Raw genomic sequence first — 66,839 nt, forward strand, 5'->3', positions numbered from 1 at the left:
GGAGTGGCTTCAAGAATGTAATCAATAAAACAAGGTTCTATAAATTCAGTATTGCCACTCTGAGAAGGTGGAGACAGAGGAATTGGGGGTTCAAGACCAGCCAGAGCTATCTGGAAAGGCCTGATCTCAAAGCAAACCAAGAAAAATAGAATGACAAAACAAAAAGTACAAAAGAAAATTAATCACATATGCTTTCTAGTGGAAAAAGAAATATGTTGTATTTTTTTTTGTTTTTATTTTTCAGGTGATATTTGGAACTGAACTCAGGCCTCGTGCTTGCTAGGCAGATGTTGTACTACTTGCGCCATGCCTCCAGCTTGTAGTTTTATTTTTAATAAAGAAGAGATCTTATGTTTTATATATATAGTATATAACCATTTTCAAGTGTATGGTTCGGTGTTATTGCCTGCAGTTATGTTGTTATATAATCAAAAATATTATCCATCTTCAGAATGGTTTACTTTGTAAAACCAAAACTCAGTACCCATTAAAATGCCAGCTCTCTTTTTCTCTCTGCCCATCTCCTCCCTGGGGACCATCATTTTTCTTTCCCTGTCTATGATTTTGAGGACTCTAGGCACATCATGCAAGTGAAAACAGATAGTATTTCTAACTCAGTTTCACCTAGCATTAATTTCTTCCAGGTTCATTGATGTTGTAGAATGTGTCAAAATTGCCTTCCTTTTGAAGGCAGAGTAATATTCCATTGCACGTAGAGGCCATATTCTGTCTCTCCACTTTATCTACTGTTGGACACTTGGTTTGTGAATAAGGGTGTGATGGACATGGGTGGGTAACTATCTCGTCTCTATCTAAATGTGTTTGTTGGGTTTTATACTTGAAAAAAAAATATCTTCCTAGATGGGCCCTTCTTTTTTTTACATCCCAATGTCTGCTTATATTAGACTCTGGACTACACTCACCCATGACTTTGTGCAGAAGCACTAAGTACTGATGACATAGTCCAGGTGGGCAGTTGGACCACGCTGGGGAGATAGACACTGGGCCTGCCCCTCAGGAAATAATGCCTCTCTTTTGCTGTTCTGTTTTTCCATTGCAGGACAGATGCCTTAGCCTCCACTTCCCTGCACTGAGCTGCTGCACCGCCCAGCTTCTGACTTTGACCTCACTGACCTCCTTCTGGCTCCCTGCTCCAAGAAGACTGCCCCCCTCCTCACCCCCACTCACACCCCCAAATCACCCTAGCCATTGCTCTTCATCCTCACTAACAATTTGGTAATGAAATATTGATTTCCACTTCTCTGCTTATGGACGATATGAGCTTTTCATTGATGAACTGCAAGGGGGGGGGTCTCCTCTCCACGGCCCCTGCTCCCCATCACCAGGAAACAAAGTGCCCCTGAGGAGAGATCACGCCTGGGACTCGGCGTGCTTGGTGTGTCGGTGTGCCCGGAGGGGGTCTGGCTAGCTTACTGTCCAAGTGGCCGGGAGCCGGGCCGCTGGAAGCCGGCTCTCCACGGTCATCTCCGCGGCCTCTTTAGAACCCCGCTGGGAACGTTTGTCTAAAGGAAATGTTTCTGATCGCAGTCGCAATTACAGCTGCACCTGCGTCGCCCGGCCCGGCCCGGCCCGGCGCTGGGGAGCCGTTCATCAGAAGCCTTGGGAAGCAGCCAAGGCTCATCTTCTGCGAGAAGTTATTGGAGGACTTAACCGTGTGACTGCCAAAGACTCCCCGGCCCGCCCCATACAGAGGTCGGGGGCCCCGGCTGCGGCGCAGCGGCCCAGGCCCAGGGCCCGACTGCGGCCCAGGCCCCGGCTGCGGCCCAGCGGCCCAGCGTCGCCCACCCCGGTCCCCAGGAAGCCAGAGCAGAACCCCACGGCCCGGACGCAAGGCCGCAGCCTCCGCCCCGCCAGCTTCCCTCTCCAGCTGGCGAGCTTTGAACCCGCGACGGAGCTTCCAGACCCACCGAAGCCGCGCGCGAGGGTGTCCATGTGAAATGTGCTCCCGCAACTTTTTTCATTAAAAACTTTAAGGACCCAGTTTTAATTTGTGGAATATTCCCGTTAATAATGAGATCTAATTAAGACATCCATTAAAAGCCCGTTAAAGTTAATTTAACGTAAAAATTCCAATAGAACTGTATTAGATTTTCACCATTAAATTAACGTTATGGATTTTTAACGGATGTCTTAATTATACGTTATTATTAACGGGAATACTGTATTACACAGATTAAAATCAAGCCCTGAGTCAACTTGGAAAAGCTAAGAGCATGTTTTTAATATTAAAGCCCTGAATACCTAGTACAGAGTCTGGAACCTGAAGGGGTAGATATGTTTATTATTATTATTATTATTATTATTATTATTATTATTTTGAGCATTTAGTATACAGTACAAAGCAATGATAATAGATAAAATCCATCATTGCATTTAAACAATGAATTCCCTTATTCTCAAAAGACAAGATATGTCTGGATTTGTGCTATACACTGCTACTCAGCAATAGGTAAAATATGTGAACTATTCTAAGCACAACTCTGGGAGCCAGATGATTCTGAACAAATGAACATTTTGTGATGTTGCTTTAATTACTGAGGTTATGAACACACACACACACACACCACTGACAAAATGAACTCAAATATTTCTCTCAGAGACTGCCTGTTGGCATTGTCTTGGAAATTTTCACATGATCCCTAAATTCAACACTGGGATGTAGAAGGGGGAAAAAAAGAAGAACTTATTTACCTCCTAGGAAAAGTGTTGCCCTTATGCCACATATAATAGCAAATTGCTTTTTTTATGGCATGCATAACCTAGATGGGAAAAAATATGGCGCTTCGGGGAAGGAGGGAAAAAGTAAATGAAGTTCCAGGAATGTCATTCTGAAGTAATGAGGCATGGACAGAAAATACACCCCTCACATCATCGGATTGAGATGGCAGTCGAAATAGCTTCATTGAAGTGTCAGCACTCATCCATCAATCAATCACCCACAAGGAAAAATAGCAACAGTACAACGGGCGGCTTTTATGGGATTTACTCATGGGCATAGGGAATAGCAGCTCAAATGTAGTTCTGACATGAAAAGCAAGGTGCTGATATTATTTTTTATGATGGGAGGATCATAAAGTGAATTGAGAACAGCGAGGTCTGTCTTTGCTTAACCTATTCAACCAGAAATGAACGGAACTCAACTGGAAAGGAACAGTCTTCGGGTGGGTTAAGATTGAAGGGTGGACTGACTGAGCACTGTCCTTCGACCACGAAATTCTATTAAAGGAAAATCAATGCATTAGCATGGGGGTTCTTGAAGCCATTCAAAATCCCCTGCTCCCAACCCAGGGTTATTAGATAACGTTGCATAATTCAGATCCTACCACAACCAATCAAAAGAAAACTAGAGCTCCTGCTCCAGCAAGGGTGAAACTATATTCCTAAGCTGCTCAGAAATCATTTCCTTTCTCAGAAAAAAAATAATAATAAATCGTCTGCTTCTACATATAATCTATATGGTTTTGTTAGTGTGATTTCTCCAGTGGGGTAGGCTGGGAGAAGAGAGACAAAAATATTGATAAGTTTGGTATGACTCATGACACCCCCCCCCACTTGGCAAGTGTGAACACCACTGCGAGGAACAGCTGCTAATGTTCCCCTTAGAAAACAGGATCTGGGCTGGCACCAGGAGAGATGACAGCTCCCTGGGTATTTCTACAGACCAGGCCTGTCTTTATTTGGCAAGACTGTGGGGCTTCTAAAAACTTCTTCCTGGAAAGAGAACAACTCTAACATGAACTCAGAAGAATGTTCTTAGCCCCTTTCAGACCCCTTCTTTCCCTGTTTTTTTTGTTTGTTTGTTTGTTTGTTTTTGTTTTTTGGGTCCGGTTGTGGGGCCTGAACTCTGGGCCTGGGCGCTGTCCCTCAGCTCTTCAGCTCAAGGCTAGCACTCTACCACTTAAGCCACAGCACCACTTTCGGCTTTTTTCTTTTTGCTTATGTGGGGCTGAGGAATCGAACCCAGGGCCTCATGCATGCAAGGCAAGTGCTCTACCACTGAGCCACCTTCCCAGCCCCTCTTTCCCTGCTTTGAAGAACTGTAGTGCAAATGAATTGGAACTTTAGAAGTAAGAGGGGAGTTATATGCAAATGTCATGCAAATGTCATGTCAATTACCTTTAAGTACCTCCACTCCATCACTGGTCCTGGCGGCAAGGACTAAGATATGGTGTTTCCTTCCATCTCCCTCCTTCTAGCTAAGGCCATCAATCGGTTGGAAATTGAAAGGGTCTTCAGTAAAACTATATATGCATGTTCACATTTTACGTTTTTTTGGGGGGGGGGCTCCTTGTGTAGTTCAGCAAATGAGCCAACTATGGAGCAGGTTAAAAAACCACTGGGAGCATGAGGCACTATAGGAGCAAATTCACCCAAGGTATTTTGTGGTGCTGTTGTGTGGGCCACCTGCACACCAGAAGACATCACAGTGCACTCTGCAGCCGGCATCCCTGCCCTCCTGGGGTTAACACCGCTCTCAAGGCAGCTGGTACCCCGACATCCAGGGGCAGGATTCTCAGAGGGTCAAAATCATAGAATTTCACAATAAGGAATTCTCCTTCTGAAAAACATACAGAGAGGAAATAGCACAAAAAAATAGGTCAAGGCCTGAAAGCAGAATATAATCATGGAATAAATTGAATGACCCAGACAGTACCCACAGAAATCTTTTCAAGCCACAAATAGATTTCTGAAAGCTCACCTCCCCCTTGCGCCCCCATAAAAAGAGCTGGTTTGGTTGTTTGGCTCTTGCATAATGAACATCATGAGCAAAAATCCCCTGAACTTAGTTGAAATGCAGAGACTAGCTTGGGAAGCATTTCTGAATCATGGAGATGTGCGTGAGGACAGCAGGCATGTGTGTGTGTGTGTGTGTGTGTGTGTTCACACATTTGTATGCACCTGGGGCTTCATGAACGTTTTCAGGATCTGTGAGAGGGCATGGGCAGCAGGAAGAGTCTGTGACTTTACAAAACTTTTCCCAGGACACAGGAAAGTTCCAGGCCCAGCAGGGTACATATGACTCTGTCATCTCCCTCCGGCAATGTCCTAGGTTATTTTATGATATTCAAACCTTCTTTCCTTTTTTTTTTCATTTTTTTAAGGTTGTTAAAAGTTTTTGTTTACAGAAAAAAAAACACATAAAACATTGTTCTTTCATAACCCTCTCCCCAAATTAAATAGCAGTGCAGAGATAGAAGCTAAAACAATCAGGAAATCAGTGGAAAGGCTTTTGGACACACGCATGCGTGCATGGAGTTTGAAAGAGCAGTCAAACTAGTCACTATTTTGAATAGTTATTAAGCCAAAATAATAATTGAAACTGAACTTTGGGTTTCTTCTGCAAACTGGGGAGATGTTACGCTGCTGATGTCATTTTCTCCCTTCCTCTATGTGGCCCTTTCTCAACACATCTATGAAATATTTTAGACAAAGAATGAGCTGAAGAAAAAGATCCGACTTTCCTCCTCCATGCCCTCCCCTAGGCAGAGAGACGTGTTTCCACAGCAGAAAGGCATTAAACATTTTGAAACTTGTGAATCATCTTCAGAATTTCTCCAGTAAAATGTTACCTCTTCATTCAAAGTAAAAGCTACTTATTTCCTTTGGTGTCTTGTGACAGATTCAGGGGACACAGACCGATGCACCATTTCCAGCTCTGGTTAATCTTCTTCCAATAGTTTTGAACAATGGGCTAACAGGCGTGGGTGTTTCTCAAAAAAAAAAAATTATTCATGCGCAAAGCAGCCCAAAGCTTCAGGGAAAACTATAAATGTTTTATGGATTAGGAAAGGGCTGTTTTAAAATGCTAGCACCAGGTGCAATGCTGTTTCTACAACCAGATTCAGCCCGTGTTCTTTGGAACAATATATTCCAAGAAAAATGACTCTTCCAAGGTCTGATCCCTGACTGAACACCCTTCCGCATACAAATGATCACCAATAGCCAGAGGATGGTCACGAAGGCCCTTTAAAAGAAGAAGAAGACAGTGCAAATACAGCCAGCCCTTTGTATCATGTTTATTTGCTTAAAGAAGTTCTTAGAACTACAAGGAATAACTCTTTGATGAAAACACCCCCAAAAGAAGTTACAGATTTTGAAGAAATGTGTTGCTTTAAAAAAAAAAAAAAAACTTAGCACTCCCTACAAGGCTTTCAGAATGTAAGTTCTAATGTGTTCATTGAATTATTTTGAACGAAACCTACATGTGGCTTACCAGTCCCCGAGCAATGGCTAATGTTTACAGAAAGAGCATGCAGCAATTAGGTCTCAAGCGTGAGTTCAGAAATATTTTCACTTTCTGAATGCCTCATATAACATTCAGGAATTATATAATAAATGTGTGTATGTGTGTGTTGCAGTTCATAAAGTTTGGCCAGACTGGAAAGAAAAATATGCCCCCCCCCGTTCTTTTTTTAATTAAAAAAGAAAAAAAAAAAACTACAGAAACATTCTAGTCCTGCCCAACAGGGTTTCGGGCTTCCTAACACAATTCAAGTAAATAAACACATCCAGGGCAAGTCAGAAACACTGACATACAAAATACTTCTCATTTGGTTCAAAGTTCTTTTTAAAAAATCATAATATAATGGGTTACAAGGTCCTGGAGGGGCTCTAAGTGTATCCTATTGGTATGAATCATCAACTTCTACCCCCCCCCATACACACTGTAAAAGATCAAGATAATGCAATCTCATCATTCATGGTCAGCTGGTTCTTGCTCTGCAGACTCTTGCCATGTTGTAGGGAATTTTCTTCAGTACACTTACACATTTCCTATTTGCCTCCCCTTGCAAAAATTCTGCATTTTGAGTGTTTTGTTTAGCAAGGGCAGTGGGGGGTGAGTGAGTCAGAGTGAGTTTCAAGAATCCCACGCACCCTTGCTCTGAAGGGAAAAGGCAAAAACGGTTTTATAGTCAGAAAGCAGCCCAGGCATTTTCAAAGAGCAATGCCTGCCACCGAACCTATGGAATGTCTGGGAAAGCGTGCTCATTTCCTGTGGCCTGCATGCTGTATATAATACATTTGCCTGCACACTAGGAAGAAAATCCAGGCTGTTTCTCTATGTATCGTGCAGCTTGGAGGGCTGGTAACATAAGCCTCCTGTACATTTTTATACTGTATATATTTGTATAAAATAACTCTATTGCCATCATGTATGAACACAGATTTGTTATATTTGCTTGTTTCTGTTTCCTACCAAACTGGCCCCCACAATGGGGAAGGGTGTGGGGTGAGAGGGAATCTTTTGTAAAGAAAAAAAATGCTTGTAATTTTTTTTTTGTTGATCATTCTCTTTTGATAGCTTATAAAAGAATTAGATCTGGGTTTACAAAACAAATTCTAAAAACCATGTTTGTTTGTATGCATGAGTCCTGTACTATGGCTGGATTGAGAGAGGAACCAATGTCCGAATTCAGTTTTCCTTTCAAGGCATGCTGTACCCCGTGGGAAAACTGAAAAGTCACCCACGTAGATTTACCCTCTTCGTACTTTATCTAATAGTGCCTGAAAAAGAATTTTAATGTCTTCTTAGAGGAAGAATTCATAATTGTCAAAATTTGAAACATTAGCTTAATTTTGTTTTTATGACCTCGAGATTCTTCTCCTTATTTATTCGGTTGCTGTTGTAATAGAGCTCTAGGCCATTCCTGGCTTGGATATGTTCTTCTCCTGCATTAAGGATGTTTTTAAAATTACAGAGATTATTGAGCCAACAGGCTGTTTTAATCAAAACCATGTTTCACTTGTTTTTGATGATTATAAATTGTCCTTGCGATGAAAAAAAAAAGGAGGTGGGGGGAAATAAATAAAATAAAAATAAAACCGTTTCCGCTAGGAAGATTATACCACCCTGTGGCCAAACAGATTCATCACAGATCAGCAGCATCTATGCCCACTCCACCAGGATCTAGAAAATTCTTCCCTGGGATGGCCACAATTTCTTCTCCTCCCATCATGCTGATGTTTGTTCTCAAGGCAGTCAGTATTTCCAAAGGCCTTTAAGATGACCAGTCCAGCTTTGAGTATTCAGGGTGGGGAAGGGGTTTCAGGAAAGAAGAAGAAGAAAGAAGAAGAAGAAGAAGAAGAAGAAGAAGAAGAAGAAGGAGAAGGAGAAGGAGAAGGAGAAGGAGAAGGAGAAGGAGAAGGAGAAGGAGAAGGAGAAGGAGAAGGAGAAGGAGAAGAGGAGGAGGAGGAGGAGGAGGAGGAGGAGGAGGAGGAGGAGGAGGAGGAGGAGGAGGAGGAGGAGGAGGAGGAGGAGGAGGAAGAAGAAAATAAACAGATAAACAGGAAAGAGATACCCCTTCTTTGGACCCTGGGTACCACTAGCCTGTTATCCTTCCAATTATAAGCAATCTGGTCAGGATATCTCAGATAAGTTAAATCAAGTCAAAATGCAGCCTCTTGCCGCATAAATTAGACTTTGTCTGGATGCACTGCAGATGTCTGTGCAGGCATGGAGATTACCTGTGGAAGGAGATATGTTTTAATACAATTTTATCACTAGAAATAAATTCTGATGGTGGAGAGGAAGAAAACCCTTAAATTATATCACAAAAGCCATTATTTTTTACATCTAAAGAGTGGGTTTTTTTTAAGGAAAATCATTCTACTTAGAACTATAATTAAAGCCCTAAATAAAAGATGATACTGCTTCTTTTAGCTACTGTAATAAATAAATAAATAAATAAACTGAAAACACATTCACCAAGGTTGGATGGAGCCCCTCATTTCCATCAGAAAGGTTTCTATAGGTATATTATTTACATTTTTAAACATGATAACTTCTTTGTGGCACACACACACACACACACACACACACACACACGTTGTGTCTTTTCTATTTTCACTCAGCAGCTATTGGAAATAAGGCTGTCCCTACCTGAAATGCTATCATCATTCACATCAGGAAACTCAGCTGCTGTCATTAAAGACCTGGGTGTGTTCAATTATGATTTTCCTGGAGGCTGTCCCTCATTTTAATGCTGCAGGAACTGAAGTGTATTCTGAAGCCTAGCTGATACAGTACAGCAGACACACGCCTCTCAACACCATTAGCTTTGCAAATGGCTTCATTGCAGTCCTTCCGCTTTGGCCAACTGAAAAAAAAAGGAAAGAAGGAACAAAAGGAGAGAAGAAGAAGAAAAAGAAGGAAGAGGAGGAGGAGGAAGAGGAGGAGGAAGAGGAGGAGGAGGAGGTAACACAGATGCACTTAAAACATGAAAAGAATTATTTATATGAAAAAAATATATTTAGATTTTCAAAGCACAAGACTGAACAGAAGTGCTCTTTCTATGGTCTCTGGAAATGTTACTTGTTAAATGTCTTTCTACATCAGGCTTAATAAATCTGTAATGACATTTGATGGATTGATTTCTGCCTCAGTGTGTTTTTGAAAGATGGCAAGAGAGGAGCGAGGCGAAGGGAGAGGAGAAGGTGGGAGGGGGAAGGGAAGGGAAGGGAAGGGAAGGGCAGGACCCACTCCTGGGAAGCAGGGGAAATCATCAGCGGGCTTCTCCCATGTTCAGGCCTGATCCTCCACTTCCAACATCTCCTCTCATCTCTGTCACAGCTGCCAGCATCAATGGCTGCATTTCTGACTGTCTCTTGCATGCTCTCCTATCTGGTCAGCTTGTGTCTGAGCAATTTATGACATCATCTCATCAGAGACAGGAAGGTCCTCTCAGAGTCCTGGGCAGGCATGATCACATAGGTCCCGCCCTCCTCCCCTTGCCTAACACTTCCACTGTGTGGCCAGACACAGGAAGTCAGTAAGAAAGCAAGGCCAAGAAGGCAGGTGAAGGTGACAGGCAGGAATTTGTATGAACTCAGCCAAACCAGAGTTCCCACTGTTCATACAGGTGGCAGCAATTTCCTAAGCACCTACAATGGGGTAGGGTTCGTGTATGTGAGGAAGGTTTATGAAAACAAAGCTGAGAGTCTAGTGGCAGCCAAGCCCCAGTGGCTCATACCTGTAATCCCAGCTACTCAGGAGGCTGCAATCTGAGGATTGCAGTTGGAAGCCAGCCCAGGCAGGAAGATCCACAGACTCTTTATCTCCAATTAACCACAAAAAAAGCCAGAAATGGAGCTGTGGCTCACATGGTAGAGTGCCAGACTCAAGCAAAAAGGGGTAAGGGAGAGTACCCAGGGAATGAGTTCAAGGCCCAGAGTTGGCATGCACACACACACATACACACACACACACACACACACACACACACACACACACACACACACACACACACACACACACACACACATACACATGTCCACTCCTGTTCAAATCCCAGCTCTGCCCTACACTGACTCCATAGCCTGAAGTTAGGTTACAGGAAGGAAAGAATGGCTGGGGGAGGATGGGTATAAGGAGGACCACAGAGGCCATGTGACCACCCATCAAAACATAACACAGCTGGGCACTGGTGGCTCACTCCAGTAATCCCAGCTACTCAGGAGGCTAAGAGCTGAGGATCGCAGTTCAAAGCCAGCCCAGGCAGAAAAGTCTGTGATACTCTGATCTCCAATTAACCACCAGAAAACCGGAAGTGGCGCTGTGGTTTAAAGTGGTAGAGCACTAGCCTTGAGGTGAAGAGCTCAGAGACAGTGCTCAGGCCAGAGTTCAAACCCCATGACCGACAAAAAAAAAAAAAAAAAAAAAAAAAAAAGATCCAAAATATTCTGTGATACACAAGTACCAAATCATTCATTAAAAATCATGTTTTATATTTCCTATAAGGCTCTACCATTATGTTCAGAAGTTATAGACACTGACAGCAAAGACTCACACAAACCAGGATTTGATGGCCATCATCTTCCGGATGCTTCCTCCAGGCTCTACTCTTCACAGTGCCTGTATTCTTACAGCACATAGTTATTTGAAAGTGAGGGCTTCATGGTTTTGTTTTGTTTTGTTTTCAATAACTATTTCAACATAGCTGGGCACCGGTGGCTCACGCCTGTAATCTTAGCTACTCAGGAGGCTGAGACCTGAGGATCACTGTTCAAAGGCAGCCCTGGCAGAAAGTCCATGAGACACTTATTTCCAATGAATCACAGAAAAAGCCGGAAGTGGTAGTGTAGCTTAAGTGGTAGAGTGCAAGCCTTGAGCAAAAGAGGAGCCTAAGGACAGCACAGAGGCCCAGAGATCAAGGCCCAGGACCAGAAAAAGAAGGAAAGAAAGAAAGAAAGAAAGAAAGAAAGAAAGAAAGAAAGAAAGAAAGAAAGAAAGAAAGAAAGAAAGAAAGAAAGAAAGAAAGAAAGAAAGGAAGGAAGGAAGGAAGGAAGGAAGGAAGGAAGGAAGAAAGAAAGAAAGAAAGAAAGAAAGAAAGAAAGAAAGAAAGAAAGAAAGAAAGAAAGGAAGAAAGAAAGAAAGAAAGGAAGGAAGAAAGAAAGGAAGGAAGGAAGGAAGGAAGGAAGGAAGGAAGGAAGGAAGGAAGGAAGGAAGGAAGGAAGATAGACAGACTTGATAGATAGATTTCAATGTAGCAGGACCACAATATGAAAAAAGCTAAAAAGAACCAGAGGCATGGTTCAAGCGGTAAAGCAGGAGATTATGAGTACAACCTCAATACCAAAAAAAAAAGGAGTAAAGAGTCTTCCCAAATCACTAGTAAAGTGGCTCCAATGGCAGTGTTCTGCCCAGAGGGGGCAGGAGGACGCTCTTGGGACCCAGCTCAGCATTGTCTCCAAGCACATCATTCTACAGTGCTTACACATGATGGTCATATTTTACTGTTATGATTAATGCCTCTCTTCCTCATTTACACCAAAATTAACAGCTTTGCCAGGCCCAGTGGTACGCACCTGTAATCTCAGCACTCAGGAGGCTGAGGCAGAAGGATTGAGAGTTCCAGGCAGCCTGAGCTATATAGTAAGACAAAACAAAAAATAATTAATATCTCACATTATAATGATATATACCACATGCCAAGTTTCAGTCTATGCAATATATATTCATACAACCTATGTAATATGTCATTCTACGTACATTTAAAGAAACTATATATACAATAATTCTCATTTCCTTTCATCTCCACAAACAACAGTCTTAAAGTAAGTACAAATTGTCACCCTCATTTTCCAGGAAGCTGAGAAACAGGGACAACTATATTGTTCAACGTCAAACAGCCAATAAGGGGCAGAGCTGGAATTCAGCCTGACAAAGTGACTGTAGTATCAGTGATCTTGCCCAGTTCTCAGCTAGGAGCCGGCAGGATGCAGACTGTGAGCCATATCTAGCCCCACCTTTTTTTGTTGTCAATAAAGTTTTATTGGAACACTGCCATGCTCATTTGCTCACTTACTGATTATGGCTGTCTTTCTGATACAAAAGTCAGGTGAAATGGTTGCCAGAGAAACCCATATGGCACTTTCACACCACTAGAGTGCTTGGGGTTGTAATGCAATTTCAACTCTTTGTGTGTGTGTGTGTGTGTGTATGTGTGTGTGTGTCTGTCTGTCTGTCTGTCTGTCTGTCTGTCTGTCTGTCTGTTTGTGTCTGTGTCTGTGTCTGTGTCTGTGTGTGTTTGCTGGTCCTGGGGCTTGCATTCAGGCTCTGAGTGCTGTCCCTGAGCTTTGAGCTTTTTTGCTCATGGCTAGTTCTCTACCACATGAGCCACAGCTCTCCTTCTGGCTTTTTTAGTGGTTAATTGCCCTGCCCAGGCTGGCTAGTTTTGAACTCTGACCCTTAGATCTCAGCTTCCTGAGTAGCTAGAATTACAGCCACCAGTGTCCAGCTGTGATTTCAACATCTGACACCAAAGGCCAAAACTATTTCCCATCTAGTCTTTTACCAAAAGAGTTTGTGAGGCCCTGTTGGATGGACTCCTTCCCACGAGGACAGACCGTGTTCCAGTCCTCCTTCCCTGAGTCCATCTCCCTCACTGCTCAGGAAGCAACACCGCTGAACCCTGCAGGGGCCCGGCTCATGCGCTCCTGGACACTGGGAGGTGTGCTTGCTGCTAACTAATGCCCAGCCCCTGTGGGATTCGGGTGTCCTGGACTCGGGGGGACCACCGTGCAGCCTGGATCACCATCCAGGCTCCAAGGGGAGTGGCAGAGGATGCTCACGAGAGGCTCTGCCCCAGGCTCCACCCCTTCCCTTCCCCCTCCAGCCCCCACCCAGGGTGGCTATCCATGTTCCAAGACTACGCTGATCCAGTCCCGGGCAGATGGGGTCACGGACAAAGCAGACAATGTCCTGAGATAGGAGGACAAGTTTGTCCCACCCCAGCCAATCTTGTCCGCCTTTGCCCTTGACTGGCTACCTACCATGACTCCCCAAAGCCCAAGAATATGATCCAAAATCTTCCATGGCTCAAGACCCTGACTGAGTGACACCATTCCAGCACATCCTACCTTCCAGATACACCGAGTCCTCTCCGATCCAGTACCCACCATGGCTCAGTCCTCTGCACACACTGGGACCTGGCATCTTCCCACAGCCCTTCACCCTTCAGCTCTCCCTCCAGCCCCACCGAGACACTTAGTCTAGGAAAAGTCTTCTGCAGGTCAGATCCCGGACTCGCCTTTGGCGTAAGCCATCGCACTTGAAATCACCTGTGCTGTCTGCAGGTCTGCACAGGTCCCAGGGGGACGGGACCCCGCCGTACCCACCCCATCCTGGCTTCATCCCTAGCGCCACACCCACCGCAGCAGGTAACATCAGGAGCCGGGGGCACAAAGGACCGAGCCGTCTCCTCCCTCTGTGAGAACTACACAGAAAATGTGTGTGGGGCTCAGGATAGAGATGACAACACTGAGACCCAGGAAGGGTAAATGACACATGGCTCCTCCCGTGGTCATGTGACATCGGATCATATGATTGGATGGTCAGCGTGGAGCCTGAGCCTGCCTTCCAGGCCAGACCTGGGGCACAACAGGCCACAGCCAGCTCAGCCCAAAGCCAGCCCTGCTGCCTTCTGCCCACTCCCAGGTCCACGGCCCACAGGCAGGCGTCCGACTGGGCTGGAGGAGAACAGAGTATGTGCCTTCTGGCAAGTTAAATATCTATGCTAATTTCCTTAAGCATAGTTTAGAAAGAACACGATGACTACGACTGAGCACTTGCTCTGGGTCAGGCTCTTGAGGGAAATTGTCTTTCCTAATTCCTCACACTGGCTCCTTCTCAGCAGCTGACTCTGCCCAGCCAGCAGCCTGCTTCTTGAAGGTTGACAGCATTAACTTGTCCAAGGCGTCGTGACACACCAAAGAGTCACAGGGCATAAACAGATGTCCGGTGCATCGGAGATGGCCAGATTTCATGGAGAGGGGATGATAGGGGGAAAGGTATGAAAAACACAAAGGAGAAACAGGAAAGAAGGGAGCGAGGGAGGGAAGGAAAGAGGGAGGAAAGGATAGAAGGAGGAGGAGGAAGAAGGCAGGGAGGCAAGAAGGTGGAAGGAAGGAAGGAAGGAAGGAAGGAAGGAAGGAAGGAAGGAAGGAAGGAAGGAAGGAAGGAAGGAAGGAAGGAGGGAGGGAGGGAGGGAGGGAAGGAGGGAGGGAGGGAGGGAAGGAAAGAAGGAAGGAAGGAGGGAGGGAGGAGGGAGGGAGGGAGGGAAGGAAGGAAGGAACGAAGGAAGGAATGAGGGAAGGAGGGAGGAAGGAAGGAAGGAAGCAAGGAAGGAAGGAAGGAAAAGGTTGAATATCTCCATCCTAACAGAGGACTTCTCATGAACTGTGTCACAGGTCAATGAAGCATGCTTCTTTACCCAAAGTGCCATAGCTACCCGTTCGTTGAACAAGAATTCAGACTTACATCGTACCCAGTGCCAGGCCCTAAATGACTTCTGTGCCATCTCCGAACATGGGGTTGGCATTAGCAGCCAGGAGGTTCGGCAAATCTCAACTCTCCTCGCCATCCTCAACCCAGAAGCAGCCAGGCAGTGGCCCTGGGAACTTTCTAGAAATTCTGAAACGGGAGCCCTGCTCTGGACCTACTGAGGCAGCATCTGCCCAGGCGCCGGGTGCCATCCGTGCGTGAGCCGCAAGAGCCCTGAGGCCACAGGGAGCCCGGCTCCTGTGCACCAGCAGCCAAGACAAAGACGCAGCGATTCCCCCCACATTTCAGTCCCCAGCCCCAATCAGAAACTCCCTTGTCAGACTAATTATACTTATGGGTGTTCTGTGACTTACTGTATTCCCAGAAAAAGAAAGAGAAATGAAGTTCTCTTTCAGGTTTTCAGGGTAGATAATGTCAAATATTTACAGAGCAAACATCATTCTAGAGACGCGCCATTCTCTTCCCGCTGATTAGGGGGCTGTCAATCAAGGCCTGACGGGAGGCCTGTCAGCCCTCTCGGCAGAAAGAAACCTCTGTCACCAAGGCAGAATTGTCAGCACTCCTGCTGGGACGCAGGGTGAGGCTTTGAAGGCAGGACCCCCCCCCCAGGGAGTCCTCGTGCAGAAGACCCAGGTCTGAACAGGAGATGGAGTGGGGGACCAGGGGTCTTGGTGGGAGGAGAGGATGCCACGTCCTAAGCCAGAGCTTCTCGATATCAAGCACACATCAGCATTTCCATCAGAACTTGATCCAACCGCTGCCTGGACCGGGGCCAGATGCCAGAAGTGTGAAACGAACATGCTGTCTCCAAAGTTCTCAGACTGCCACTAATTGGACAACCACACTTTGAGAGCCAGCTCCAAACCCTCGATATTGTAGGTGTGGGCTTCTGACCGGGAGCTGAGAGTCACCTGGGTGCTTAGGAGAATGGCAAACTCTTGGATCAAAATCCCTGGGTGGTTAGTCCACACCCTAAGCTTGGAGAGGTGTTGATCCTCACATACTTGCACATCCTGACCACCAGAGTAGCTGTTAAACAATCTGAATGTGGCCAGGCATGGTGGTACCCAGCTGTAATCCCAGTACTTGGGAATCTGATACAGAAAGATCATAAATTTGAGGCCAGTTTGGGCTACCTAGTGAGACGCTGGAAGAAGAAGGAAGAGGAGGAGGAGGAGGAGGAGGAGGAGGAGGAGGAGGAGGAGGAGGAGGAGTAGGAGGAGGAGGAGGTGGAGGAGGAGGAGGAGGAGGAGGAGATGAGGAGGAGATGAGGAGGAGGACAGGAGGAGGACAGGAGGAGGAAGGAGAGTAGGAGGAGGAGGGCAGGAAGAGGAAGAGGAGGAAGAGAAAGAAGGAAGGAAGGAAGAAGGAAGGGAGGGAGGGAGGGAGGGAGGGAGAGAGGGAGGGAAAAGTAGGGGAGGGGAGAGGAGTAGGGGAGGGGAGAGGAGTAGGGGAGGGGAGAGGAGTAGGGGAGGGGAGGGAAGAAGCCCTGCAGCTTCCTAGAGCCAGTGCACTGGTCTAGATGACAGGGTAGCACACACACTTATAACCTGCCATGGATCTTCATTCTCTGCTTCGCCTCACACTGTACTAACTTACTGCACATGTGATGAGACACAGTCCAAGCACTGTGGGCATTTCATGTGTGTAAATGAGCATTCTTATCCATGTAGCAGTCAGAGCCTCTCCCCTGCGTCTTCAGTGGAGACCAACAACAGCTGGACTCTGAGACTGCTCGGATCTTTCAACAAGTGAACCAGCCGAGGCACCTACCTTCTATGGGGACCATATGTGCGCACAAGGAAAGCCAGGAACCAGAGGCCAGCAGGTCTTCTCATACCCTACACCATGCCCGGGGTGGCTGGTGAGGGGTGCCCAGCCCAACACTCCCTCCTCATCCAGGAGACTCAACTCTCTCCTACTGCTTAGAACCAGAGCATGTTTCTTCTTCCCCCACCCCAAGCCCAGCCACCAGGAGTTCAGTTCTAACTAACAAAGTTAGTTTCGCCTCTTGTATCCATTGAAGTCTGAGAGGAGGCTAGACAAAGCGGTCTAGCTTTAATTTAATAATTATTATTATCAGCCTTGAATCCTGCTGTAAGAAAGCAAATGCGTACCTGTTCCAAGTGGGAGAGTGGGTGGATGACCAGTAGGTGGATAATGGAGAGAAAAGGATGGGCAGATGGATAGATGGATGGATGGATGGATGAATGGACGGGCCAATTGGACTCACTGCAAAATTCCCAAGAGTCCTAACCCCTCTCATCTTTCAGGAAACTCTGCATCAAGGTGATGATCACCTCAGCTTTCCTATTTCAGTGGCATTTCCTGCTTTTTATCCACTTCAAGCAGAGTAGAAACAGAGAAGGGGTGTGAGTGTGGGGTGAGGGGAAGTGTACGGATCACTCACACTTACCGGCTTTCTAAGGTATCCTGAAATTAACCAGGCCTACTAGGAGACCTTCATAAATATTTGGTCATAAAGTATCTTTAGAGAACCATTTTCTGCGTGATCTGTGCCGGCTAAGCCCTCTTGCCTCTCTGAGAAAGACTCGTTGAGCTGTCAGGCAGGAAGATCATTTTATTGAAAAGACGCATGATGTAGTGAACAAAAGCTAGGAAATAAACTCTAATCCCCCAAGGAACACTCCATACCACTCTACGCACACTAAAATATTCAATTTATGGCCTATATTGAATCCTATGTCTATAATTTACTACCCTAACTACAAAGGAGGTTTTAAAAAAAAAATCCAAACCAATTTCAATATATTTTACTATTTTCCTTGCCTCTGTTAAAGCAGAAATAACAAGTTTTGCAGAAAGATTAAGAGATGAATGCCACAGTCAGGGGGTACCTCTTAACCTCACCTAGCTTCCTTTGGAATCCAGCTAGACACCCATGTGTCCTGGACTTGATTCCTAGGTGGCTCTGGTTCATGCCAAAGCACTACAGCTCTGTGTGTGTGTGTCTGTGTGTATGTATGTCTGTGTCTGTGTGTCTGTCAGTATGTCTGTGTGTGTGCTGGTACTGGGGCTAGCTCTGTGTGTGTGTGTGTGTGTGTGTGTGTGTGTGTGTGTGTGTGTGTGTATCTGTGTGTGTCTGTGTATGTCTGTGTCTGTGTGTCTGTATGTCTGTGTGTCAGTGTGTCTGTGTGTGTCTGTGTGTGTCTGTGTATGTCTGTGTCTGTGTGTCTGTGTGTCAGTATGTCAGTGTGTCTGTGTGTGTGCTGGTACTGGGGCTTGACCTCAGGGTCTGGGTACTCTCCCTTATCTTTTTCACTCAAGGCTGGTGCTCTACCACTTGATCCACAACTCCACTTCTGGATTTTTGGTGATTAAGTGGAGATAAGCATCTCACCAATTTTCCAAGCTGGCTTCAAACCGGAATCCTCAGATCTCAGCCTCCTGGGTATCTAGGATTATAGTAGCCACCAGCACCGCGCTACACCACAGCTCTTAAGAAAGCAGAAATGGGTCTGTTCAACAAAGAGAAAGAACCTAGCCTTGGCTGAGAAACAATCTAGGTACCAGGGACCCAATCACAAAGGAAACACCACACACTTTTGTGTGTGAGGAGCTGTCGTTGTAACAAGAAGGAACATAAAAGAATGAAATATGCACCAACAGGATGGTGATGCTTGGCCAAGATCTGAAGGAGGTGAAGAAAGGAGGCAGCATTTGTAGCTCTGGAAGAAGAGTAGCATAGTGGACTGGACCTGTGGCATTTATATTCTTCAGGAATCCCTCCAGCGACTGTATTTGGAGCTGAACCTCAGCAATGTTCAGGGTGAAGGGAGAGCAAATGGACACCTGCTGCAGAGAGGCCAGCTAGATACAGGGAAGCATGATTGCATTTGGATACATTTTGAAATCAGATCTGTGGGGGTGAATCTTACAATGGATTTATTATTGTGAAAATAAGATAGGCTCTGAGGATGACCTGGAAGGGGGGAGGGGGAGGAGGAGAAAGAGGACTAGGAGGAGAAGGAGGAGGAGGAGGACGAGGGGGAGGAGGGGGAGGAAGGGAAGGAAGAGAAGGAGGAAGAGAGGGGGAAATGACATTGTGATTATTCTCTGAATATGGAAGATCTTGTTTGCGGAATGAAGATTCGGAGCTTAGCTCTGACCTGTCACATTGGAGAGTCTGTAGTAATTAATGCTGCATAATAAATTTCTCCAACTCTTAGCAGCTTAAAACAACAAATATTTATTATCTCCCAGTTTCCTCGAGTCGGGGAATCAGCAGCAGCTTCAGGGGGTGGAGGGTCTCTCAGGAAGCAGGAGCCACGTTCTCCACCAGGAGTGCGTCTCCCAGAGCTTCCAGTGGGCCTGGAGGACCCTCTGAGAATTGTGCCCACATGGCCTTTGGCATGGTATTGGCACAAGAACCCCTTTGGGCTCTCCACATAGGGCTTATTGGTGTCTCCCCTCGTGGCAGCTGGCTCTTCCTGAGGGAGACATCCAAGAGAGCAATGCAGAAGTCACAGTGCCCTCCATGATTGGCCTCGGGAAGCACACCCTGTCCAAAACACTCTGTTGGCTAGATGTAAATCACTAACTGGACCCACACTCAAGAAGCATGAAGCTCCCACATGCCCCTGGCACATTCCCATGGAGACACTGAATGTGTCAATCTGGAGGGATTATTAAAAGGGCAGAGCAGGAGCACCCACCAATCTAGGCATCTCCAGGGGATGGGGCTGGAGCCACAGGAAAGTGGCGACCCCTAGAGGACAGTAGTGGCAGGAAGGCACTGATGTTTCCTACTGAACAGACAGAATCCTACTTTTAAAATTAGAATGGGGGACGGGAGTGGACCCCAGCAGGAGTGGGAGGGACTAATGAAGAAGGTGAATGAGGCAGAATGTGGTTCATACCATTTATGTACATGTATGAGAGGAGAATAATAAAACCAGTTAAAATGATTTTCAGAAGGAAGAGTGAGCCAGCACCAGTGGCTCACGCCTGTCATCCTAGCTACTCAGGAGGCTGAGATCTGAGGATCACAGTTCAAAGCCAGCCCGGGCAGGAAACTCCGTGAGATTCTTACCTCCAATAAACCACTAAAAAACCAGAAGTGGTACTGTGGCTCAAGCAGTAGAGCACTCGCCTTGAGCTGAGGGACAGCGCCCAGACCTAGAGTTCAAGCCCCACGACCAACAAAAAAAAAAAAAAAAGAAGAAGGAGGAGGAGGAGGAGGAGGAGTGAAAAGAGAGTGATGTATAAGGGAGGCTGAGCTAGATACAGAATATGAGCGCATGGAAATATCACGGGAAAATCCTCCTGCCTTCGTACAGCCAATGTGTGCTAATATCCAAAAGATGGACAAGTTTCGAATGCAGAACAGAGGGAGAGAAAGGCCACCACAGAAGGTGTGCGGGTGCCAAGCATGGAGCACACAGAGCAGTTGACTGTGGGACTGAGGCTCAGCAGACATGCGCTGTAAACAGATGCACTCTCATTTAAAACACACACGCGCACGCACACACGCACGCAAACCTTGAGAAAAGAATGGGGGGAAGAGAGAAAAAACTTAATAATGGCTGCTGACATAGGCATGCAGCAGACACAGGGAGCGGGGGGGGGGGGAGAAAGAACAAGGGTCTCAGAAAACACAGGTACCACTGACCTGGATACTGAGCAGATTTGCAACCTAAACAGACAAGAATCCACATATCACACAAATGATGGGAAAGTTCTCTTCTTCCTGGCTTTGGTCATGGTATAATGGTGGGCCCATTTTTTAAAGTAGTCTAACTCTGCAGCATTAGGGCTCAACATATAATATTGATTCCCCCAAGGACTGGCCTGGACAGTTGGTCTAGCTACAGAGGAAAGACATTGAGTCAGAGGCAGGGTGAGCAAACCAGTCCACACACAGAGAGAGTAGACAAAGCTTCCTGTCTGGCATCAAGTAGAACAGCCAACTGTCAAAGCTCTGGAGGAGGAGTGGGCTTGTAGCAACTGATCACATATATGTGCACTCCATTGTGGAAACTGGATATGAAAGATGGAGTGGATTCGTGTTCCCCAACAACATGGATGGTTCCATCCATAAGACTTCCCCACCCAACAATCAGATCTTTAAAAGCATCGCAGACTAGGACCCATTCACAGAAGGATTTCAGTCCACCCCATCCAGTACTGAAGGTCAGAGTGACCCTTGAAAGTAGTTCCCACACTGCAAGTGAAAAAACTCAGGAAGCTAATAGTCTACCCAGCCAAACTTGGCCCTAGTTGCATAAATTGCAACAGAAAAACACAAGAAATAAGAAAAATCAAGACAACATGAATCCTCAAAAAGTCAGCAGTTCCAGTTAGAGATAGATGGACTGATGATACATGATGACAGATGATAGATCGTGAAGTGGATAAAATTCCAGACAAAGAATTCAAAGCAACGATCATAAGAATGGCTGACAAAACCAAAGGGAACACAAATGCATTGTGAAATGAATTCAAAGATAACGCAAATATGAGTTGAAGGAAATAAGGAAGCTAGTGCAAGACATGAAAGAGGAATTTTTAAAAGCAATAGAAATTCTGGGAGGGAAAAACTATGAAATTTGGAAATAAAAAGCTCAATAAATTAAATTAAAAATTCAGTTGAAAGTTTCATCAAAAGATCAACTAGAAGACAGAATATTGGGACATGAAGACTAGGAAGACAAATTAGAACCGTCAGGCAATAAAAAGAAAAAAAATAAGAAAGTATAAACAGAACTTACTAGAGAACTAGAGCACCACTAAAAAAACCAAACTTACGAGTCTTGGGTATAGAAGGACAAGAAGAGGTATAAGCAAAAAGCATAGAAAACATATGCAATCGAATAACAACAGAAAACATCCAAAGCTTAGAAAAGAGATACACATTCAAGTACAGGAGGCTTTTAGACACCAAATCTGTAAGAGCAGAAAAGGACCTCTCTAAGTCATGTAGTTAAAACACCAAGGGCACAAAACAAAGAACATTGACAACTGAAAAGGAGGTGCACCACAAATAAAGGAAAACCCATAGGAGCAACCACAGATTTCCCAAAGAGAGGTGTGGTAATACGTAACTATAATCCTAAGTCTGTGATGGGGGAGATGGGAGGATCTCAGTTCAAAACCAGCCCAGGAAAAAGTGTAAGACCCTATCTTAAAACCAAGCTGTACCTGGTGACACGCTCCTATAGCTCCAGTTACCTGACCAGCAGAGTAAGAGGATTAAGGTCTGAGACTAGCCTAATACAAAAGTTCAGGACTTGATCAGAACAAAAAGTCCAGATGTCATGGATCAGGGGGTAAAGTACAACTCTAAGTAGCTGAGTTCAAACCTCAAAACTACCAAAGAAAAGAAAGAAGGAAGGATGGAAAGAAGAGGCGGGAGAAAGAGAGACAGAGACAGAGATAATCTGACTATAAAAGCCAGGAGGACATAGAAAGATTCTTCAAGCCCTGAAAGTAACCTAGATTACTGTACTCAGCAAAACTATCCTTCAGAATTAAAGGAAAAATAAAGACTTTCCACAATGCTAAGGGAATTCATGATCACTAAGCCAACAGAAGACACTTAAAGGAACCTTACACACAGAAAAGGACAACAAACACAATCATGAGAATACAGGAAAGAATAAATCTCAGAAGAAGAGAAGATAAATAAGGATTAGGAAAGACTCAAACTTTACAAAAAACTGTGAAATGACAGCAATTAGGACATGCATTTCTATAATAATGTGCAATATTAATAGTCTCAATTCTCCAATTAAAAGATAGACTGAAGATGGAAATATAACTCAATTATAGAATGCTTGCCTCTAGCACATTCAAGATCCTAGATTTGATCCCCAGCAACACAGACACACAGACACAGACACACACACACACACACACACACACACACACACACACACACACACACACACACCAGGCTAATTGATTGGATTATAAAAACAAGACCTAGCTGTTGCTGCTTGCAAGTGCACAGCTCTGGAAAAGGCAAACAGCCTGAAAGTAAAAGGATGGAAAGAGATATTTCAAACAAACAGCACCTGAAAATAAACAGGAGTATCTAAGGCTCCCATCTGACAAGGCAGACTTCAAATCAAAAATAGTCAGATGAGACAAAAAGGTTGCAGAGAGAGAGAGAGAGAGAGAGAGAGAGAGAGAGAGAGAGAGAGCCAGGCACCCGTGGCTCACACTTGTAATCCTAGCTACTCAGGAAGCTGAGATCTGAGGCTTGAGATTCAAAGCCAGCCTGGGCAGAAAAGTCTGTTAGCTTCTTATCTCTAGGTAATCATGCCCGTGCGCGCGCGCATGCATGTGTGCACACACACAAAAAAAATAAACCTGGAAGTCAATCTATATAGCTCAAGTGGTAGAGCACTAGCCTTAAGCAAACAAAGCTCAGGCACAGTGCCCAGACCCTGAGTTAGTTCAAGGACCAGCACATTGATAAAGAGACCAATTCGAGAGTGTATAACAATTGCTAACCTAGTGGCTCACACCTGTAATCTTAACTATTCTAGAGGATGAGATCTAAAGGATTGCAACTCAAAGCCATCAGAAGAGTTCCTGTGGATACATCATTCAATAAATAAAAAATGTGTCTCTACCATGTGGCTCAAGTGGTAAAGCACCAGCTAATCAACCAAACCAAGTCAGGATGAGACTTTGAGTTCAAACTGCATCAGAGAGAGAGAAAAGACAACTATGAGCATATATGTACCAAACATGGAACATAGCGTGCCCAATTTCATAGAATGCTTCTGTACAGAAAGCCACAAAAAGGTACCAACGCATTAACAGCCGGTGATTTCAACACCCCACTCTCACCAGCAGATAGATGTCCAGACCAAATACAATCAACAGAGAAGAACTAACAGTAAACAATGCTGTAGATCAAATGGATTTAACAGACAGCTACAACACATTTTACCTACCAGCTGTAGAATACATATTCTCCTCAGTAGCCTATGGAACTCTCTATAAAAACATCATATTTTAGGACATAAAGCAGTTCTCAACAAATGCAAAGGTATTGAGATAACTTCCTGTATTTTATCAGATCACAATGGGCTGGAACTTGAATTCAGCAAGAGAAACTACAGAAAATATGCCCACATGTGGAGATTGAACAATACATTTTTGGATGATTCGTTTATGCTAGTGTCAGCACTGGGGTTGGAACTCAATCAGGGCTTAGGCACTGTCCCTGAGCTTTTGTGCCCAAGGCTAGCAATCCACCACTTGAGCCACAGCTCAACTTCTGACTTTTTGGTGGCTAATTGGAGATAAGAATCTTAGCCTTGGGGCTGGGAAGGTGGCTCAGTGGTAGAGCACTTGCCTTGCAGGCATGAGGCCCTGGGTTCAATTCCTCAGCACCACATAAGCAGAAAAAGCCAGAAGTGGCACTGTGGCTCAAGTGGTAGAGTGCTAGCCTTGAGCTGAAGAGCTGAGGGACAGCGCCCAGGCCCAGAGTTCAGGCCCCACGACCGGACCAAAAAAAAAAGAATCTAAGTAGCTGTGGGATTACAATTGTGAGCCACCAGCACTTGGCTCTAGGTATTTGCATTTTTTAAAATCTTCTATCTCTGAAAAGCATGGGGAAATTGAAAGCAAGAATGACCTGTGGCGAAGGGAACAGGTTAGGGAAAGACACAGGGTTAAAGGCTGACTTTGCTTTTCCCTATTACTGGAGTAATGCCTACGATGTGCCTTGCTTTCTTGGGAAAAGCTTGCCGAGTGGTGGAATGAGACAAGGCTCAGAAGACAGGAAGACTGCCCCTGTAATGATCCGTCTGTCATCTGTGGGCTCATAGCTTGGAATGCCACCCGTCTCTGCCTGACTCCCCTGTGTCTCCTCCCGCCTCAGTTTTTCTACACTCATCCAAGTGACTGCCTGTCCTCACCCACGCACAGCCAACCCACTTGGACCTGCAGTGCACACCTTGCCACTGGGTCCTTCCTGAGTCTCTGCCGCTGATCATCCTAGCATTTGTGGTGCAGTCCTGGGGCCTTAGGTGCATCGCTGACACGGGTGTGAGAATGCACTGCTTAGCCACCAAAAGAAACAAGGCTTCCAAGGTTGTCCTGGGGGTCGTCTGTGGGGCCCCTGGAGAGAAGCCACGTTGGATGTCCCAGAGACTGCAAAGAATCAGCTGCAGCAACCCTGTAAGCAGGATTCTTTCAGGGCTCTGAGAGCTTAGGAGATTCAAGGTCTCCTGGACATAAAGGCAAGACCCTATTCCAATGATAGTGAAGACAAGACCAGTGGCTCATGCCTGTAATCCTAGAAGGCTGAGATCTGAAGAATGCAGTTCAAAGCCAGCCCAGGCAAGAAAGCCCATGAGTCTTTTATCTCCAGTTAACCACTGAAAGAGACCGTAAGTGGAGCTGTGGCTTACGGCACCGAGTGCTAACTGAGCAACAATGCACAGAGACAGTGTCTAGGCCCTGAGTTCAAATGCCAGAACCAGCACCAGAAATAAAAACTTGGGGGGGGGGGAGCTGGGGAAGGTGGCTCAGTGGTAAAGCGCTTGCCTTGCATGCCTGAGGCCCTGGGTTCGATTCCTCAGCACCACATAAGAAAAAAAGCCGGAAGTGGTGCTGTGGTTCAAGTGGTAGAGCACTAGCCTTGAGCTGAAGAGCTGAGGGACAGCGCCCAGGCCCAGAGTTCAGGCCCCACGACCGAACCCAAAAAAAAAAACAAAAAAAAAACTGGGGGGGGTGAGGGAGGGGAGAATCAAAAAGGGTTGATGGCCTAGCTGAAGTGGTAGAGCACATGTCTGTCAAGTGCAAAGGCCCTGAGTTCAAACCCTAATACTAAAAGTACTAAGTTGGCCGGGCACCAGTGGTTCATGCCTGTCATCCTAGCTACTCAGGAGGCTGAGATCTGAGGATGTCAGTTCAAAGCCATCCTGGGCAGGAAAGTCCATGAGACTCTTATCTCCAATGAACCACCAGAAAACTAGCAGTGGCACTGTGGCTCAATTGGTAGAGCATGTGCTTTAAGCTGAAGAGCACAGGGACTGTGCCCAGGCCCAGAGTTCAAGCCCCATGACTGACCAAAAAAAACAAAAAAAGTACTAAGTCCCTATTTTTAGCTTCCAAGGGGACTTCTGGCTGCATTTGTTAGGTACATCTGATTTATTTGGCTGACAAAGGTTCTTGTGGAATTAAACTTACCATCAACATATAACAACCAGGAAAGGTCGAACCAAAATTGGATTTCTAGCTTCCCTTTAAAGCTAGGATTGTTGAGTTCAGCAGCACTCAGCCCGCACCCTCAGGTGGCACCCACCCCCCAGAGCTGAGTGGAGAAGGCATTTCTTCCCTAGCAGGCCCCGGTCTCCACCGCTCCCTGCCGTCCCTTTGATCTGAAGACCCAGAGGCAGTTCTACTTGTCATTACTCGGGCTCAGACGCTTGTTTTGCTTGGAGTAGGTAATTATTTCTCTGTGCAAAGCCAGCCATTGAAAACATGAAAATGAAAGACAGCTCCCAAGAACCAGAGGATCTTCCTGACAAAGCAGGTCACCTTCTGTCCACAGCCTGCCTGGCTCCTGATGAAACTCAGTTGATGGCATCACTCATCTTTTCTCCTAAAAGCTTTGATTCGGGAAAACAAAACTCAGATTTGCGCATGCTCCACCTTCTGCTTGCTTCGTGTCTTCTCAGGACAGTAAAATGCAGAGCTGGCCATCCGCTCCCTCAGGGAAAGAGCAGGAATGGTAAAACAACTGTGCCAAAGGCTGTGTGGTCAGTGACCCTTTGTGCTCTCTCTGAATGTGCCCAGAGCAGAAAAGGCAGTGTGAACTAGGCGGGAAGCCTGAAAATTTCCCTTGCAGTGTCCGAGGCAGACATTACTAATCAATCACTGCTCCTTTCCCTCAGAACTCTCATATGACCTAAAGTCTCAATCCACTTTCAGGCCTTTCCAAATAATGGAATTTGGTCTGAAGCATGGGTTTTGTGCCAAAGTTTCCAGGACAGTCTAGTGAGTCCACAAACCTTTGTTTGGAGGTGTTTAAAACCGCATCACACAGATCCAAGCCTGGGCCTAACCTTCTAGCTCAAGCCAGCAGCTAGTATGTCAGGCCTGTAATCCTAGCTACTCAGGAGGCTGAGATCTGAGGACCACTGTTTAAAGCCAGCCTGAGCAGGAAGGTCCACGAGACTCTTATCTCCAATTAACCGCCAGCCTTGAGTGAATAAGATCAGGGACAGCATCCAGGCCCTGACTTCGACCCCCAAAACTAGCCAACTCAAAAGCCAACTTCTAATGCTTTTCCATTTTGATGAATGTCAGCATTGTTTAAAGAATAGTGATTCTGGGGCTCGGAAGGTTGCTCAGTGGTAGAGTGTTTGCCTTGCATGCATGAGGCCCTGGGTTCGATTCATCAGCACTGCGGACACAGAAAAAGCTGGAAGTGGCGCTGTGGCTCAAGTGGTAGAAAGCTAGCCTTGAACTGAAGAGCTGAGGGACAGTGCCCAGGCCCAGAGTTCAGGCCCCACAACCACCAAAAAGAAGAAAAATATATTACCCAAATGTTTACAAACAAGACCACACTAAAGCTTCCAGCACAACTATGTTTATTGCAGCATTATTTACCATAGCTAAGATATGGAACCAACCCAGATGTCCTTCAGTAGATGAATGGATCAAGAAAATGTGGTATATATACACAATGGAATTCTATGCCTCCATCAGAAAGAATGACATTGCCCCATTTGTTAGGAAATGGAAAAACTTGGAAAAAATTATATTAAGTGAAGTAAGCCAGGCACAAAGAAACACAGGTCCCATGGTTTCCCTTATTTGCAATATCTAGTATATGTATGAGTCAAGCGGAAAAAGTCAGATAATGTGATGTTAGGAAAATGAGCCCTTAGATAGGTATTTTAATGTTTTTTTTTCTTTCATACATGTGTTTCTAACGCATTTACAAGATTATTTCTTTGTTGCTTTGTATGTCCCTCCCCCACAGTATAACCCCCGCTTTCAATATGTCAGTATAACTTGTGGAGGAGATGGGGAAAAACAAGTCGTTTAAGGATTCAGGTGGACCTGTTGCAACAATGAGAAGTACAAATTGTCATGTCAAAAACGAGCTTTACAATGTCGGTGGGGGGCGGAGGGGGGAAGGATGGGGGGGGAGGCTGGGAAGGGAGGTGAAGGGTAAACAAAGGAGGAGGCTGCAATGCTTGGTAAGAAATGTATGCATTATCCTGCCCATGTAATTGTAACCCCTCTGTACAGTATGTTCACAAATAAAATTTAAAAAAAAAAAAAAAACCTAGATCAACTTAAAAAAAAAAAAAAGAAGAAAAAAAGAAAGAATAGTGATTCTGTTTTCTTGAGAGTTCACTGACTGTCCGCTTCCCTAGGCTGAAACAAATTTCACTGGTAATGTTTTACAACCAATAGTGCGGGTTATTTCTATCAGTTATTTCTGTCTTACAGAAAAGCCTGGGGTTCAGAAAGGTTTAGGAATACCAGCAAGGTCACACAGCGTGTAAGGGGCAGTGTGGGAACTTGGCCTGGGCCCACACTATTGCACACACTACAGGTCGGGTCATGTTCTTGCTTAGGGTCAGCGTTCCACACCCTTTATCTTCTTGACCTTTCACCTAACGTTGAGGACCTACAGCCCTGACTGCAAAGATGAGAAAACCCAATGTTCTGCGCATGCCTGAATGAAACTTCAAGTTTTTATTTCTGCTGGAAAATCTTTGGGAGGCATTAAGCGGTTAGGGTGCATGAAAGCACCTGTCACTGACTGTTTGGGGAATGTTCGTTGTCCCCAAAGAGCTGTTTCAAAGTTCATTTTTCTTTTCTTTCGATGCAAGGCCTTACTGTTTAGCATGGGCTGGCCCTAACCTCACAATCCTCCTGTCTCCACCTTGTGAGTGCCCAGATTACAGGTGTGAAACACCATACCCAGCATGGTGGTGGCTTTTTTTTTTTTTTGCCAGTCCCGGGGCTTGAACTCAGGGCCTAGGCACCTCCCCTCAGCTTCCTTTGCTCAAGCCACAGTTCCATTGCCAGCTTTTTCTGTGTAGGTGGCCCTGAGGAATCGAACCCAGGACCTCATGCGTGCGAGACAAGCACTCTACCACTGAGCCATATTCCCAGTCTGGTGGTTGCTTTTTAATTTGTCAGGAAATTGTCTTCTTCCAAAAGCAACCTGAGGGAAGACAGCAACAAGGCCTGGGCAGTTGTGTGGCAGGGGGAAGAGAATTCTAGGTGTCTCCAAGTGGATTCAAAGCTCAGTGCCCTGCCTTCCACATCTGGATCAGGTTGACTCCCCTGGAAAACTAGGATGGCGGTTTCCACGATTCAGAGAACCAGGAGAGAACTGGTGGAAGGCCGCTGGCCACCGGTGGGACACGGGTGACCATTGCATGAACTCCATGGTCACAGCATACCGTCTGCACAAATGGGGGAGGGAGTCACGTAAGGGGCCTTGGCTGTGGGGGCTTCATATTCCTTCAGGGGAACACCTCTGGCTGGCGTGTGCCTGGTGTGTTCCCACCAGGCTTTTGGTTGGCGGTTGGTTGTCCTAGAGCCACCTCATGGATCTTTGCACAACACACCCAAGAGGAGCCTCCCTTTGGAACTGCTCCTGTCTAGAGGAAGTTCTGCTTCTCCTTTTTTTTTTTAATGTGCTAGTCCTTGAACTCAGGACCTGGGTGCTGATCCTGAGCTGTTTTTGGCTCAAGGCTGATGCTCTACCATTTGAACCACACCTCTACTTCTAGCTTTTTGGTGGATAATTGGAGAGTTTCATGGACTTTTTCTGCCTGGGCTATCCCAGAACTCTGATCCTCCGATCTCAGCCTCCTGAGGAGGTAGGATAACCGGTTTGAGTCACCAGCACCTGGCTTCTGCTTAGTTTTTTCATCAGTAACTCTCTGCCTGCCATGTTACTTCCCTCTCTCTGGATTCATTTTTCTGGACCATCAAGACAAAGATGATCTAAGTGCTGCAGGTTTTCAGTATGTTGTCTCCAATTACGTTCATCTGACTACCTTGCTCCCATCTATGAAATAGTGGGGAGAAGAAATGTTACCTAATTGTCCCTTGCTTACTTATCTGGGAAAATCAAAATATGGCAAATCTGTGAATCACTATAAAAGTTTTCCCAGCACTACCAGAAAGTTCCCCACAGACCAGCAGGGGCCCTTCTCTTCTTCCTCTTTGACTTTGATGGTCTGAGCTGAAGCCTGGTCAGTTTTATATTTGTTTACCCAGAGTAACAACTACTGATTTATTTCCTGAAGTTGGCCTAGAAATCTGGAGTCAGAAATCCCAACCACAACTGATTGCTAGTCTTAGCTAATGCTGCCCCCTTGTGGTCAGAAGCTGCATTGCCAGCGCCAGAAGGGACCGGAAAGAAAACTTTTGACCCACCATATAAGGAAGTGCCTTCTACAGGTCTGTGTTGGTAGGACAGCAGTGTTCTCCAGATAGGTTCCTATAGATACTCAATGCGCCTAGAATATAGATTACATGGCTAATAATCTTTCAAATGCATGCAAATCAAATGTTACAATGAACAAGAAAAATTCATTGACTACATGTGATAGGTGTCTTGGTAGTGTTTGTCACTGAGTGATCTAAAAGTGGACACAGTGGCACACACCTGTAGTCTCTGCACTCTAGGAGGCTGAAGATCATTAAGTCCTGGGATTAAAGACAGCCGGACAAAGGAAACATTATCTTAAAAATTAAATAAAGCCAGGCACCAGTGGCTCACGCCTGTAATCCTAGCTACTCAGGAGGCTGAGATCTGAGGATCGTGGTTCAAAGCCAGCCTGGGCAGGAAAGTCTGTGAGACTCTTATCTCCAATAAACCATTAGAAAACTGGGAGTGGCACTCTCGCTCAAGTGGTAGAGCACTTGCCTTGAGCTGAAGAACGCAACTGACCAAAAAAAATAAATAAGAGTTGTCTCACTATTGTTCTTTCATTAAAATGAATGTGAAGTTCAAAATCAGATTCAACCAGTACCCTGGGCATTAGCAAGTCATGCTATTTAGACTGAGCCCGGACAAAAGGATTGCAACAAACACATGGTAGTTATGTATTAATTAGAAGAAAAAAAGAGACCAACGCAGTGAGCCAAGCAAGTCCACTCAAATTAAGAGGATTCACAGAACCTGGAGCCAAGAGCCAGTGGCTCACACCTGCCAACCTAGCTACTTAGAAGGCTGGGCTCATAGGATCCAGGTCTGAAGCCAGCCATGCCAGGAAAAACCCAAGAGCTAAGTATCTCCACTTCACCACCAAAAAGCTGGAAGGAGAGCTGTAGCTCCAGTGGTAAAGCACCAGCCTTGAGCAGAAAAGGCCAAGCAAGAACACAAGGCCCTAAGTTCAAGTTGGTCCAGTACTGGCACCAAGAGGGACAGAGGGAGGGGAGGGAGGGAATGGGGGAAGGAGAGAGGGAGAGAAAGACCAAAGCTCAAATCTGGCCCTGCATTGTCTTTAGCATCTTCCTTGGTCAAGGATAATGTCTCAAACTCAGCCAACTAGTTACCCAGCACCTTCCCGGCTCCTTCAAGACCACCCCATCTCTCCTGCCTGACAACCTCTCAACTCCTTAAGACAATTCTCACACTAGCTGCCTCCTCCTCCTCCTCCGAGAAGCCCCCCTCCCCCCACCCCACTCCTTATAAGGCTCAGGTGTTTGGACAGTCAAGCCCCTCCCCCACCCCACCCCCCAAACCCCAGGCCTGGATCCACCAAAAATGGAGCTGTGGCTCAAAGTGGTAGAGCACTAGTCTTGAGCAAAAAGAGCTTAGGAATAGTGCCCAAGCCCTGAGTTCAAGCCCCAGGACCAGCACCAAAAAACAGAAACAAAAAAAAACTTACTTTCTCTACATCAACAATCAGGTACTCCGGGCACAGGCAGAACAAGCCCACTCCTAACCACCCAGCATTTCTAATTCCCGTTTCCCAAGTCAGCCAGGTGTGGCAGTGCACATCTGTAACCCTAGCAACTTGGGAAGACACGGGACCAGGCAGAGGTCCAAGGCCAGCCAACAGCCAAGGTTCTGAGGGGTGTGATTTTTTTTTTTTTTTTTTGGTCCCGTCGTGGGGCCTGAACTCTAGGCCTGGGCGCTGTCCCTCAGCTCTTCAGCTCAAGGCTAGCACTCTACCACTTGAGCCACAGTGCCACTTCCGGCTTTTTTCTTGTTGCTTATGTGGTGCTGGGAATTGAACCCAGGGCCTCATGCATACAAGGCAAGCGCTTTACCACTGAGCCACCTTCCCAGCCCTGAGGGGTGTGATTCTAAGTGAGTACAAGGCCCTAAATTCAATCCTGCTACCACTGGACAATGATTTTCAGAGCAGTCTGCTCCAGAGACCTTAACATCTTGTCCCAAAAGGCAAAGCTGCCACTCTACCGCAAGGCCCCCTGGGGGGTGAAGGAGTGGAAGTTCCAAGTTTGGGCCTGGGCTCCCTCTGCAGATGAAGAAAACAGCTCCTCATCCTCAGAGCTGGAAAACTAGGGGAAGGAGGTTGCACTCTGAGGTGACCAGAAAACACCAGGTGGACTGAGGTTACTTGAGAGGTTATGAGAAATGGTGTCTGAGACTGCTTTAAAATCCTCCCAGAAAAGCCAGATGCTGGACTCTCAGGCCTGTAATCCTACCCAGGCTGAGATCTGAGAATCAAGGCCTGGCCAGACAAATCTAACAGATTCTTTCTTATTTATCAATTAACCAGCAAAAAGCTAGAAGTAGAGGTGTGGCTCAAGTAGTAAAGTACCAGCCTTGAGAGAAAAAGGTTAAGCAAAAGCATGTGGCCCTAAGTTGAAGTAAACCCCCCCCCTCACGCCCCTTTCCCAACACAAAGACCTCCAGGAGGGGTATGGAGGAACACAGGGACCAATTTACACTCACCTACTGGAGTGTGCGTGTATGCGTGCATATGTAGTTGCATTTATTAACAGTTAAGGAAAATCGTAACAGGGACACAATGAAGACCAAAAGCCAAGATTGCAAAACACCAAATCTATATTTACATCCACATAACATAACTTTAAGCTGAAGTATAAATAAAACAATGTCTACTGTTTGACAACTTAAGTATCAACAATTAAAATAAATCAAACTGGGATGAAATAAATAAACAAAAATCCAACAAACTGTACCTCTACATATGTACTGTTGTCCCATAGGAAAAAAAAATACAAAACCAGTAGTATCCCAATAGTTAATACTGATGGACCCAAATAATCGTATTCTGAAGTACAAAGGGCCGTCAAGAACCGCTGGCATTCTGCACTCAGAAATGTAGTTGAAAAGGAGAGATCCGAAAGCCCCGACTTCAGCAGAACACATACTGACTTATTTTCAAATAGATTTGGTGATTTTTTTTTTAAATACAAGTTGAATTTCAGCCCGCTATCCTCACCCACCCTTTAAGATTTACATTTATAGCCACAGCAAGCTTTCTGTAATACTCACTGCATTAGGCAAAGATCGAGTCAATCATCTTGCAAATGTGTTAATCTTCAAAAATAGGATATAAAAGTGCAAAACTATTGAAACAAAATCTAGACTATGTACATATGGCTCAGCTTGACAGGGAGAGGGAGCAGCGTATGCCTTCCTTCCTCGCACGAGGCCCCCGCTGCGGTGGCCGAGACCACCGCAAACTATGTCTCCCTGGAACACGGGAGTTAAGACTTCTGCCAACACCACCTTGTGTTGCATAAAGAATAAAAAAATTTTTTTTTAAAAATCAAGATTCTTTAGCACTTTACCCTTGTTCTGTGGAGAGGACTGAGGCAAGGAGAGGGAGCAGTGCAAAGTTTGTTTTGAAAGTTTCTTAATAAAATAATTGGGTGCTAAGCCCACGAGCTGCTGAACAAACTCAGACACGAAAGGAACTCAAGTTTAAAAGTCTCCAGCAAGCCAGCTGGTGTAGGAACTGTGTGCAGAGGGGAGGAAGGGAGAAATGCCGCTGCTCGTAGCCCAGAAATGGGGGACCAGGGGTCTGGACACAGCTAACTGCTCTGCGCCCCAGAGGCTCAGGCAGCCACCCCAGCTCGGAACTGATGTGGCTCTGGTGCCCGGGCCCTCGTTCCCCCCACGCAAACCTTCTCTTCCCTTTCAAAGTGCTTCCCAGCCTTTCTGACTCTGGCAGCCTCTGGCAGCACTTCCATGCTCATTCAGGCAGCAGCCCCCAGCCCCCCAAAACTGGACTTCCTAATCAATGTGACCTGATAAAAAAAACAGAGTGAGCGCCCCATGCAGTTGCTTCCCAAGTAAAAGTCCCCTCACCTGCCCAACGCTGCCCAACAGGCCAGGGCCAAGCTCTGAGGCGGCCCTCCACAGACAGGCAGGCAGCACTTCCTTCTGGGAACTCTTTCACTAGGACCTCAAGATGGGGAGGTATTGGCTGACACCGATCCTTGATATTTGTTAAACAAAAAAAAGACAAACCGCAGAAACTGCTCAGAGCACAGAGCTCCAGAGGGAAAGGAACACACAGTATCTAAACAAGCAGGTTTACAACTTAAGTATTTACAGATTTTACCTGAGGTGCAAGAATTAGGTTCTTCCTCCCGTCCCGCCCAAGTGATTTTTTTCCCCAGCAGCATAAGTATGCAAAACTCCACTTATTTGGTCAATTCTCACAAGAAAAAAAAAAAATATTTGGGGACAAAACAGACTTCCAGCCCCCACTTGTACTTGTGTACAGCCAATGGTTCCAACTAGTTTTATTGCTATTTGGTACATGAAGAGAACGACATTATGAACTGTAGTGTTCCTTTGTGCGCCTCGCACATGTGTGTATGTATACAATCACAGCTTATTTCAGTAGCTTTCACCATTTTCTTCAAAGGACAAACTAAAATATTTTCCCGGAGACTGTGAACTTGTATCCAGCAAGACCTGAAGAGACAAAAGGTTCACCGTGATTTAGATAAAAATCAGTGTGGGTTAGAAATCAAAACTTTCGAATGCAGTGGGATTGGGAATGCTATGGGTGAGTGTGAGCGAGAGCTAACAACGTGGTACTAGGACACTGAGTCACTGGGCCATGTCCTTCTTCTTTTCACACTTAGTGACTACTCCCTGCATGTGAGGCAGCAGCTTTGTGGGACACGTTACCCACACTTCCTGCATCCAGGAGCCTCAGTAATGAAGCGGTGAGTCCAAGCGTAACCCTGCGTGCACATCCCTGACCTCTGCCAAATCTTTCCTGAGCCTGACTCTAGTCATACTTCTGACACACAAGGTCAAAAACCCCAGCTCCTCCAGGTACAGATCTGAGGAGAAGGCTTTGTTGGTTGGGGGGGGAGGGGGGCTGCACGTGCACGCACATGCACACATGCACATGTGCCAAGCACTGGAGCTTGGTGCAATCTCTTAGCTTTTCTGCTCATGGCTGTTACTATATCATTTGAACCACGGCTCCACTTCCAGTTGATTGGAGATAAGAGTCTCACAGACTTTCCTACCCCGGCTGGCTTCAAACTGTGATCCTCAAAAAAAAAAAAAACAAAAAACAAAAAAAAAGGAAGTGGCACTGTAGTTCAAGCGGTAGAGCTCTCGCCTTGAGCTAAAGAGCTGAGGGATAGCGCCCAAGCCCAGAGTTCAAGCCCCACGACTGACAAAACAAAAAAAAAAACAAAAAACAAACTGTGATCCTCAGATCTTAGCCTCCTGAGTAGCTAGGATTACAGGTGTGAGCCACTGGCTTCTGGCTTGAGAAAGCTTTGCGCAGCTCAAGCCAGAAGGCTGAGCCCAAGATTGGACTTGTGTGAACACAAGGCTCCTGCTACAGCCTGGGCAGGTGACACAGCCCCATCCTCAGTCCCCACTACACAGCACTGGGCCAAACACTATTTTAGCTGTAGGCTATGTGGCCTGTCACAGCTAGTGGGTTTGCTGTTGTGGTAGGGAAGCAGCCATATTCATTAAGTAAACAAATAGGACTGGCTGGATTCCAATAAAACTTTATTGACAAAAACCACCAGGTGGAGAGCTGGTTTGGGGATCCCTGTCCTACCAGCACCCGCTGCTGGAAGGTGGATTAAATGGCTGATGCTGAAGCACATTCAATGCCCAGCAAAAATGGACTTCGAGTGACGTCAGGACAGTTATTCCTATTATCACCAGGGTCCCCCGCAGACCCCTCTGAGCTCTGAAACACATTCAAGTAATGAACTGCATATTCTATTGGAGAACTAGACAGTTTATCTTCACTTAAGTAAAACCAATACACTATAGTTAATGAAAACATATGCTTACCTTTTTCTCAATAAATAGGAATTCAAGTTGTTTTTTTATCATTTGGTCGATACTGGGCATTCCCGATGAAAGTCTCATAGTTCCTCTTCTGTAGCATGCTGCTAGATAGGTGCTGGTAGGACACAGGTCTCTTTCCTGAAGGGAAAAAGTGTACATACAAAGCATGGACAGAGGCTCAAGTGACTGGCAAGACAAGTCACACACAGTGAATTATTTAGTACAAACACTTAGGAACCCAGAATTTTAAATCATAATAAAATTAAGGACCTTCCAGACTGTCATCAGGTAAGAATTAAAAAGAGAAGGACAGAATAAAACACGTCAAACCCACGTGTGTTATGAAAACACCAGGTAGGGTGGAAAGGGGGGAGGAGGGGTGGGGAAGAAGGCCCGTTTGAGAGGATCTGATGGCTGGACTCTGGTGGCTCTCATCTACAATCCTAACTACTCAGGAGGCTGCTATCTGAGGACTGCAGCTCAAAGCCAACCCAGGCAGGATAGTCTGTGAGACTCAGAAAACCACAAGTGAGGGGGGAGGGGGGAGGCTGGGAAGGGATGTGAAGGGTAAACAAAGGAGGAGGCTGCAATGCTTGGTAAGAAATGTACGCATTATCCTGCCCATGTAATTGTAACTCCTCTGTACAGTATGTTCACAAATAAAATAAAATTAAATTAAAAAAAAAAAAAGAAAACCACAAGTGGCACTGTGGCTCAAAGTGGCAGAGTGCTAGAGTGCATGAAAAAGCTTAGGGACAGCACCCAGGCCCTGAGCTCAAGCCCCACGACCAAAACGAAAACAAAAAAATAAAATAAAATAAAGGGAAGAGAGGACGTGACTTACAAGCCTTCTGCTAGCTTATTTGTTTGCTTTCTAAGACAAAGTCTTGCCATGGAGCCTGGACTAGCCCTAAACTCGAGACGCTTTCTGCCTCAGCCTCAACTGCCAGACCTGGCCTGGGCAGTTTTATTTCATGCCCCTTTTTGAGCACCAGGGTGGGAAGTAGACATTATTAATCGAGAGACAGCCAAAAATTACTACTTCATCATAACTTTAATGAAATCCACTGGAGTGTGTGAAAGCAATTATTTTCCATGACACCAGGCCAGCTGCCAAGTCATCCTGGATGGGCACTGCCACCACACAGAGCCTTCGTTCAAATCCACGCAAGCTGGAAGGTCAGGAACCAGCAGCTGCCCCCTATCCTGAAAGGGAAGGTGCTACGGGGAACCTGGTCTTCAGACACCTCCTTGCCACCTCCGCAGCCGGCTACAGAACACTCCGCAACAGGAGCAAACACTTCCAAGGGGAATGCTGCCGGTCCCCTCCAGGCTCCCTGTCATGGGAAAATAAGGCCAGCTCTCATAGTCACTCAGTAACAAAACCAGCGGGCAGTGGGGTTCTAGATGCATTAATGCCAAAAAGGCAAAAGACGGTTCCTACTTACTGCTCTGTACACTGTGGTGCTTACTAAGCAGGGTCATATGGCCTTCTAGGAATTTATGGACCAGCCAGGGGCAAGACACATGGGAAGGACCTCAAATCCCACAGGGGACACGGCTGGACTTTTGAGTATACACCGATGTTCAAAGTAAGCTAAGCACAGTAGTTCACACATGTGATTCCAGTCATCAAAAAACTAAGTAAGAGGATCACAAATTTTAAGGCCAGTGTGGGATAAAGCAAGATTGTCAGGCCAGGTGCCGGTGGCTCACGCCTGTAATCCTAGCTACTCAGGAGGCTGAGATCTGAGGATTGCTGTTCAAGAGCCAGCCGAGCCAGCTGGGGGGGGGGGGGGGGGCCATGAATGTTCTTGAGACTCTTATCTTCAGAAGTGGTGCTGTGGCTCAAGTGGTAGAGTGCTAGCCTTGAGCTGAAGAGCTGAGGGACAGCGCCCAGGCCCAGAGTTCAAGCCCCCCAGTCAACAGAAGGGGGGGGGGAGAAGAGGGGGAGGAAGCAAGGCTTCTCAAAAATTAAAAACCTGCTTAGAAGATGGAATACAGAGGATTGTGGTTCAAGGCCAGGCCAGACAAAAGAAACTCATGAGACTCCAAACTGAGCCGAGGCTGTGCACAGCACTGCGCCCTATCATCAGAGCTCCTGAGAACAGCCGTGATGCACACCTTGACCCCAGGAGCTGGCGGGACCTGGCCTTTGGACACCCACCGTTCTCGCCACCTGCACAGCGGGCTCCAGAACACTCTGACAGGAGCAAACACTCCCATGGGGAATGCTGCCAGTCCCCCCAGGCTCCATGTTGATTGCAACCCAGGCTGACCCCAGCCTAATGTGAGACACAATCTCACAAAGAACCATGGCAAAAGTGGCTGGAAGCGTGGCTCAAATGACAGGGTGCCTGGCTATCGTGTGTGAAACCTTGCAGATGAGAGGGGAGGAGGAGGGAAAGAAGGGGAGAGGAGAGGGGAAAAGGAAGGGAAGGGAGAAGGGAGGAGAGGTATAAGGGAGAAAGAGGGAAGGGAAAAGGAAGGGTGCAAAGGGGAGAAGGAGCTGTAATGAGGCACTGAGCAGCAGGGAGGGGGAGGGGAGGGATGGGGCTCTTACCCACACCACCATCAAGCCCTGGCCCTAGTCATGGAAGAGTACAGACTGTTGCCCTTCCAACCAACCCCCAAGTGCTTCCTTTGGGCCCCAAAGACAACCAGGGCTCAGCTGTAGCATTCTGGCCTCAATGCAACTAACTGCACCCGGCACCCGGCACCCGGCACCCGGCATTACCTTCAAGCACTGGGCTGGGGGCTGGCGGCGGGGCAGGGCGGCAGGCGAGCAGCGACCCTGAGCCGCTGTAGGACTTGGGCATGGTCAGCACGCTGGGGGAGTCCACCTCTCCAGAGCTCAGGAGCCGGGGCTTGGGGGGAAGCACACACTCCTGCGGCAGGAGCGTCGGGAGGCTCCTGACCACCGGGTACTTGGGGAGCTCAAAGCCCCTTCTGCCATTAGCCCCGGGCTGCTCCACATCAAGGGCGACCACACTGGACTTGAGTCTTTTGGGGAGAGGCTCCCCAAACTCGGTGCTCCGTTTGCAGAGATAGTCTCTCCCAGAGGGTGCCCAGGACCCATCAGCCTTTGGGGTGTGGTCGGTGGAACTGTTGCTGCTGCCGCGGCTGCCACTGCCGAGGGGGGCCTGGGAAGAGGCAGCGGGCAGCAGCTTCACCTTGGCGTCAGGTCTTTTCGATTTCTCAGGCACAGGAGAGACACTGGGCTTGGTAAACGTCTCCGACGGCTGCTGCCTGGCTGCCCCAGGACCCCCAACACTGGGCAGTGGCCTATGCGACTTCAGGTTACTTGGTGCTAAAGTGCTAGAGTCCGTCCCTGAAGTCAGGGGGGCCTTGCCTGGCCCTGAGGAGCCCTGCCGCCCCTTCTCAGGAAGCAGGGATTTGGACTGCGCTGGGGGAGCAGCCTTGGACTTGGCTTTGTGGAAACTGGGCAGTGGAGGCACGTCTTTGCCCAACAGGGCAGGCGGGCAGCCGGTCCGCCGGCTCCTCAGCAGAGACTTGTTCCTGCAGCTTTTCTGAATGTCCGGGTTGTACTTGTGCTCCAGCCTCTGGTGCATCATGAGTACTTCTGGATAAAATGTTTTAAAGGTACAGAATGGGCAGGTGCTGCTGGGGATTAGACTTTTACTCAGAGAGAGTGCAGAGCAACCAGGGAGGACCCCCAGGGATAAGTTCAAAGGTTTCTCCTGACAATCCAGGCTGGGCTTTGTTGGCTTGCGATCAGCTGCAGTAGTCTCCGGCTGCTTCTCTATGTGGCCTGGGTGGCCCCGCAGGACGGCACTGCTGTCCACAGAAGCCCCACCTGCTTCTGATTTACAGGTGAGGATGCTGGCCTGAGGTTCACCCCCTGACCTCTTCTTCAAAAGGTCCAGGTAGGCAGGGGCAGGAATTCTGCTCACTTTCTCAGTGCTACTGCTGGCTGCACTTTTATGGAAATCCTGAGTATCTCTGTGTGCTGGTGGCGGGACTGCACTGCCCAGAGCATTTTCAAAGACAGACGGCACCTCGCGAAGCTGCTTGGCAGGCGGACTGCCTTTACCATCTTTGGCACCATTGAAATAGCGCTTTACATTTTTGGTCTGTGTGCTGTCGGCAGGTAATAGTGCATCTTCAGCCTCCTGGCCTTTACCCTCGCTCTTCACCTCGGCAGCAGTGTCAGCCACCTGTCTGTCCTTGTGGTGTCTCTCCAGGTGGTACCTCAGAGATGTCTTCTGGGCTGCAGCATAGTCACAGAATTCACATTTGTATGGTTTTTCACCTAAAACAAGAAACATCTCTGTGTTATCAGGTTGTGAAATGCACCAAAGTCGAACTTGAGAAAATCTGTAAGAGTGCACCCAGCTCTTTCCTTTCCCTCTCCACCCAGGATTTCTCAGGGCTACACTGCTCAACACCCACCATCTGGAAAAGCCCTAGAATGTGAGCACATTCCTCACTAAACAAAGTAAACAATGCTGTTAGCTGATTTACCTTTGTCCTAGCCCCTGAGAAACACAGATTATCACACTTCTTCAGCTAAGAAAATGGATATAACAAATAGATATAACTTTGCCCAGCTTGTACATGAACGAGGACACACTCAGATCCACTATGCCAGAGTTGCTTCCACGACTACTAGATATGCTAGCTTCATTCTACATTGTCAAAAATAGTTTAGAAAACATGTAGCATTTAAAAATGTCAGAGGGAGTGCCATTGACTCACACCTGTAATCCTACTCAGGAGGCTAAGATCTGATGATTGTGGTCATGAGACGCTTATCTCCAAAGAACTAGCAAAAAGTTGGAAGCGGAGCTGTGGCTCAAGGGGTAGAGCACCAATATTGAGCAAAGAAGCTAAGGGTCAGCACCCAGGCTCTGAGTTCAAGCCCAGAACCAGTACTGAAATGAATGAATGAATGCATCAGCAGGTAGAGTGAGGTGTGTAACCTACATACCCCTGTGGGAATGGGAATAAAGTCCTGCAGCAGTGCTAACTCAGCCTTAAACACTATGCTCACTTTGTTCTTTACTCATGGGCAGCGCCACAATGCCACAGACAACACACCTCAGCTCTTACCCACTACAAGCGTTAAAAACAAAGTCCTTTACCTGTGTGCGTCCTGAGATGAATATTGAGGTAATAGTTGGAACGGAAAAACTTTCCACAATAACTACACTCCCTCGAGGATGCGAGATGCTTTACTTTTCCTCCACCGTCACTCTTATCTTAAAGCAAAAACAAAAGTTTTTACGTAAGACAGCTGAAGCACGTAACCAGGCACTGTTGTCCCAAACCTTCTTGACATAAACATTTTTATTTTAGTGCTGGGGTAGAAACAAAAGCCTTTTTGCCTGTTTCTGAACTTTTTTGCTCAAGGCTAGTGCTCTACACTTGGGCCACAGTTCTACTTCCAGCTTTTTGCTGGTCACTTGGGGATAAGAGTTTCACTGAGTTTCCTGCCCAGGCTGGCTTTGAACCACAATCCTCAGATCTCAGCCTCCCGAGTAGCTACGATTATGAGCCACTGGCGCCCAATTGAACTTTTTTAAGTTTTATAATACATGATCACTTGACGGGAGAAGGATGGGCAGCCTCTGTAGTACATCTTCTCCACAGGCAGTGTACAGGACCAGGAGCCCCTGAAGGTAGGAGTCACCTTCTTCAGAGTCAGGGCTTTTGAAACTGAGTCAATGTAAATTATCAGCATTCCCAATCTCCAGGAGAAAAGAATCTTTCTTAGCCTAAGATCACACCAATTTCCACTAGAGGGCAGCAAGCACAATCTAATCAGGCCAACATTTGGAAGTTTGAGAACACAGACTGTACATAGTCCACCAGCACTTCAAAGGAAAAACTCTACCTGACAGGCCAAAGTCTGTCCCCTCTGACACTAAGGCAGTGGGCCTGATGTGCAGAAGCCCACTCTAATTAAAAGGTCACCACGGCCCGGACCCCACATCAGTCCCCCAACAGATAACTAGCTATATAGTGCTGTTCAATACCAGCATGAATACTTAGTTCTAAAAACTCCCTACTGAGGATATTTACACATTATTACAATTAGAAGTGACTACAAGCCTGTTAATTTCTTAAAATTTAGCATAATCAGGGCTTAAGGGGAGGACAACAGGACATAAACTAGTCAGTTTGTAAAACTCTTATTCTCAATTAAGAGTTCCCTGGGGGCTGGGAAGGTGGCTCAGTGGTAGAGCGCCTGCCTTGCATGCATGAGGCCCTGGGTTCGATACCTCAGCACCACATAAGCAGAAAAAAAAAGCTGGAAGTTGCACTGTGGCTCAAGTGGTAGAGCGCTACCCACAATGGGACCCAAAAGAAAAAAAAAAAAAAAGTTCCCTGTTCCTCCTCCCAATGCTTCATCCTAGACCCCTTACAGCTCCAATTCTGAAAGGCAAACTACCACAAACCCCTTCAATGTAATAAACACAGGACTTACAGGCTCCATTTCACTAGAGCCCACTCTTGGGAAGGGTACAAGAGACAGCCCTTGCCCTAAAAAAAAGTACCAGGAAGACTTTCAAAATTCTTAAAAGTAAACCTAAGCCTGTAATCCTAGCTACTCAGGAGGCTGAGAGCTGAGGATCACCGTTCAGTTCAAAGCCAGCCTGGTCAACAAAGTTCAGAAGACTCTTATTTCCATTAACCACCAAACAGTTAGAAGTGGAGTTGTGGTAGAAAGCCAGCCATAAGCAAAAAAGCCCAGGGACAGAACCCAGGTCCTATGACAGGCACAAAAAAAATAATAATAAAAATTAAAAGATTAAACTTAGCCAGTAACTGCTTGCTCATGTTTGTAACCCTATCTACTCGGGAGGATGAAATATAAGGATCAAAGCCAATTGGGCACAAAAGTCTGCCCAAGCCCTCAGTTTAAGCCCCAGGATCAGCACTGGCGAGGGGAGTGGGGAGAGGGGAAGGAAACCTAAAGAAAGCTAGACTCAGGCTGGGAAGGTGGCTCAGTGGTAGAGTGCATGAGGCTCTGGGTTCGATTCCTCAGCACCACATAAGCCGAAAAAGCCAGAAGTGGCACTGTGGCTCAAGTGGTAGAGCTCTAGTCTTGAGCTGAAGAGCTGAGGGACAGTGTCCAGGCCCAGAGTTCAGGCCCCACAACCAACAACAACCACAATAAAAACAACAACAACAACAACAATAAAAAAAAAAAGCCAGACTGATAGTACACTAAGAGAACCTTGAAACTCTAAAGCTACCTAACAACACAGATGTAGAAAAATCCATTTCCTACATGTCTAAGACAGATGTGCCTGGCTCACTGCATTTTCCCTGGGTAGTCTCCTCCCTCCAACTGTGCATCAGAACATCTGGCAGATCATATCCACAAAGTAATGGAATGATTGTCTTCATTTTAAAATGAAAGATGTGACATTTCCACATTCTCCTACCCTTTTTTACAATGCTAGAGGGAACTTTTAATAGCCTGGGGAAGAAGATGCAAATAGGGAAAACAGAGCAAAGAAAGGTTAAGTGGCTCACAATTGGTCGCAAAGCACTAGGACAGAACCAGAAATGATGGCCTACCTGTGGGCACCAGCGACTGGGCATCCTATCCCTGACTATCTGTCCCCAAGGTTCCCTACCACCTACCAACATCGGGCACCTCTCAGAAACCCAAGGTATAACACTACCAGGAATCACAGGGCAACTGGACAGGGCTGTGTTTATACCTGTGATGCCATTTGCATATCGAAGGCTTTTCCTAGGTTTCTAGAAACAAGATTTGAGCTATGCTAAGTGCTGGATGCCTTGTGTCCCTGGAGCTCAACATACCACTAAACATTTTTTTTTTCTTTTTCTTTTTTCTTTTTCTTTTTTTTTTTTTGCCAGTCCTGGAGCTAGAACTCAGGGCTTACGCACTGTCCCTGAGCTTCTTTTTTGCTCAAGGCTAGCACTCTACCACTTGAGCCAGAGCACCAATTCCGGCTTTTTCTGTGTATGTGGTGCCAAGGAATTGAACCCAGGGCTTCATGCATGCTAGGCAAGCACTCTACCACTGAGCCACCTTCCCAGCCCTTACTAAACATTTCTGATGGAAATGTTTAGGGACGGACCCAAGTCAGTTACGTGACCAGGAAGAAAACTTGAGTGCCAGCCTAAGGGACCAGCTGGTAGCAAGTCCAGCCCACTGTGCTGCCCACATCTTCTTAGGCCACAGAGTTCTTAGAAGGCTTGAAATACACAGATAGCAAAGCTATATGGAAGGGATGCAACACATCTGCTCTTAGCTCTTGGAAATGATGCTCCTCATCACTAACGTCTCACACAAGGGGTGAAGGGGTACATTAAACAGCAGAATCCATATTTCACTATTTCAGTGGGTCTGAGACCCAGGTGGCCTCCTTTGCCTCAGATCATGCCACCAGGCTAGGCGCAAGATGTACAAAGGTAGAGGTCTCAGTTTACATCTAGAAATGCCATTGGCATGCTGGCAGGTCTTCTGAGCCAGTGTGAAATGAGCTCACATCGCCTAGATTTTACCAACAGACCATTCCAGTCACTTAAGCATTTGTTACCGGATCCTGACCACCAAAGGATCAGGCAAGTGATCAGAAAGTAATAGATGACTGTCCTAGCAAACCCTGGCTCTGCCTGGCAACCCTTCCAGTGTCTCCTGTACCCACAGAAGCCTGTTTGGAATAAATGCACGGGAAGTAGGCCTGCCTAGGCTTGGTATACGTGAGGTAAGAAGGAGTGAAGGGCAGAATCCCTCCCTCCTGACACTCCTGCCTTTCTGGGCTAGGCAGTTCTTTGATGGAGATGCCAGCTCACTTAGGCATACCTAGCAACACCAGAAATATCTCCAAACATTGCCAGATGTCACCCGGGAGTCCCAGGTGAGAGCCAGGGCTGGAGGATGGTTCTAAAAGAGACAGATTACAAAAGCATGTCTTTGGAACAAAACAAAAATAAAAATAAAAAAAATCACAGAATTTCCAAGGAGAAACTCTGAGAAGCCAAACCTTTCGGCACAACCCTGTTGCTATCATACAAGAAAGGGATGGGGTTAAGTGACTCCACCTAAAGGGATGGCTAGTGGGGTGGTGAGATGTATGTGGCAAGGTGCTTACCCAATTGGAGCCCTTCAGGGAGCCCGTCCTCAGATCCGTCTTCAGAGCCTCCTTCTCCACGGTCGTCCAGAGTGGGGGCGAGGTCCAGGGAACAGGACCCAGGCTGCCTGCTGTCCGCGGACATGGGGGGTGAGCCCGTGTCAGTTCTCCGGTCCTTCTTGTGCACTCGGGAGTGCAGCACCAGCTGGTGGTAAGTCCGGAAGGTTTTGCCGCATTCAGAGCAGTGTGTGGGCTTCTCCTTGTTACTGGCCAACTTGGCATCAGTGTCCGTAGAAGGCACTTCACCACTGGCCTGTCTGGCTTTTTCCTTGTCTTGTGAAAAGCCCGCACAACTACTTTTATTTGTTTTGGACTTTCCGGACCCTTCTGATTTATTCCCATTCCAAATTTCTCCCAGCTCCTCTTTCTCGGAACACGAGTCGTCATTGTCAGTGCTCCCCTCGTGCCCGGATTCCTTCACCTCCTCCTGGGCGATGGCAACCTTCCCCTTGGTGGCCAGCTGCCACGCCTGGTAGGTGGTGAAGGGGTCCAGCTGAGGGATGCTTGCAGTGGCCTTCCTTGTGGTCTCAGGGTGGCACTTGGGCCTTAAGTTTAAAAACTGCAGCAGCTCTTCCCTCGGGGATGGGAATGGAGAGGGCATTCCCTCCTGCCAGGCATCAATCTGCGTGTTGCTGGCAGCGGCAGTGGCTTCTTTGGTGTGCATCTTGCTGTGCTCAATTAGATTCTCTTTATTTGGAAAGAGGAAGCCACAAACCATGCAGATTTTGTAAGGTGATGTGATGCTCACGACTGCATGTGCCTGGACGACCTCATTGATGGTGGCCGGGCTGTCCAGGCCCTGCTGCAGCTTGCTCCTGGCACCTGCCTTGCCACTATGGGTCCGCATGTGGTTCTTCAGAAACCAGGGCTCCTTGAACCTCCTGCCACACAGGCTGCACCCGTACGTGAATGAGTCCTTGTGTTTCTTCATGTGCGCCTCAACATCAAAAGCCACGCCGAACGTCTGCCCACACACCTCACAGCTCAGTTCTTCCTTTTCTGTGCAATTTTTGTCCTTCGGGGGTTCTGCTCGCACCCGACTTTTATCAAGAGGACTGAGGTACTCTGCCTCCACGCGCAGAACGGCAGGCTCGCACAGAGTGGGCCGGTGCTGCAGAAAGACGTGGTTGTTCAGGTCCTCTGACTGTGCAAAGGTCTGGCTGCAGAACATGCAATCCAAGGGCACGTAGTCTTCTATCTGGATTATACTTTTCTCCTGACAGGCTCGGAAAGGAACCACAGCAGCCCCTTTGAATGACATGGCATTATCCACCTCCATCTGGGTGCCAAGAGACCCCCCAACGACTTCTGGCCCATCTATGTACACCAGGAGGGACTGAGTTGGCATGTCTCCTGTTGCTTGAGGACTGGATATAAACCAAGAAAAAACCCTTCGCTGGAGAACTCCTGGGGTTGGAATAAGGCCACTTGGAAGACTTGTCTGTCACCTCAGCAGCTTCTGCTCGCCTCCGAAACTAGGACCAATACGTATGACACAGTTCAAAAGAAAGCATCCGACTTATCCTCCTAAGTTTGGAGAAACTCAGTGACGTCACCAGCCACTCTCAGGGTGCAGAGAAGACTGCACACTGTGCCTTACATCGGACTTCGCACAAGTCTTAATTCCATTGAGTCTCCACTGACTGAGATGTGGACACCAGGTTTCCAAAACCTAGAGGGGGGAAAATAACAAAACTAGTTAACAAGGCTAGAAAAGAGAAGGCAGTGTTTCTGAGTCAAATGGCCTACCACGTCACAGAGGGACCTCATTCAACTGCCTCACCTCTACCTAACCCATATCACATCCGGTTAAACATGTCTGTTCATTAAACAAGCAACATTCTGTCCAGTCAGTACACTTATTAAGTGTGTAGAATTTCATCTAGTCAAAAAACTTCAAAAGCCAAGGCATCTGTGGCTCGTGCCTATAATCCTAGTTACTTGAAAGGCTGAGATCTGCTCTGAAGTAGTTAGGATTGTGGTTCAAAGCCAGCCTGGATAGGAAAGTCCATGAGACTCTTATTGGCAATCAATCACCAAAAAGATGAATGTGAAGATGTGGCTCAAGTGGTAGAGTGCCAGTCTAGAGCAAAATGCTAAGGGATAGCAACAACCCTAAATTCAAACCCAATTATCAGAAAAAAAAAAAAAAAGGAAGGAAGGAAGGAAGCAAGCAAGCAAGGAAGGAAGCAAGGAAGGAAGGAAGGAAGAGAAAAGGATACTTTTAACATGTGGTACTTCCCTCTTAAGTTTAAAGGTCAAATAAGTTGAGTGTGGTATACACAACAGAAGCTGACAGGAACACACACACACACACACAGGAGGCCTGGGATCCTGTGTACATATATACATATACACACACAGGCACACACACCCACAAAGTATAAAGACAAATTATCATATTTTGAATGCCACTACAAGGTGAGTATACATCCTATAAGCCTCCCACAGTGCAAGCTGTAAGAGTAAAGATGACGACAGGAAACCACATCTTCAAGCCAAGTGCCAATTGATTTTCTATACACCCACAGACAAGGCCCAAAACATGGTACTAATTAGGAACCATCCCCAAAATCCTCAGCATGGCACTCATCCTGAGAGAAGGCATTAGATTTAGGTCCCTGCTTATTCTAAACTGCAGTCCACTGTTCAGCAAGCATCACACCAGACATCCCAGTCCAAACAACAAACAAGGAAATATGCAAACAAAATCTGTACGTGGTGAATGCACATATTCATGATAAAACCCACAACAGAGCTGTTTCTAAATGGTTTAGTTTTTCAGCAGAAAACAGGTTTTATCATCTTTTTAACCTACCTCTCCCATTATGGCTGGCCAGATGGAAAAAGGCTTATTTTATGTAGCTCTGCAGGCCCTTATGGAGAGGTTGATTTTCACTCAGAGAATTAACCTCTCAGGTCAATACTCTCCCCTTTATGGCACCCAGACAACCTGCCTTTCAACACTGCCAGCTACTTTAACACTTAAGTCAGTTAATTCTACCCAAGGAAACAAACACAAGCAAATCGCTGCCCCCCACTGTCACTAGTACGAAACAAGAAAGCTGTGGTCCTCTCCAGCTCCTCAGAGCTGGGACTGTACGCTTTCCTTTCATTCTCCCTGTTGATCTTTAGTTCTGAATAAACTAGAGACTAACACTACGCTGTACTACAGCTGCTCTGCCCAAGACTCTAGAGCAAAGCTTAGGTAAAGAAAACACTGCAGTTTTATCTCCATTTGTACTTTTCCTCTGTTGTAATCACAATGCAGGATAAACACGTGGGCTGGATACCTGCCGGTGTCACAATACAGCACCGTGCAGAGACTCCAGGTCCAGTCAGCCTCACCACCACACCCATGCCCTGAGCCACTTGGTCACTGAAGAACTAAGGTATGCATTCTAGAAAACTTTCTACAGACGGATCAACAACTAGCGAAAATAACTCAATGAGTTCTACACCAAGCCACAAGGACCAATTTCAACTTCAATACAGATCACCATTTATATGTTGATCTTATAGCACAAGCAGTAAGTATACCAGTTTGGCAAGCATAAAAGTTCTGAGTTCAAATCTAAAGTACCTTCGAAAACAAAACTAAGGAAAAAACGTTATCATTCCCTTAAGGTCCTATCTTCTTTTAAATGCTAAAGTAGTTAAGACCAAGGGGAACTTTCAGACAATAATTTTGTTTTGTTTTGAATGTCCTTAATTAGCAAAATCAAAGTCAGCGTAGGGCAAGCCTCGACTTTTTTCTTTCTTTTTTTTTTTTTTTAAATGAAATTTGGCTGGGCTAAGAGCACAGCTCAATGGTAAGAACCAGTATAATCCTCAGCACAGTAGGTGGGACTGAGGGTGAGAAAAACCTGGCTCTCAGTTCAATGAACAATTCAGGGCAGAAACCTCACTTTCTTAATGCGCTGGCAGCGCTGGGGGAGCCTCCTACCTCTCCTCACTCATCAAGGTCACACTAGAGCTATGTGGAGCCCCGTTTTCCCACCAGGCACTGTACTACAACTACCCATCTACAAAATACAGTTTCGTTCCAATGTTCATCTCCGAAATCCTCAAATCTCTGGAGTAAGAGAAAGAAGTCTGCCATGGTCTCTAGCTAACATTCTCAATTCCTTCCCTGGAGTGTAGGGTAACACAAGGCACAGTGGGAACAGTGTTATGAAAAAGAAGAGCAAGGAGAGTTCCAGCTTTGCTGTGATCCAAACAAACAAGCTGGACCTGCTACAGAAATCAGCTATGGGTCTGGACTAACTTGAAAACTACAAAACAAAAAACAATAATAAAAAAATTTAAACAGAATTCTTAAACTCTAAAGCAACCAGTAATTTAAACTACATGTACACCATTTAAACTAAATGGCTAAGCAAAAATCCTTAAAGTGGTTCTAATAAATACCTAAATCATATCAGAAATAACCAAAACAAAATTCTAATGTAATTACTAGTAACACTCCCCCCCCACCCCACCCCCAAACAAAGGAAATGTACATACAGCCTTCCCAGAATCCCCCAGGCTCTCTTCTAAGCACAGAAGCAACAGTAAGCCCATGTGGCGGCTGATAGAAGAATTGTCTTTCCTAACAAAGAAGTGGGGGTGTTAAATACCACCCTACAACCCAAACGATTTTACTGGGCAGGACAGTGAGCATCCAGAACACACAGCAGGCTTATTGAAAGGTAGTTTGTAAAAACACTTTATGTTTAAAATAGTTTAAAACCTCTGCTCAGGTAAACAGTTACCATTCAGCATAGGCACAGGAGTCAGGTGGTCCTTCAATACTAATCTTACATTTTGAGACAATACTGGGGCTTAATTTACTATGTGATTACTGACTTGCTTTTTTTAATGTACCACAACATAATCTTTGAAATTCACTAAGAATATTTAAGTTACTACCTAGACACTGATTTGGGATGAAAGCTACTATATGGTCTACCACTACATCTCAAGACTATAAATTAGCAAACATTAATCATACATTGCTTAATGAAAAGTGTGTTAAGTTGTACTGAAGTACAACAAATTAGGAGTAACCATCACCTTCCTGGCAGTGACTCTTCTTGGGAAATAGTATTCTTTACATACAGATTGTAAGTTATACCACCTTCAGACAGCAATATTTATCAAACACTGTCAAAAACACACAAAAATTCTATTCATCTTTACTTTTTCCCAAATTAGCCCTATGCCCAAATCTGTGGTTATTTAGTAACTGAAGTTAAAACTGCTAGTCTCTGGCCAATTCATCTGGATCCTTCTAACTATAAAATTACTTCCAAGTTCTGGTTATGAAACTTCTAAGCCTCCTGTGAGTTCTTTCTCTACATTCACACACACTGTATGTCCTTAATCCCCTTCCTCAGAGCAGTTACTGCACAGAAGCAATCCAAACCGGTAACCTCACACTCGCAACTCTCCTGCAAGGAAATCACCGAGTCACACAGAGCTAAATGATCAACCCAACTTCCCTCATAACCTGTGGGAAAAGATGCTTGAACCTGACTGAAAAGGATTTAAATTTTCCAAGTTTAAATTCAGGATTACAAAGTAAATCTCCATATACAAAACAAAAACAAAAACCTGCTCAAAGGCCAAAACATGGGAAAAGCCTAGAGAAAATAATCTCCATTTTCTCAGAACTACACAAAAATACTCAGCCCAACAAGGTGAGGTGAAAATACAATAAAAATCCTAACTAGAAACCTCCTGATTCACCCAGGTCAGTCTGGCTCTGCCAAAGGCTTTTCCTGGGAACTCAGAACCACATACACCTTTCATTTTACTTTCAGTATTATCAATGCTGACAGTCTTCTGCCAATTCCATCTTGATCTGGAAGATCCTTAAGGGATATAACTTAATTTTTAACTAGGTATGGTGAAGCACTGCAAACAGTGAGTTTCTGCTGATATTACTTTTACATAAGGGAGTACAATCGTCTACATTTTGAAAACTGACAGAATTTTGTCTGAGGGAAAACAAAACTTCAGGAAATGAAAGAGCCTAGCTGTTTTATCATCCTCTTCACCTGTTCCTTAACCTACAGATCAGTGCTGGAGGTGTTTCTCTGTGTGTCACACAAGCCAGCACATGTAGATGAGCAGTAACTGCCCATTACCCGGCACCATGCTCAGAGTAGACTGACTTCCTTCAGGCCTGGCCAGGAATGTCTAAATTAGAGCAATCTAACTAACTTCAAGTTAAACACAAGCTCAGGCAACACTTACAGGCCTAGGATCTTTCCTTAACAATATCTAAATACTCCCCTTTCCCAAATATTAAGACAATAAAAACTAAAAATTAATGTTTATTTCAAGTCACCTGCTTGCTTTCCAAATTAATGGGGAAGGTCCTCTTTTTAGTTAGTAGTAACAATCACTGTTCAGGCCATTTATATAGTAAACTAAAAATGACTTATCCACTATCAAACAGAAAAATTAAACCAATCCTCCACTTTGAACATAACTTTTAAATTATATGGATTTGATAGAGGCAGAACAGGGGAAACAAAAAAATATATATCCTATGGCTGACTCAACAAAACCTGTATATGTCTGTCATGCAACCCATTTAACTCCAGGTTAAAGTAATGAACACAAGAAACACCACACAGCCTATTAACCCCAGCCTGAGTGGGGCAGTGCAGGTCACAAACAACTAGGCAAGCTTCCAACCAAGGCTAGGGAGCTAAACCCACTCTGTCCTACAATTTACTCAGCTGTCTATTCAGGATTTGTAATTTTATTTCTCAACTTTATCATAAAATTACCAAACTGGTCCCAAATTTCCAGTAACTCAGTTATATGGGTATGCTGGGCAGGATGTTTACAGCACTGTCAACAAGTGTCCAAATGTAGAGTTCTTTAAGGAACACTGATTAGTGGTGGACACTGGCTAATGTGGGAGGGCACCTCCTTATTTATTTGGAAGACATATGTATGTAAGGAGCCAGCTTGCTTGCTCACAGGAACTGTGAACTTTAGAATGGCCCTCCTTCTACTTCCTTAAAGACAGATTTCTATCTGGCCTCATGGTCTAAATTCAAAACCCTTTGCCCTACATACCATTGTAAATTTGTCCAGCTGTAGGATGGCTTGGAACAAAAATCGACATCACCTTAACCAAAAAAGCCAGCAACGTTTCAGGAAGAGTTTGACACTGCCCCGGAGGGAGTCCATTAAATCAGACTCCACAACCTGGCTTCCCTTGCTACTGTCTTTGTGTAACAGTACAGTCTTTCCTCCCCACGTGCCTGTGTTCCAACTAGTTAACACCCCTCCCCCCAAAATCTGGAGATGGGGTGTAGAAGGAAGGCTCCTCTATTGTCCCAAACAAAATTTACATGCTGAACTAAACCCCCTTCACTGTTTGGAACATTTGATATGACTAGGATTCTTTTAACTCAGTTTTGGTAGCTGTTCTGTACAGACTTTCCAGGTTTTTATTTTTTAATACTCTAGTGATTTTTAAAACCATTCTACACGTTTGACAGTAATATGTAACCTAAAATCTCTTTACACTTATTTTAATCTTTAACAGTTGGCCTTACACAACTGTCTCATGGTTTTCATTTCTATTTATTAATTCTTGCTTATAAACCTACAGCTACTGTGTATTTATTAGAAGTTGTTCAACTTTTCAACTTCTTAAACACACTTCTATGGGTTTAAACTGAAATGGGAAACTAGGAATTATTTTAAACACATCGTATCCAGCCACCTCAAGTATACCACCACAACTTGTGAGACACTCGGAACTGAACAAGTAGAGACAAAGCTTCATATAAAACATCTGTAAAAGCACTATTTATTTTGACAAGAGTCAGAAAAATGTAGAACCCTTGTTAAATTAGTAGGTTTTAAGCAGTCAAGGGTCATTAAAGCTACTCCAAAGTTCTTATCACCAATACCATGTTTGTGACAACTGTGCAAAAAGAATGTCACTTGGCAAAATGGAAAATGGCCCATCTTTGGGACACCCAAGGCTCTAATCAAGCTTCTCAGAACAGAGTGCTCTGGCTGGAGAGGGCAACCCGCTGGGGTAAAAACACAGCATTTCCTAAGACCTGATGGTAAGGGAGAAAGGTGATTAGCACTTACAGCGCCCAAGGAGATAGAGACTCTGAGTCGGCCATTGTAACCTTAATTATTTCATCAGTGCATAAGTGACTTGATTAAGTCTTATTTTCAGATTTCCTCTAAAACAAGTCCCTAGGAAAAGGATTAGGGGCTCCTAGTCCTCCCTGAGTTTCACAGCCAAAAATGGGGGATTACAAAGAGAATGCAAATCTTCCTCCACCTAAAAGAAAGGAAACCAAAGTCATAGCTTTCACTCCCCTTTTCCTCCTCAGCCACCTGGAGGGAAAAAAAAAATCTCTGAGATACTATTAAAATACATTCTTCAGGGGGAAAATTTTTCTCCGCACATTTTTTCGAAGTGGTATCTTACTTCCTTTTTTCTAACTAAGAAGTGAAAGAGGATACCAGGAATCCAAGGCAACTGCTCTAACTCCGATCTCACAAGTTATTAAAAAAACAAGGGTCCAACTGCCAAGTGGTGGCTGGTGTGGTGAGGCTGGACACTGACTGGACCCTGGGAGCCAATGTGTCCTTCCACCACGAAAAGGCAGAAAGGGTCCCTCTTACTTCCTCCTCGTGTATGCAAATGAAGGCACAGTTCTAAAGGGCAGCCTTCCTCCACACACTGGGTCCCCAACGGCCAGATTACTAACCCCATTCTAACAATCGAAATACACTACAAATCTGCATTGTAACAACTGACAACTGGGTTTTCTAAATTCCTCCTTCCTGACTCTTTAATACTTCTGTAACTGAATAAAACTGGCAGTAATTTGGAGATAGGGGTGACTTGAACTAAAAACAGGAGGATTAAAGAAACCAAAACAGTACACTACAGGCTTCAGAACTCAGAACAGTATCTAAAATAAACATGACTTCTCGGAAGGAAAAAAAAAAAGTCATCCACCATTAAGGACACACCTAAAAAGTTCTTAGCACACATTAACTAAGCAAGCACAAACTAGTGGTGTAACTGTTGTATTCTGGAGACATAAAGCAATTAGATTTTTCTGCACTTGTCACTACAGACAAACAAAGGCTTTTAAGAAACTAGACCTATTACTCATCCTAAAGGCCTTAAAAAACTTCACATTATAAAGTCTGATTTGTGATCAATCAAGGCAGTCCCTCCACTTCAGGGGAAAAGTACAGTAAAAGAGAGCTGACTGAGCATCGTTCCCACATACAAAGAGAAGGTGAATAGCCCCTGGAGACCCCTACCTACTGGCCAGGCCTGCTAGGCAGCTGTCTTACCCTGCCTCTCCTTTTGTTGAGCTTAATCTCATGTCAAGTCATTCAACCAACTCAAAAGGGATGAAGACATAATTGAATCAACCTGAACTAAGTCAGACTGGGCTTCTTCAAACATACAGCTTAATGGTTCCAACCCATCCACCAAACCAGGACACTGGCCAGGGCCACTCAGAGGTACACAAGGTGTACGACTAACGACCCCCGAATTGGCTCCAGGCCCACTAGGCAGCCTCCATTTCTTTAGTACCTGCTTAGGAATGCCCAAACCCTCCAGCCCAATGGGGCTGACTCAAAGGTAAGTCGAGGCTCAAAAAATTTCAAAATGGAACAACACACTTGAAACGACCACCCTTTTCTTTGGGACAAAAAAAAAAAAGGTGGGGGTCGGGTTTCTACTGCCTTTGTATGGCAGACTTCTGGTGGCCGAAAGGGGGGCTTAGTGGTCTCGGCTGGCTTCGGGTCACCCAACTTTTGGGGAAAATTCACTGCCTGCTCTCCCCACCCCCCCCACCCGCCCAAGAATGCGCTTCCCGTCCTCCGTGGCCCTGCCCCGTCCTAAAACGTGGGTCCCCCGGAACCCGGGCGCCCCAAGGCAGACCACCCAGGCACCCCCCAGACGCACCCCCCGCGGTCCCGTGCGTTAGGGGTTCGGGAGCAATCAGGGGAGAGGAGAACTCAGCCTCCCAAGCAGAGCTGTTTCTCCACTCGGCGCCTCCCGACGCAAACTTCCTTCGGGAAGCAAGCAAGCACTTCGGGGCGAACACCCCCCCCGGGGTCCCCGCAGCTGGCCCCGCCGGCCCCGGGGCCCCGCAACACCCGCCCCCCAGGTTGCAGACACACTCTTAACGACTCTACGAGCCACGACTCGACTTTGGGGCAGAGAAGGGGGGGGGGAGAATCTTCAAAAGAAAAAAAAGAAAACCCAAACCACCTTATAGCAAATCCAGGAAACGCAGTCCGGGCGCGGAGGGTCCGGACCGGCAGGAGGGCGCCCGGGGCTCGGTGGGCGCGGGTCCCGGGTGGGCGGCGACCCCCGCCGCGGCCCCCCGCGGACGCGCCCCCCGCCCGGCCCGGGCGCCCCGCGGGCCATTGTCTGCGGGGACGCATTGTTTTGGCTGTTTCCAACTTGCCGCCCCCCTCGGGGCCCCCGCGCCGCCCCCCCCGCCGCCAGCGCCGGGACCCGCCGGCGGGCCACCAACTTTTCCCAGGACCCCTCGGCCGCCCGGCCGGGGAGCGGGGGCGACCCCCGGGTGTGTGCGCTGCTGACACCGTGCGGCGCCGGGCCCGCCCCGCGCCGGTGGGGAGGGGGCGCCCGAGAGCGGAAGCGGCGCGACGCGGGGCGCGGGCGGGACGCTCGCGGGGCCGGGGCTCCCGGGCGCCCCTTTACCTGGGCCGGCCGGGCGGCCGCGCCTCCGTCCGCGGCGCCGCGCGGCGGCGACCCCGCCGGCCGCCGGGTTTGAATGAGGAGCGGCGCGGAGGGAGGGGAGGGAGGCGACGCCAGGTCCTCAGCCTTTTGTGCGGGCACCTCCCGGAGCCCGCGCCCGCACCCGGCCCCCCACGAGACTCGGGGGCACCGGCTCGGGGGCGTGGGGCGCGAAGCCTCCCCGCCGGGGCGCCGCGGGGGCCTGGCGCCCGGAAGACCCTCCCCCGAAAAAGAGCGCCCCCACTCCCCCCGCCCCCGCCGGAGGATTGGGGGGGCCGGGCTCACCTCAGGCGCGGGGCTAAGGTGAGCGGGGCGGGGTGCGCACGGGGCAAAGGCGCGGGCGCCCCCTACTCGTCCGCGCGGGGACAGTGCAGGCGCGGGGGTCCCTAGAGCCGCCCGGCGCGGCGCGGCGCGTCCGGCGCAGGGGGACTGTTGGGTCAGAAAGTGCTCGGAGCAGCTGTTGCGCCCGCCCCCGGCCCCGCCGCTCCGACGCCCCGCCTCCGGCCTCCACCGGCCGCGCGGCCCCGCCCCGGGCACGCCTCCGGCGCCCACGTGATCCGCGCAGGCGCGCCCCTGCCCCGCCCACTATTCTGGGCTCCGCCCCGGAACGCGAACGCGCAGGCAGGGGCGCGCACGGCGCGGTCCAGTACCGCGATTCCCGCGCACGCGCGCGCCTTCCCGCCGCGCCCCCCGCCCGCCCCCTCCCCCTCCCCCACCCATGCGGCATAACGTGGCGGGCTCGCGCCCGGGTGGTTCCAATGACAGGTACTAAGGGGGGGTGGGGAGGGGGGCGGGAGAAGAGCCTTTCTGGCTAGCGCGCAGGCGCAGACCCCGCCGGGTCGCCCCCTCCCTCGCAAGGTGCGCCCAGGGAGGGGAGGGGCCCGCAGCCCAACTCCCGGGTCACCCAGAATCACAAACAAAAACCCCTTACCCGGGCTCGGGTAGGTTAGGAAATAGCGGGGTAGAACAGTATAAAGCCCGGTTCCGATCTTCTTGAAGCATGAGATTAATTCTTTCCCTCTTAATCAGTATCTTGGTGAGGCTAATTCCATTTTCTTTTCCCCTCCAGGCGCTGGGCTGACGGTTCTGTTTTAATCCACGTTCCCGAATTGGCCCTAGCCTCCAAGAGCCACTCAAGTTTTTGTGTGATAAAAATTCACTTGGATGAAGCCAGGCTTAAAGTGAGAACCAAACAAAAACGCTGCCCCCCCCCCACGTCCAACTCCTGCAAAGTGTTTCCCAACTGTTTTCTTCTGGACTCAAAAAGATGGAGAAAAGGCAGGAAGAGGTTAGGATTCCGAGGCTGGTGACAGATACCTCCTGGGCCAGGAAAGCCCTGGAAGGAACCTGGGGCCGACAATGGCACCCACTAATTTTTCTGCTCTAAAATGCAAATGGTGTCGAATGTGAAATCCATCTGTGCAAGTTGCTACAAACAAAATAGCTAAACTGGTTGTTGTTGTTGTTAAACTGGCCTTCAGTGTATCCAAAACGAGAAAAATCATACATCAGGAAAAGCATCAAAAACACATCATTTCCTAAATCAACGTAAAGGGGCGGGGCCTACCCAAACGACCCGGAACTGGTGAGCAATGGCAATCCTTAATCAATAGGAAAAGGAATTTGAGCAGCCAGCTTTGCCAAGGGGGAGGATTTGCCTAGTGTGAAGTTTTGCTGTCGTTTTACATATAACTACTAATGCCACATACAGTCTGGTTGGGTGGCAGATCAATTACAATGAATTAGCAGTGCCAGAATCTTATCCTTAGGCCAGTACTATTCGTTTTCCCTCAGATAGATAGATAGATAGATAGATAGATAGATAGATAGATAGATAGATAGAGATTATCTTAGTATTAGGATTCTCTGTTCCCCAAGAGTACTACCGTTCTTTAAATGCGCAAAGGTCCTGACACATCCTCACACTCAGTTCAGAAGCACGTTCTTTAACACCAAGCAAGAAACCTCATTTAACTTTATCCAAACAAACGACTGCGCTTCTCTAGAAAACAACCACCGCCACCAAAACCAGAAAAGTATTCTCAAGTGGAGGCAGGCTTCGCCAAAACATAAGCAGTAACCCCACTATACATGTTAATGGATAACCTTTGAACTCCGAAGCCTTTGAATGTCGTAAACACAATAGGGCTGATAGTTAAAAACCCCAGTGTCAAAATGGGGCGAAAAGCGAGTCCAAACTTTTCAGCAGGAAGGAGGAAACAATCAAATATTTTGACAAATAATCGTTTCACGAGGAACAATGAGCCTCCGGCTCAGACCTAGTCGCTACCGAGTTATTTTCGGAGCAAAAAAAAAAAAAAAAAACGGTTGTATTTTTTCTTCTTTTTTCCGCTCTCGGGCGGGCACAAAGCCTCCATTTGTTTGCGCGCCGGGGCCTCATAGGGTCTGTTACAGTTTCTCCTCCCCTCCCCCTCCCCCTCCCCTCCCCCTCCCCCCCAGCCCCTCTTCCAGGGCGGCTCGGGAAGCGCAGGGGGCTGAGCAGATGTACGAGCGCCGAGTTTTGTGGGTGATCCCGATGTGGGGAGCGGAGGATGACCGACAACCTTAACTGCCGGCGCCGTGCCCCCAACACAGCAACGACGAAACCGGGGAGCGTGGCGGGGCTGCGGCCTGGGGGCGGCCCCGGCGCGGGGTCCCCAGCGTTATGGGGGGGGGCATCTCGGGCAGCTGAACGGTGACCAATGCGGGGTCCCACAGGGCCCGGCCCCCCGGGGCGTGGGGGACCCAGGGTGTCGCGATCGGCGCCGGGAACTCCGCCGCGGCCGGTCGGGGGGCGGGGGGGGGGGGCTGGGCCCCGCCCACGTGTGATCCCCGGGCCCGGACGGTCTCTGGAAGAATCAGGTGCCACTGGACACCAGCCGCCGAACAAAGCTGGCGGCCCGCGGGGACGCCCCTGGCAGCGCCCCCAAACCCTGCCGCCGTCACCTCTCCCTTGGACAGACGGGGGCCACCACACCTCACTTTTCAAGCCTCCTGGCAGACCTAGTTCCCGACGTGACCACTGGAAAATAAAAAATGTTGGCCGGTATCTGATGGTCACTATTGTCTGATTTCATCTCGGGCCTTCCTGAACCAAACACGGATGTGTGTGCTCCCCATCCTGCCAATCCCAGCGTTTAAAACCAAAACTGCTCACTCCATGTCCTATTGACTGGAACACCTGTTTGGTTTTTTTTTAACTTCACCTTAATGAGAAGAGCAGAGTGTGATAGGATCTTTTTCGCAAGTATTTCTTTCTTTCACTCTGGAACTACTACAGAAAAAACAATTTGGAAACGGGAAACCCCAGGAGCTGATACAGAGCCAACACAGATACTCCGGGGTAAAAAGAATTTCAGTGTTCAGAACAGGAAAACCTGAAAAACTGCAGCGAGAAGTTCACAAGAATAGAAAATGAAAAAAAAAAAAAAAACTTGGGCAAACCAACCTTGCCAGCAACTGCAAACTACAAAGGACATTTGAGGAGTAGCAGGGACAGCCCTTTCACCAAGACTAAAGGCACGAAATTAAATAGGAATAATAAAACAACTGAAGGGACCCAAACACGTTTTTTTTTTCCATCTACTAAGTTTGATTCCACACAAGTCATCATGGTTTTGAACCTGCAGTAATGTATGATAAAAGTATGTAACAGAAATTACCTTAAAGAAGAACAGGCAGTGTCTGGAACCTGAAAACTCCAGAAGCCGGCTGGCCCACCTGGCTCAGAACAATACTGCAGGAGATGTGATTGCTGGGTTTTTACAAGCAAACCAAAAAAGGGAGGAGCTAAGCAGAAAGCTCAATTTAAATAGAGGTTTAGATATAATCCTGGCTTGACTGAAAAAAATCAACCTGGATGGGTTTATCAACAAGACTAGACTTTAACTTTAGTTGTGCCTTTGTAAGTCAGACTTACCCTCCCTTGCAAGCCTGCCTATGACTTCTAATATTTTGGATACTTTTCCTGAAGTTGATTTAACTCAGAATATTCATATAAATTTGCTTAAAGATTATATTTACACCACTCAAGTCCCATTCCACATCTGGTAACAGTGTCAATGGGGGGCTTTGGAATGAGGGAAAGCAGGGGAAGACAGAGGTAAACGTTCACTGAACTCCAATTATTGTCAGAATGCTTAAATGTTGGTTTGAAGCCAGGCCATGGAGGAGTCAGTGAAACCCTTATCACCAATTAACCAACAAAAAGCAGGAAGTGGGATGGGTGAGGGTGGCTCCTGCCTGTAATCCTAGCTACTCAGGAAGCTGAGATCTGAGGATTATGGTTCAAAGCCAACCTGGGCAAAAAAGTCTGTAAGACCCTTTTCTCTAATAAACTACAAAAAAAAAAAAAAAGCCAGATAAGAGTGCCAGCCTTGGAAGTGGCGCTGTAGCTCAAGTGGTAGAGCGCTCACCTTGAGCTGAAGAGCTGAGGGACAGCGCCCAGGCCCAGAGTTCAAGCCCCACGACCGACAAAAAAAAAAAAAGAGTGCCAGCCTTGAGCAAAAGAAGCTCAGCGACAGCACCCAGACCCTCTGAGTTTGAGCTCCAGTATTGGGAAAAAAAAAAAAAAAAAAAAAAGAGGAGAAGGAGGAGGAAGAGGAAGAAAAGAAGAGAGGGACTGGGAAGGTGGCTCAGTGGTAGAGCGCTTGCCTTGCATGCCTGAGGCCCTGGGTTGGATTCCTCAGCACCACATAAGCAAAAAGAAAAAATCCAGAAGTGGCACTGTGGCTCAAGTGGTAGAGTGCTAGCCTTGAGCTGAAGAGCTGAGGGACAGCACCCAGGCCTAGAGTTCGGGGCCCACGACCGGACCCAAAAAAAAAAAAAGAAAAAGAAAAGAGAGAGAAGGAAGGAAAGAGAAAGAGAAAGAAAGAAAGCAGAGGAAGAAAGAGAAGAGAGAGATAAGAAAGCAGGAAGTAGGGCTGGGAAGGTGGCTCGGTGGTAGAGTGCTTGCCTTGCATGCATGAGGCCCTGGGTTCGATTCCTCAGCACCACATAAGCAAAAAGAAAAAGCTGAGGGACAGTGCCCAGGCCCAGAGCTCAGGCCCCACGACTGGACCCAAAAAACAACAAAAACAACAACAAAAAGGAAAGCAGGAAGTAGAGCTGTAGCTCAAATGGTGGAACACTAGCCTTGAATAGAAAAAAACTAAGTGGATACCCAAGCCTTGAGTTCAGGGCATGGTACTGGCTAGCGCACACACACACAGGCACAAAAGAAATCCAATTATCATCCTCATCTCAATAAATGGAACCATCTTCCCTGCATACACACTTCTGGACAAACACAGATCTGGACTATCTGTGTGCTTCTAACTCAGGCCTCATGGGACACTGTGGCCACACCTCTCCTCCAGATACAGGAAGTATGCATAGGTTTCTTCCTTTCTAGGTTTACCTGGATCCTTTGCCCTTCCCTAACAAAAAACATCTTTCTCAGTGGATATCAGATCATGTCACCACCCTGCTAATGGTTTCCTATCGCCTTAGGAAAAAGAACCAGTCTCGGAGCTAGCTCTGGTTGTCAGAGCTCAAGTCTGGGCAGGCCCTCACCAAATGCCCCGCCATTTCAGTCAGCAGCTTTCTCACACAGGTACTTCACCATCCCTTCTCCTCTCCTGGACAGCCTGGCCCTTTCATCCCCATGCTCTCTGACATGGTAGCTTGATTGTTTCCTTTCACTATAGGACCCAAATCCTGAGGTTCCACCACTTAGGAGATGCATAAAGCCAGGCTAGGAATGTGGCTTAGGAGTAGAGTGCTTGCCTAGCATGCATGAAGCCCTGGGTTCAATGCCTCAGTATCACATACACAGATAAAGCCGGAAGAGGCACTGTGGCTCAAGTGGTAGAGTGCTAGCCTTGAGCAAAAGAAGCTCAGGGACAGTGCCCAGGCCCTGAGTTCAAGCTCCAGTACTGCCGAGAGAGAGAAAGAGAGAGAAAGAGAGAGAAAGAGAGAGAGAGAGAGAGAGAGAGAGAGAGAGAGAGAGAGAGAGAGAGAGAGAAAGAGAGAGCATAAAGCCAAATTACCTAATCACTTAAGCTTCAATCTCCTCACCTACAAAATGAAGTGAATATGAAGAAATAATAACAATACAGTGGCCTATATTATCTACAAATAATACTCATAGTTTGACAGGACTGGAGACTTAAGTGAAATCCACGTGCAAAGCTTACTCACACAGGGTTGTGTTGACCGAACACTGTTAGAAGCATGAGAGTGAGCAATAGAGCCCTGTCCCTCTGGGGCTGATATTTCTAGAGAAACAACACAGCATGTGTGTAGCCCCTGGCAAGGAGGGAGGCAGAGAGTGAGAGAAAAAGAGAGAATCCTGCCCTTTTAGACTGGGCCTATCTGAAGAGCAATCATCCATCCCTGTGAGTTAGTTGCGAAGCAAATCATAATTACACGGAGAGTGAGGTGCCATTCAGAGGGGACAGAAGGAGGCAAGCAAAGCAGCCCAGACAGAACCAGGCTTGGACAGAACTGAACAGTGGCTACTATGTTGGTCCTCTGGGACATGCGCACAGGATGAGGACAGGGTGAGAACCAGGGTGCCAGGAAACAAGGTGGAACTTTGGCCTCCTCCCACACCATGAAGCATAAATACCACTAGGCAGCCCTGGGTCCCCCATTAAGCCACACTCCCAAGGTCTGGTTCCTTCTACCACAAGAGACTGTTCATCTCTGAAGTTAATTAAGAATGGACATACAACTGTCTATCCCAAAAACAAAGCGCTTTCCTCTCAGAGCTAGGAGACAGGGTTTGTAAAGTGAAAATATCCCAGATAAGATATTCACCTTCTTCCCTCCCTTCTCTCCACCTAGCAGCTCCAAGCAAAGTATAATGAATCTCACAGATCCTATCTCAGACATGCCCTTCCCTTCATCCCTGACTCCCTCTGACCTATGTGACCATCCCATAGCTTCTTTTCCTGTACCAAGTTTCTTCCTAGTCCAGAATATGTCCCTCCTCCCTCTTGGAACCATCTTGCTACAGGCCTGTGCACAAGCTATTTTACCAAACCAAGTCACAGTTCATTCTCAGGATACCAGGATACAAAACCACACTTGGCCCCAGCCAACCTTTCATCCTGATTCACTGAACAAATATGTATTGGCCACGCCTTTCTCCCAAACAAGTGGGCTACACAGTAATTACAGAAAAGGCACAAAACAAATCCAATATCCTACCCTCATGCAGCTTCTATTTTAACAGGACAAGTGGACATTAATCCAATTAAAATACAAATAAATAGATTAGTGTGTAATTACAGTATCTACACTAAAGATAATCACTCCTGTGCTCTAAGAAGTCAGCTTGGGATGTTGTTCACTGTGGAATTGTTTATAACACTGACAAACCAGGAACAACTTGTGCTCTCCAGAAGGAAGAAGGCCACACCAACCATGGTATATCCAAATTACTATGCGAAGAAATCTGGGTATTTGGGTAGTAGATAAATGTTTTGTTTTGTTTTGCCTATATGTAAAACGTGGGGTTCTTTGGAGCTTGTTTGGGTTTTTTTGTTGTTGTTTTGGGTTTGTTGTTGTTGTTGTTGTTTTTGCTAGTCCTGGGGCTTGAACTCAGGGCTTGGGCACTATCCCTAAGCTTCTTTTGTGCAAGGCTAGCTAGCACTCTGCCATCTGAGCCACAGCACCACTTCTGACTTTTTCTTTTTTTTTTTTTTTTTTTTTTTTTTTTTTTTTTGGGTCCGGTTGTGGGGCCTGAACTCTGGGCCTGGGCACTGTCCCTCAGCTCTTCAGCTCAAGGCTAGCGCTCTACCACTTGAGCCCTAGTGCCACTTCCGGCTTTTTTCTTTTTGCTTATGTGGTGCTGAGGAATCGAACCCAGGGCCTCATGCATGCAAGGCAAGCACTCTACCACTGAGCCACCTTCCCAGCCACTTCTGACTTTTTCTGTGTGTGTGGTACTAAGGAATCGAACCCAGGGATTCATGCATGCTAGGCAAGCACTCTACAACTAAACCTCGTTCTCAGTCCTTGTTTTTATTTATAATGAAGAATTAGTAGCTGGTGTGGTAGCTTTTACCTGTAAACCTATTAAAAATTAGTAGCTGGTGACAGTGGCTCTTGCCTGTAAACCTAGCAACTCAGGAGACTAAAGGACTGTCATTCAAAGCTATCCCAGGCAGAAAAATCCAGGAGAGTCTTCCCCAGAAAATGCAGAGCTGGAGGCATGGATCCTGCACGGCAAGTTAAGTCAAACTTGAAACTACTGGGCTGGGAAGGTGGCCCAGCAGTAGAGTACTTGCCTTGCATGCATGAAGCCCTGGGTTGGATTCCTTAGCACCACATAAGCAGAAAAAGCCAGAAGTGGCACTGTGGCTCAAGTGGTAGAGTGCTAGCTTTGAGCAAAAGAAGTTCAGGGACAGTGCCCAGGCCCCATGACCAACAACAACAACAACAACAAAAAAAAAAACTTGAAACTTCTACAAGAAAGTGTAAGGAGGGGCTTAGTAGTAGAATGCTTGCCTGCCATGCATGAAACCCTGGGTTCAGTTCCTCAGTATCACATAAACAGAAAAAGCAGGAAGTAGTGCTGTGGCTCAAGGGTACAGTGCTAGCCTTGAGAAAAAGCAGCTCAGTGACAGTGCCCAGTCCCTGAGTTCAAGCCCCAGGACTGTCAAAAAAAGAAAGAAAATGTAAGGAAAACAGAACTTATTGGGAAAGGCGGGAACTTCCTGAATAAAACTCCAAAAGCTCAGTAAATCAGAGAAAGAACTGTGAATGAGAATGAATCAAGCTACAGAAGGAACAAAGGAAGGAGTAGTCACTAAGCTAAAAGAAACAACTAACAGAATGGTAGATCGTTGCCAGCTTAACATCTAGCAATGGCCAACTAGTGGCTCATGTCTATATATGCTAGCTCTCAGGAGGCTGAGGTCAGAGGATTTTAGTTTAAAGAATTAGCCACCAAAAGCCAGAACGGAAGGTTCAATTTAGTAGAGCAAAAAAGCAAGAAGCCTTAAGTTCAAACCCCAGTTTTAGCAACAAAAAAATAAGTAAAACCTAAACTTTACACAATAACCCAATTAATAAATGGGAAGAGAAGCTAAACACATATTTCTCTTTTTTTTTTAATCTACAAATAGTCAATAAATACGTGGAAAGCTTTTCAACATCCCTGGCCATAAAGGAAATGCAAATCAAAACCATATTGAGATTTTTTTCCATCGACCTGTACTCAAAATAGAGATCATCAGGAATAGACATCAGCCTTGAGTTAAAAAAAAAAAAGGAAGAACAGGAGTTCAAGCCCCAGTACACACACACACACACACACACACACACACACACACACACACACTTTCTCTCTCTCTCTCTCTCTCTCTCTCTCTCTCTCTCTCTCTCTCTCTCTCTCTCTCTCTCTCAGGAAAAAGAAACAAAAAAAGAAATAAGTTTCAATGAATCAAGATAAAAAAATTTCAATATCTAGTATACAACATGGGTAGGGTTAACATACGTAGTTAAGAGATTTTAATGATAAATAAATACATGTTCATTAGCTTGATTTAAACATTCCAGTGGCGCTGTGGCTCAAGTGGTAGAGCACTCACCTTGAGCTGAAGAGTGCAGGGACAGCGCCCAGGCCCAGAATTCAAGCCCCACAACCGACAAAAAAAAAAGACACCTCAGAGTGAAGGGTTGGAGAAAGATCTATCAAGATCTATCAAGCAAATGCCCTCAGTAAAAAAGCAGGAGTAGCTATCCTGATATCTGATAAACATTCCATAATATATATTACAAAATATATATATTATGGAATGTTTAAATCTTATGGAATGTTTAAAGCTTATATATTATGTATATTATATATAGATAAAATGGAATATTTAAATCATACAGCATCACATTGTGCACCATAAATATATGGAATCATAGCAACTGTTACTTGTCAATTAAAAATTAATATCTAATTTAAATATATCATTAACTATGTTAAGAAGCCCAGCAGCCTGGAGCTGGGTTGGTTCCCACCTATAATCTACTCAGGAGACTGAGATCTGAGGACTGCGGTTCAAAGCCAGCTCAGGCAGGAAAGTCACTACATAAATGCACCATAAACTTAACAAAGAATACTCTAAAGCAGTACTACAGAAATCTTATTTGGCATCTGATTCTTAGGTTCATCTTCTAACAACAATAACAGGAATAGTAAAGAGAGCAATGAAGGGAGAAAAACAAGACTTTAAGACCAGGTTATGTTCCAGAGTCTCCAAGTCCACATCTGGTTTGTATCATGGTGTTAATCAGTTCTCCGGGTAAGTGGTGTATTTGAGGAAAAACGTGTGAGCAGCCAAGGTTAACTTCCTGGCTTACTAACTGCCCCTTAGCTGAGGCCCTATACTCAGAATAAGTGCGCTTCTGACCAAGCACTTCATTCCACAATCCAGATGACTCAAGCCTTTTTGGTTATCAGTTATCAGTTAGGAGAATAACGAACAGAAATGGGGATGATGAGGCCCAGTGATACACTATTTGGGACACACGGCAGTGACTGATGGGGGTCAGGGAACAAAGCTACCCACAGACCTACTGAGCTCTCGAACATGCGTGTTTGGTTTTCCAACCAAGGCTTTCCTACCCCAGGCAGTCTGTTTTGCCACCTTGCCATGAACTGTTTCCTCTATTTTAAGATGGGGTAATGATAGGCATTATGGGGATTTGGCACTCAGGAAGCCCAGGGCCCAGGCCCCATGGCACAGAGGTCACCAACACCAAAAGATGAGGTAGGCCACCCACAGACATGTTCTTAACCAGGGCAGCCCCTGCCAGGTACCCATTCATGAGTGGAGAAAAGAATTAAAGCCTTGGTTTGGGCCCAGCTTTGTCTACTCCAGCCTCAGTGGGACC

General features: G+C 46.7%; 2 protein-coding genes and 1 non-coding gene across 7 annotated transcripts in view; 1 reads left to right on the forward strand and 2 right to left on the reverse strand.

Moving 5' to 3' along the window:
- Positions 1-8,174, forward strand: part of Tshz2 (teashirt zinc finger homeobox 2) — a 391,461-nt gene extending 383,287 nt beyond the window's left edge. For both annotated transcript variants that reach the window (XM_069990014.1, XM_069990016.1), the window contains exon 3: positions 1,061-8,174. Coding sequence is in view for 1 of the 2 variants with exons in the window: in XM_069990016.1 (XP_069846117.1) it covers positions 1,061-1,062 (2 nt within the window). In the remaining variant the exon portion in view is untranslated. The remainder of the gene's footprint in view (positions 1-1,060) is intronic.
- A 23,821-nt stretch (positions 8,175-31,995) lies between these two features.
- Positions 31,996-32,059, reverse strand: Trnat-ugu (transfer RNA threonine (anticodon UGU)). Its single transcript has one exon. It is a non-coding gene; the product is annotated as a tRNA-Thr (tRNA).
- A 740-nt stretch (positions 32,060-32,799) lies between these two features.
- Positions 32,800-59,668, reverse strand: Znf217 (zinc finger protein 217). 4 transcript variants are annotated; one of them, XM_069990018.1, is made up of 6 exons: positions 59,624-59,668; positions 45,155-46,865; positions 41,162-41,278; positions 38,794-40,329; positions 36,060-36,194; positions 32,800-34,697 (listed from the first exon to the last, which is right to left on the reverse strand). In XM_069990018.1, exons 2-5 carry the CDS (start codon positions 46,539-46,541, stop codon positions 36,082-36,084), a joined length of 3,153 nt encoding a protein of 1,050 aa, XP_069846119.1. In that variant the 5' UTR covers positions 46,542-46,865; positions 59,624-59,668; the 3' UTR covers positions 32,800-34,697; positions 36,060-36,081. The 4 variants fall into 4 exon arrangements, with proteins under 4 accessions (XP_069846119.1, XP_069846118.1, XP_069846120.1 ...); XM_069990017.1 differs by lacking the exon at positions 59,624-59,668 and adding an exon at positions 56,247-56,372; XM_069990019.1 differs by lacking the exon at positions 59,624-59,668 and adding an exon at positions 55,470-55,488.
- Positions 59,669-66,839: the final 7,171 nt, after the last annotated feature.

Source organism: Dipodomys merriami, unplaced genomic scaffold, assembly GCF_024711535.1.
Source record: "Dipodomys merriami isolate MVZ:Mamm:240054 unplaced genomic scaffold, mDipMer1.0.p SCAF_39, whole genome shotgun sequence".
Lineage (NCBI taxonomy): Eukaryota > Metazoa > Chordata > Mammalia > Rodentia > Heteromyidae > Dipodomys > Dipodomys merriami.

Excerpts from the sequence above, each read along its gene's own strand:
- Znf217 (XM_069990018.1), bottom strand. The coding sequence starts at position 46,541 with ATGCCAACTCAGTCCCTCCTGGTGTACATAGATGGGCCAGAAGTCGTT. Across the intron at positions 41,279-45,154 it reads CCCTGAAGGGCTCCAATTGG|ATAAGAGTGACGGTGGAGGA; the intron begins GTAAGCACCTTG and ends TTTTGCTTTAAG. Across the intron at positions 36,195-38,793 it reads CCCCAGCCCAGTGCTTGAAG|GAAAGAGACCTGTGTCCTAC; the intron begins GTAATGCCGGGT and ends TTTTCCCTTCAG.